At 44.8% G+C, this 72,089-nt stretch overlaps 1 protein-coding gene and 1 long non-coding RNA gene across 2 annotated transcripts; both read left to right on the forward strand.

The window, feature by feature from the left end:
- Positions 1-27,128: 27,128 nt before the first annotated feature.
- On the forward strand, positions 27,129-32,742 carry LOC120846142. The gene is made up of 3 exons (XR_005716968.3): positions 27,129-27,336; positions 27,552-27,694; positions 32,456-32,742. It is a non-coding gene; the product is annotated as an uncharacterized LOC120846142 (long non-coding RNA).
- Positions 32,743-33,692: 950 nt separating this feature from the next.
- On the forward strand, positions 33,693-56,852 carry LOC8024684 (zinc carboxypeptidase). Its single transcript, XM_029975118.3, has 11 exons — positions 33,693-34,083; positions 36,742-36,817; positions 39,901-40,037; positions 41,635-41,722; positions 42,179-42,277; positions 43,506-43,604; positions 46,019-46,129; positions 47,950-48,046; positions 49,411-49,613; positions 53,260-53,344; positions 56,472-56,852. Exons 1-11 carry the CDS (start codon positions 33,986-33,988, stop codon positions 56,660-56,662), a joined length of 1,284 nt encoding a protein of 427 aa, XP_029830978.2. The 5' UTR covers positions 33,693-33,985; the 3' UTR covers positions 56,663-56,852.
- Positions 56,853-72,089: the final 15,237 nt, after the last annotated feature.

Here is a 72,089-nt window from a genome sequence, read left to right on the forward strand (position 1 = left end):
CAGAGATTGGACACGACGATTGCGTCAACGTTCGGCTCGAACTTTACTCGAAGCCAAACGTTTGACGCAATACTCGTTTCCAATCTGTGTCCAGCATTGGCCTTCGCTATTGACGCAAAACTGTCAGCACTACGGCCTTGCCTTCTAAGCGGTGTTGTCCGGATAGGGTTCACTCCCTGCGAAGAACACAATAAGAATCGTTGTATACTAGGAAGACGAAAAATGGGAGCCAGTTCTGAGCATCCGCCGTGAACAACGTCCAACAATATGGCGTTCCGTGGATACCCCTCTCCCGCCGTGAGCCAATCAGAGAGGCAGTTGTCCAGGAGGGGCGCACTCCGGCGATTAGTTGTCACGTGCCTCGCCGCTCTAATTGGCTCGCCGTGGCCGTAGCTTTCGCAGTTTTCTAAGTAGTGCGTCTCGCATGTCGTCGTTTTCGTGACGTACTCTCTAAGAAATACCTGCGCGTCTACCTATCCTAAAAACACGCAAAAAGCCAACCTCTGCGATCTACGAAATTAGCTCAGCGAATGATGAGGCGGAACATTCGTTTAGACCTCAAAATTAAGTGTGAGCTGTGGCATTACGCAATGGAAGGATGACGGTGACGCTTTGCATTGCGTAATGTTACAGCGCAGACTTCATTTTTAGGCTTCAACCTAAGGGTACGGGCATTCGCTGAGCTGATTTTCTACATAGCAGAGATTGGTTCTTTGAGTGTTTTGCGGGTAAGTAGACGCGCAGGCATTTCTGAGAGTGTATGCATGTCTTCATTTCAGGTCTTCAACCTAAGGGTATAGGCTACCACGACTGGCCCACTTGACATATGTCATCTGAGCAGAAAGGGCCACGATGGAGGGCACCCAAGGTTTCAGCAGGAAAAAATAATGTTAGAAATGTGTAATTAGGTTTCCTTTGTGGTACATGTCAGTATCAGAAAATACAGGGGGTGCGTCATGCTCACGCCTCTTGATTGGTTCTTTGGCGTATCATACTAACAATGCGGTCTCATTGGCTATGACGTAATGATGATATGTTCGGGGGTGAGCATAATAGCTCGACCAGCTCCGGTGTCTGACGTGCAAGGGCGGCGGTGAGATCTGCATCTCCGTGGGCTGCGCAGGCGACACGGCTTCCTGTGCGACCAGTTGGGGGTGCGTGCTGAGGGCCACGGCGACGTCGTGTTTGGTGGAAGGACGCTGCTTGCGCATTCGCTTGAGGAGCCAGACGAGAAGTGCGGCCGCCGCGAGTACTGCGACCACGAAGACGCCCACACTCAGGTCGCTCAACGAACTGGTGGTCATCTGTTACTTCGCGAACCGTCGGAAGCCCTAGGGGAATCTTCTTCTTTCTTCGCACATATGGTTTCTGACATGCCTCTGCTCGTGCGGGGGTCAAGCAGGGGCCGATGCAAGCCCGCCAAACTTACCTTCGCCAATATCACGTAGAAGGCGAGGCCCGTGCGTGACGTCATCGCCAGTGGATCCCCGACCCGCCCCCAAGCGTCAAACACGCTGAAGCTCGCGACGAACGTCGCCTCGTCGCAAAGCGACAAACGCGTGCGTCTTGGCGTCATCGCGTGCGAATCGCGCTCGTCGTGCAGGTGCCGCAAGACACGCTGGAGTAACACTGGTGGCTAGATAGCCTAGGCTGAAGAGAGGGTCCATCTCAGAACACGAGGAGCGTCTGCAATTTAAGGTGAAACCCCACCCTTGATTAGTGCCATTCTGAACCAACAGATGGCGATGAGATAGCCTTCCTGAGACGAAGTACGGCGCCTTCTCGATTAGCGACAAGCCCTCTACAAAGAACTTATTGGGTTGCGAAGGTGAGAGGACAGATTAACACCGCCGAGACGAATCGGTGGAGAGCCGACATGGAAGAACATTCCAGCATGCACCTATACGCGGCTTTCAAGACCAACATCGCTGCCGTCCGCTGGTGTGGAAACACAATGGGCAGACGACTCCTTGCCGAGGCTTGCGGTGGTGCCTTACGCACCCGCATCTACAGGCAGCGGTACGATGTGAATGTGACCGAAACCGTGTGCAGTGCATGTGGTGTGGCAGAAGAAACTATCCAACGCTTGCTCCTTGAGTGTCCGGCAATCGTACCTGCGACAGACGTCGGCACGCGCATTGAGATGGCCCTCGGTCTTACGGAGAACAAACATGTGATGTGCTCAAAGAGGAGGCTCAAGGCATGGTGGAAAGCCCACTCGTGACACTTCACAGTGACTACGAACCATTTCTCTGACTTTCTAGTTCCTTTTATTTTCATTATCTTTCTCTTTATCTTTGTTTCTTTATTGGCATGTCTGTTTTATAGACGCTCATTAAAAAGAGCAATTGCCGCCAGAAATGCATACATACATACATACATACATACATGATAGAGTGTCTTCATACACACGCGCGCTTTTGCTTGAGTGGTTACATCTCAGCCATTTTTCCGCCCAATGGTTTTTTTTTTTTTTTTTAATGCATTTTGAATTGCGCGTAATCCGCTGTCACTCAGCTCGAGCGCGTCGCTTTGGCTAATGCATAGACGTCATTTGCGGCAGAGCGCCACGCGCTGGCACATTCAGGGCGACAATGGATGTCTTCACCCTGAGAGAGACAGACATGTAGGCACTCTACTTCCAGATAAGGTCCCTATATTTTCAGACCTGTGCAGGAACGCAATAAATCGTGTGTGGTGGCGCTTCGAGCCTTCGAAAGATTTAACGATAAAGTGTGGTATTTTTCTTTCTTCTGAAACTGACAATCCTAGCCGTGCACGTGTTTCTCGATACGCGAGCTTCCTGTTAAACGCGGCCCGACCGCACTGGGTCTCGTGCATATGGGGCAGTTTCCTACGCTATGAGCTCGCGTCTCCAGCAAATGTGGTCAGAATAAAACGTGAAAGTCGTCCCGATCTAATGGCGAGGCACATGCACCACAATAGAACCGACGTGTCGAAAAATTGAGATTGGCGCTGCGCACTTATCACCCCGGGGACCGGCCGTTTTATCGTGCATGTGGTGTGCACGACAAAACGTGAGGTCTGAGATTCTAGCTTGAAGAAATAAATACCTTAAAAAGTAAAAACAAATAAATCGTTTTCTTTTGGTCAGGTGTCTTATTTGTGGTCACTGCGATTTTTATTTTGTCCGCGAGACTTGAAAACAAGGAAAAATGAGCCTTAGTAAACACAAAGTAGGACTTTCACAAAAGTCTTATGCATACGACATGACAAGAGTAAGGAATTACTCACACCATAAAATAATTAATTAGGAATTACTCACACCATTAAATTATTAAAATTACTTTTAGTACTGAGTGCAGGGAGAGTTAAGATGACAGCAGCCAATATAATATTATTTTTCTTATGGATATATATTTATCACAAACTTTAAGAATCGTATATCCATATTAATTTTGTGATTTGTGCAGATTAACTACTGGTGTGAAAAAAAAATATAAAAGCAGCGTGTGGAGACGTTATGTCAAATAATAGGGACTTTTAGCAAACCCTCGCCGTGTTCCGCGCACGGCACTATGTACCGTACACTCTTAGAAAAAAAGGCTATCGATAGTCCTCCCTAAGGAGAGGAACGGTCTTGTAACCTCTGTTCCTTTAGAAAGGGAGAACCTTTCGTCCCTGAAGCAGGGGTGCAAATAGTTCCTCCGTCGCCTGCATCTCATTATGGCGGCCCTGAATCAAGCAAATCGAGCTCAATAAGGCTTAACGAGGACGCTGCGTCTCTTGTACGGGACGAGAGGAGCAGCAAATAAAAGCGTAACACGAGCTTTCCGCGAGCTGTGTTTATTTCCGAAGCCAAATTCCCCCCGCAGGTACAGAAACTTCCGTTTCGAAAGCAGTTAGTCAGTCTTCTCGTCGTCAGCACTGCGATGTTAAACGGAGACAACCGATACCCAGTTACTTCGCGCACTTTACGGCTTACCTTTGCTTGGAGAACATAATAGCGCTTCACGACAAGGACGAAGGGTAGGAACGAGACAACACAATGCGCTAACTTCAACTGGTTTAATCGTCAGAAAATCAAAGGTATAATAGTATAATAAATATAAATAATTACCTTTGCTGTTCGTCGAGTCGCAATTCCTTCGTCAACCGCGCATCACGGAGGAATGGAAAACCAATCCGCGAAACCGAAAGAACAAACTCGAAGCCACTGTTGATCGCGTAGCGTGAAAAAAGGTTAAATCGCTTGCCAACAGATGGCAGGGTCAAGCAGAGTAATTGCAAGTAGCTAGGCTAGGTGGCGCTAGGTACTGACCAATTCATGTTTTACAGAAAATACTTTTATTTCCTCAGGCCACTTCCGCATCGGGATCTTCGGGAACCTCCGCGACCTCTGCGACCTCTGCTTGTAGCATGCGTAATGTAGACACATTACGCATACTACAAGCATCAGGTGAACATACATTGAGCGCATACACATACATTGCACATACACACATCAATACAACCGCACATTAACCCGAACACTACACCCGAGCTTTGCATTTCCGTGTTTCATACTGGTCGTTTTAAACGTACGGAATTTCTCGGTGACTTGCTAAGCAATAAAAAATATTCCCAGCATGTCAATTTTTTTTCCAGCAATGTCATACCTCTGAGAGTATTTTGAATGGCTCAGGGGAAGAATCTGTTTTTAAAAAGTAAACGCTCGATCATGCCGTAATTATTTGAAAGCCAGAAAATCAAGCCGCTCCAATGCGGTTCGAAGCCAACAGTTTGTTTCCCCGCACGGCACGTCGTAGCCTGTATTTCTATTGTAGCGTTTGTTTTACTATTTGTGCTGTTCGCCCACGGCTGCAGTTACCGTCCTGAAATAATCTCTTAAGAGCGGATATTCACTGAGCTGGAATTGATGCTTCACGGGCAGAGAAGCCGCTTTTCGATCAACCTGAATGCACTCAAAGCCGCGACTTGCGGCAGGTGTTAAATGAACGGAGCTAAGCCGTGGCGAGCTCAAAAACTTCTAGCGCTCACCCCAGCGCGCCACTTAACCAGGAACCGTAGTATATTTAAACAGCAAAATAAAGGGTACCTTCTTTTCTTTTTCTCGATTTTACCTATTATTCTTTTTTAATGCTAAAATTCCACACTGTAAATAAATATACGTACTTTCCGTCATAATTTTGTACTTCTCAGTTCTTTCCCCAGAGTCCAATCGCTCTCGGTGAGGAGACAACCAGACAACCGACAGTCGCATAGGAGCTTACTGTTCAGACCAGCGTTCCAACATGACTCTCCGCAAGTCGATCGATTACACGTGCATAATCCCTCAAGGGGTCTTAAACTTTTTAATGTAAAGGGGAATGTCAACCTGCGACACCCCGCCCGCTCCGATCACGGCCCGACCAGCGGCATCAATGCCCGGCAGTTTACGTCATCTTATCTTGTTGTTACACCACTGATACGCGAACACACGGTCACATCGGCGATAATTCCAGTCTTCTGTTCACAACCCACAACACTACCATCACGATGTTGCTTGATATATGTTGCTGACACGCAGAAATACAGAACCACGTTGAACGCCGGTTCGCACTCGGCATCGGAAAACAGAACCGAACTCAGCACGGAAGGCACCCAGGCAGCCGGCAGCAAAACCTGTCTGTCTTGGACGCAGTCCCTGCGATTTCCATAACGTCGAAAACGTCGACGCAGTTTCGTGTAGTTCCGCGTAAGTCCCGCAATCTGGAGACGGCTATCTTACCCACTGTACGTAGCGCTGCTGGCACTGCTCCGGAACTTCGCTGTTTCTAGCGGTTTCGTTTGCTCGTTTGATAAAATTAGTGATAAAAACGTTAATGCAACCGAAATGTTCTGCACGTTTGGACTAGAAGACGGAATTACAGGCGGCCTTCGCTGTGGCTGAAGCTCAATCAACTGAACAACATTTATTAAACAACGTGCGCGACGTGCTCGAAAACCGAAACGGAAAGAAGAAGAGTCGGGAGGGCGAAAGCTTTCTCCCGTCTGCCTGGAGACGGAGAAAAACGTTTCGTTCCTCCCTGTTTCTCGTGTCCGCTTGGGGGCACGTCAGTAGAAGGGAGGAAGACGCGCCGTTGCTACCTTTTTCCTCCGTTTTTTCTTAGAGTGTAGGCTTTGAAGCTGTGACGGTATCACTTGAACGTGCGCTAAATTTAAAGGTTCAGGTGGTGCTAGTGTGCTGTTGCATTTTGAAGCAGATAGCAACCAGTATAAACTTGACTTCCGATAATGCATGCCTATAAGAATACGCAAATGCGTTTTTTCTTCGCGCTCGATTATAAAACTAAATATTGATTACTGTTGTGGCAAAATAAAAAGTTTGGAACGTTTAACAATCGAATGTACATATATATGTGCCAGCTAGAGCGTTTTTCTCTACAATTCATGGCGTCGAACACTGCGTTAAAATAGCCCAATAAAATAGCCCAAAACAGACGGCAAGAACGATCGTTCTTGCCGTCTGTTTTGATTTTTGATCAAGTGTTCTTAGTTGCATGATTCCATGCTTCGAAGCATGAAATTATGCAATTTAGAACATGCACTGGATTAGTAACAAACTGTTCATGAATAATTAAAATAAAGTAATAACCGAGTGTTGTTATCACAGCATAAATAAACCCTACGCACGTTTTAATTGTTCTTTTTGCTTGTATTGATAGCTTGGATTGGACATATCATGGTGTACAACATAGACCTGGGCCTCAAATTTTGCCAATTTAAACATCGCTCAGTAAAAGAAAACAACATTAACTAAATAAATTACACTTTTATAATGCGAATAAAGCTACATAGTACACGTTACGAGTAAAGAAACTACGCTGATTTCTGATATTCCCTAGCGAAGCGAAAAAAATCACGTACGTTTTTCCATACGAATACATAGGAAGACTGGAAAAGTAGACTGGTTGCTGTCTGCTTCAATTTACAACCGGAAGTCCCGTAGACACTAGCGTCAGCTGAGACTCAGCGTTTATTGTAATAACTCTATGGGCTGACGTCTGCTTTCTTCGGGAGACACCGGGATGCGTTTCTGAGTTTCATATGTCACGTGCAATCACTATAATCTCCTGGTGACTCTGGAAGTAAGCGTGCCTAAGATCTCGTAACATAACGTTGCGTAAGCAAACTGAGTTGCGTGAATTGGCGACGGTTTGCTAAGAGCCCTTATTGTGTACGTACGCATATTGCTCGCGTTGATGAAGACTGGAAAAACGCTACATTTTACACTCTTCAGCGCATCGAAAGCTGAAGCTTGGACACATACTGCTCATGCTGTAGTGTTTGTATTTTCATAGTATTTTATTGCATTCAGGCGAGGTGTAAGCTGCGTCTCCTGATTGCTTGCAAAATAGAACAAGGGGAAGCTTTCTAACTCTGGGTTGCTGAACAAAACTCCACGTGCTGGCGGCTGACAATCTTTTCGGTCAAGGGCTTGCCACAAAGCGCGCACTGACAGCGAACACAGACAACAACGTTTATCCACGCGAACGGCCTCGTGTGAACATTCTGTGTTCACTGTGGCACACGTGGCCAGTAGCGTAGGTTTTTCTCTAATTCGAGCTGAATCGCTGTGTAAACTGTAAACCAAATCAGTATTGAAAAACGCAGTCTGAGTTATGACATTAAGCCATGCAAAACGTCACGCTTGCATTGCCTAAGCTGCGTTTTTTTTTTTGGTCTAAACATATTTTCCTTCATCGTCATTCGCTGAGCTGCCTCCATAAGTTGCGGAGATTGGGTCCCTGGGTGTTGTGCGGCAAAGAATACGCACGGGCTTTTTTCAGAGTGTACCTGCGACGAAACGCCACTGGAAAGCGCGGGGAAATTTGAATGTTGGTTTTGGTATCCGCTCTATTTTCCGCCTTGTCAGTATATATACTGCATCCTTCATTCTGAAGAGTGAAACCCAGGTACTCAGGAAACTTAGCTAGTCCCGATAGGTCGAAAAATATGGGGAATACCCTTCCTAGGACTTGAAGCTGTGTAAACAAACGCGGTCGATCTCTAAAGTAACAATTTCGGATATGGTTTTTGGAATGAACCCAGTTGCACACTGTTGAAGGCAAACGAACTGAAGATATGGGTTTCGAATTACTTACCAACTTTTTTCTAGAGGGAAATGAAAAAATCGTTTTAACCTTTTATTTTTTGTTTCTTTCCCTTTGTTTACGGGAAAAACTGAACTTTATAATAATTTTTTTTTTTTAGCGACGGTGGAATTGCCCAACTCTATCGCATACGTTGTCGTTGCATGTGTTGGGTGTCATTGATACAGTCGAAGTTTTCTTTTGACAAACTTTGGGTAAATAAGATATACGCACGCGTACCTATTCTTTGTTTTCCGGTGATAGGGGGCCTGATAGGGGACCTGTTGCAGTTTCGAGGGCCAGAAATTAGATAAGGCAGTATAAACGAGAAAATACTAAATAAATAAGCCTAAATAAGCATTTAGGTGCGGAAATACACGAGCAAAAATTCAAATGAGAAATGTAAGGTGGACAAATACATACAGTTTATTTTTAAGTACAATATTTTACTATTTATGACATTACAAAATATCTGTGACTCTGAGAACTCACCAGACATAAATCAAAGCGCATAGGGTAATTTTGCATATTCATACAGGGCAGAAGACTAATGAAAATGGTAGATTAGATCAGATCACTAAGCACGATATACATGAAGCAGGAAACTACCAGGTTTGTGTACTTTTCTTTTTTACTTGCAAACTTCAGCAAGGTCTTACGTCGCCGCTGCCAAACTTGCAGTGCCTCATTTTTTTTTTTTGTAAACATTTTTAAAAGTGTGTTTTTCACTCCCTGTCCTTCGATTGCTGCTTTTTTTTTTTTCTTTAAATATTTCGTAAAAATATTGAATGACTTTAAAGATGAATTTCGTCAGGAATTTAAGAATTTACGTGAATCTTTGGAAAGAGACATACGGACAGATATCCGTGTAATACGAGCAGAGTTGAAAGGTGTGCAAGAGAGCGTGTCGTTCATGAAAACCCCGTTTGAAGAAATCGGGGAGAACTTTCCAAGCGCAATGAGAGAAAGCGCACACCTGCAAAAGGACTACGCAAATCTTTGCCTAAAGTGTGATGCAATGGAGGAAGGACTGAAGGAATGCCAGGAGCGGTTAGCGCTTTGCGAACAGTATTCTAGAAACGGAAACACTGAGATAAAGGGAGTCGAGAAGCGCAATCAGGAAAACCTTTACGATATGCTTGATAAACTGGGGGGTGGGATCGGCGAACCGATCACGTGTGCTGATATCGCCGCATGTCATCGCGTACCGACTCGAGACGCCGAAAAGACCAACATCATTGTGCCGTTTATGAACAGAAAGAAACGTGACGCGGTGCTCGGAAAAGCAAAAAAAGAAACGCCTTATAAACTCAGACTTAGGCATTTCTTCGCAAGCGCCCATCTTTGTGAATGAACATCTTTGCGCAACTCAAACGAATCCTATAGGAATGGCGGTTACAAAGAAGCTTCAATGGGATTGGAAATTTGACTGGGTGGAAAATGGCAAAATTATCGATCATAAAGCTGAACATGCACCTTCCTGTCATCACCATCGCTAGCAAAGCTCACCTTGTTTAGATTAGTTAACGTAATCAGTGCCTCTGTGGTATAATATTTGTTCTGTTTTTTCTTCTTGATGGACGGTCTATAAAAATAAATTTGATCAACTTTTTTCACTTTTCGATGAAATTCAGACATCATTTGATACTATTATGTTTACTGAGACATGGTATCAGCAAGACGCTGATATACTTCGTTTAGATGGTTACGAACATTACTTTTTATATTCTAGTAAAAAGCGAGGTGGTGGTGTTTCAATTTACCTCAAGCATAACATTCATGCGGAGCTACTGGATAGGTGACATTCACTTGACGTCACTCGCTAGGTTCGCTGGCATCGCCCACCACGGTCGCCATCTTCGAGGTCTCTTGCTATCGCGAATGCCATCTGGCCGGACCTTTTGAGCGTGGTTTAGCAGTATTTTACAACTTTAAAGGGTCTTATTGATCGAAACTAGGGGTTATTCTTATACTTTGGTGCTTTTGAAGCGCCGTGGGAGTATTTTTTGTGTGTTTGTTCGTTTTTGTCGCTATCGGACTCGTTTACCGCGGCCGCGTTGCTCCCTCGGCTCCATGAACCGCTCCGTGTCGCCCGCCGTGCCGACGGCGGTAGCGCGGTAGCTCTTGCAACTTTGCAAGAACTAATTTTTCTACTTTGGTGCTTTTGTACCACGGTGTGATTACTCTTTGTTTTGTTTTGCTAGTTTCTTTATTGTTTTCCTTTAGCGGATTTTCTGTACTACGGCCGTGTAACTGTGTTGCTCCATCGCCGCTGTGTCGTACATACGTCGTGCCTTCGGTGTTCGTTCCTGTACAGAAACATACCGCGCGGCTCACAGAGTGCGCAGCTTATGAAAAATGCGGCGCATTTTTCATTAGCCCAAGCGATATAAAAACCGCATGTAAGCGATTTGGCGAGCGGGAAGACAAGCGACGGCGACCCGCTTCGCTGCCGCTCGGTCACTCGCGCGACGAGGCAAACCGCATGAAAGCGACGGGAGCACACGACCAAGGCGATGAGCGCTACGTTTATTAGAAATCCCAAAACCGAGCTACGCGACGAGTGACAGTGAAGGGTGAACCGCATGTAAGCGATTTAGCGAGCGATGGCGACAGCGACGGGAGTCGGCGACGAGCGACGGATATTTCTCGCGGTCGCTCGTCGCGTCGCTCGGTTTTTGGATTTCTAGAAAGGGTCGCTTGTCGCCTTGGTCGCTTGCTCCCGTCGCTTTCATGCGGTTTGCCACGTCGCACGAGTGACCGAGCGACAGCGAAGCGGGTCGTCGTCGCTGTCGCTCGTCTCGTCCCGTCGCTCGCCAAATTGCTTACATGCGGTACAGCCTTTACACACGGTACTCGGCGGCAACAAGAAAAACGGCCCGCCCCCGAGACAAACTTTCCGTCTCTCTTCTGTTCAACGAAGCTTCAACGATATGAAATTAGCACACACTAGCAGCGGACGACCACGTAGCGTAACCAAGCCAGTCAAACCGAGACCTCGAAGATGGCGGATCGACGGTGGCGCTCCCTGGCAAAATCGAACCTGCAGGCTCAGTGAATACCACCTATAGCTATTCGAAAATCACAAGCGACTACTAGATATTACCCATAAGAGAACGAAAAAATATATTTTTTTTTGTTTTATATCGCTCGCCAGCGGCAAACTTTGAAAACTTTGTTTCCTTCCTTGAGCAATTCTTTGAATTTGTGTCAGTAAATAAGTATAATTTAATTCTGGGGGGTCACTTTAACGTCAATATACTTTAAAAACTTTACTACTCACGACCACACTAAACTCCGCCGGATTTAGAAATGTCATCACGTCTCCTCTAGAGTAACCCTATCTACTTCTAATCCCATCGACCTTTCTATCACTAACGCTAATACAGACGTTAAAGTTTCTGGCACAGTAAGTTGTGACATCAGTGACCACAATCCAATATTTCTGCCCTTTTATAACCGCGATTTGAAGAAACAGATAAATAAAAATAAATATACAATAACATTTCAGAACATTACAAATTCTAATATTCTCGCATTTCGTAATGCCGTAATAAGCCAAGATTGGGACTTTCTTTTTTTCCACCTAGATTGTAAACAATATATACAATCAATTTATTCAAACATTCAAGAATCTTTACGATTTTCACTTGCCGAAAGTAAAAGTTACTGTGTCAAAGAAAATTAGAATACCGTGGGTATTCTAATTTAGGCTTATTTATTTATTTAACGCTACCTTCAGTGCATATCAAAATGAAGCAAAAAAAAAAAAAGACCGTTTATATAGGGCGTTTTTAAGGTCACGGGATTTAAACAAGCTCGTCATCTTTAAGAAAGTTCGGAACCAGTTAACCGCTGAATTGTGAAAAGCGCAATTTGTGTACTATAAAGAAATGTTTAATGACGTTGACTAACAGCGACCTGATATTATGTGGAAAAAAGTTAATGAAGCTCTCAGCAGCGGGACAATCTCAAAACAAATAGGTGACCTAATTGTAGATGGCCACACTGTGTCTGGAGTCTCTCTGGCTAAATTGTTAACGACTATTTCGTAAATAGAACACCTAGACCGCATAGTGACAGTGCTGTATCGTTTGTTAACGAAATCAATGGCAGTTTGTTTCTAAAACTTAGAGCTGAAACAGAAATATTGAATACTTTTATTGGGCTAAGAAATAGTAAGAGCTGTGATATCGATGATATACAGATAAAACCTATTAAATTTGTCATAAATATAATCTCACGCTTAACATATATATTAAATTTGTCTATAAATTCTGGTAAGTTTCCTCAAAATATGGAACTTACTAGCTAAAATCTCAGTTATTTTCAAAGGAGGGGATAAAAAACATGTTTAGTAATTATAGACCAATTTCTATTCCTCCAATATTCTCCAAGGAGCTAGAAAAAAAATATTAGGGGCGAAGCTCCTTCAGGGGTATTCACACGAGGGAGAAATCCCCGGGATTTCTCCCCGGCACGCGCGCATCATGAGATGAAAACGCGAGGCTTTTGCACATCGCAAAGGCTGACGTTTTCGTCGTGGGATGCGCGTGCCAGGGAGAAATCCCCTGGATTTCTCCCTCGTGTGAATACCCCTTTAAGGGGTATTCACATGAGGGAGGAATCCCAGGGATTTCTCCCTGGCACGCGCATCCCACGACGAAAACGTCAGGCTTTGCGATGTGCAAAAGCCTCGCGTTTTCATCTCGTGATGCGCGCGTGCCGGGGAGAAATCCCCGGGATTTCTCCCTCGTGTGAATACCCCTTTAGGGGCTAGCCATGTCCGTATGTCCGTCCGCCGTCAGGTCACGAGCACGCGAGCACGTGCTCCCGTGCTCGTGTAGGGCAAAAAACAAAAGCAAAAAACAACCGCATTTCACGTGGTGAATGATGTTGATTGGGGCGAAGCTCTGGTGGTGCTTGTCTGCGTAGACGGTGAGCCGCAGCATGCCGGGCCTTTCGTTCGTTTTCATCCATGTCAGAAAGAAAATGTGTGGTATGGAACGTGGTTGTATACGCATTTGAGCATTTGACCGCAGCGTGACATGGATGAAAACGAACGAAAGGCTCGGTATGCTGCGGCTCAGCGTCTACGCAGACAAGCACCACCAGAGCTTCGCCTCAATCAACATCATTCACCACGTGGTGATGCGGTTGTTTTTAAACGTATCCAACATTTTTTTGTAAAACATTCCATACGAACAGAGGTTCAATTTGGCTTTCAAAAAGGTAAATCTACTGAATCGGCATTGTTACTACAGAAAGAAATTATACTTGGAAATATTAAAAAACGACTGGTCACACTTGTTGTCTTTATCGACTATAGTAAAGCTTTTGATTGCCTCAATCGCACAACGCTACCTTCAAAGCTTTATAAATATCGGGTTCGCGACATATCATTTGAATTCCTTAAATCACATCTAGAGAATCGCCAGCAAAGTGTGACTATTGACGGCCAACGCTTACCGTTCTCGAACATTGTTTGTGGCGTCCCACAGGGCAGTATCCTGGAACCTTTATTATTTAATGCTTATATAAACGATGTAATAAACATTACTGATCAAGCTAAATTTATAATTTATGCAGACGAGTCTTCTATTTTCCGGTAGTGATGTTGATGAGCTTATAAGGAGGGCTAATTTCGTTTTAGAAATTTTTCTCTTTTGGTCGGATGTCAATGGATTAAAAATTAACACATTAAAGCCAAAAGCAATTCTATTTAGACCCGTTAATAAATTAGTTAATATTACAAATCCTCTAGTGATTGGAAATGCGTCAATTGAAATAGTACATCAACACAAAACTCTTGGCGTATACTTCTCTGAACATATGATATGGAATTACCACATTGAATATTTAACGAAACTCTTTCTGAAGTAGTGGGGACAGTTGCTAGGTTCCGGAGTTTTTTTTTGCCGGTAAACATTAAGCTAAAAATATACTACGCCTTAATTAATTCCCATTTGAATTACTGTCACTTGGTATGGGGAACAACTACAAAGACCACTTTAAATAGCATTCTATAACTTCAAAAAAATATATTGCGTTGTATTGCGGATGCTCCGTATAACTATCCTACTGAATCCTTATTTCATAAATATAAAGTAATTCGTCTATAACAGTGGTTCTCAAATGGGGGTCCGCGGACCCTTAGGGGTCCGCGAAGGCATTCTAGGGATCTGCGATGCCCTGCCTCATCAGCCAAGCCCGGCAATAAAAGCTGTTTTTTTTTGTTTTTTTTTTCATATCCAGAATTATTCTTTTTATTATTGGGCTATATTTTTCTCGCGTGCATGTCAATAAGAGAAATCTACTTAACGCTAGCCCTTCGTTAAATCCATTTATTATGAAATAATTATATTCAACTTATAGATTCCCCCTCCCCTCACCACGAAAAGGGTCCTCCATCATCTCCGCCGAACCGCAAGGGGTCCGCGAAACATCGATGGTTGAGAACCACTGGTCTAGAACACTTCTATGAATTCCGCTATACTTCATTCAATCTGCTTCTCATCTTTTACGTTCGTGAATTTTTTATATCGCACTTCCGAAATAACTTTACATGAAAGCACTATCAATACACGTTTTCCAGAGAAATGGTTGGTCCCTCGAAATCGCACAAACTATAATCTTCAGTCACTTTACCCCCTACAACATTCCAATATTCTTAAATAAATAGCATCTTCATAGTAGCAATGTTTTCACTCTTCCTAAAAATAAACTTCGCGCATACTTTGATTAAAACCATAAAAAAAGTTTTTTTTTTTTGAAGTCACATGTTGACTTGACGTTGTGTCGTGAAAAATGTATTAATTTGTAACATCTTACTTTACAGAGTGCATTATGATACTTTTGTGAAGTTGCTGCTGTCGTTTGTTACGGGACCCCAGACCCTGTCAAGCTGCTTATATAGCAGCTTTTTGTCTGGAGGTCCCTCAAGTGCAAACTTGGAAAAATAAAGCTTGAATTTAATTGAAAAAAGCAGAGAACTACCAATAGTAATTCTGGTGATGACAATGTGCAACATAACATATGCCGATAGAACTGGCGTTTTGATGCAGTTTTCTAGGATTGTGTAAATAGTGAATTTTGAGTTCGAGGCGAATTCGGAACGAATAGAGGTTTTTGCCGAATATTTTGTAATCGATTATTGAATAGTTTCCCCATGCTTTTCACTACTGCACCGTGCCTAAACGAAAACCCATCTGAACTCGTAAAGGTTATTCCTAAGCTTCCACTTGTTCATATCTAAACTAATACCGGTGCCCCACGGGCAACTCGAATGCAATTTACAACGAATGACATTTGAACGATCGGCCAATCAGCGCGCGACACCCCGAGCGTGTGGGGCGTTCCACGCGCGACAGATCGCGAGCCGATTCGTCGATCACACGAATGTCATTCGTGGTAAATGGCATTCGAGTTGCCCGTGTGGCACGGGTATTAGTTAACTTTAATCAGCTATATTTATGAACTGTGGCCGCCGAACGTCCACTGCCTACATGGGAATGGCAAGTGAACGATGCATTTAACAACATTAACCCTATAGAGATGCCCAGCTATACCTAATTGAGGGGATTAATAAATGTTCTTGCTATACGCAAATCTTTTTTACTAAATCTAGAATTAAAAAAAAAAAAAACACAATCGTGAATGACGAACGTAGGCTACGTAGGTTGTCAAGACATCTCTGCCTAAGATATACTCTTGCATAAAAGCCACAATCTAATTTTTCTTTTTTTCTTTTTTTTAATTTACTGTAGTCTAGATATCAGCATTTAGAAAGTTTCCGTTTCTGTTTACACACACCACGCGCGCGCGTCCGCCATCCCACTTTGAAATTGGGCTTTCCTCTTAAGAACATGACTGCAATATTTGTATTTTTCGATGCGTTGATTGCGGCGGGTTAGCCCGCGGAGCTCGCTTTCTTGAAACTCGCTCCCGCGAGTGTTGCTTCTCAGCAGTACACCGGTGCTCGGTAAGAAGCGCGCTCAATGGGGCTAACCCGCCGTAGTCAACACTTCAAAAAATGCCAATATCAGAGTTAATCTCGAAGCGAATATCGAATAGCGCATTACTAATGCGAAAGCATTAACTGTCCCATGGAGCGAACCGACGTCATCAGCTTTGAAGCCGCGCCAAACGGCACCTAAACTCCCCTGTCCCAATGGAGCGAAGTGAAACCGCGATCTGATGGATAGGCTCCCATTGGCTGGCGCGCGCCATAGTTTCAAGGAACAAGGCTCCTATTGGCTCTTGCACAGCCTAGTTCCAAGGGACGTCGCCAGAGAAGCCCTCTCCATGGCGGCGCAGCGTAGGCAGCGGCCTGGCCGCCGGTCAGAGGTGCGGACCTGCCCGAACAGTCCGCTCGTACAAATTCCGGTGAGGCTGTACGGCCGAGCTCAGTGCGGCGCGGCCACTTCACGAGGACGCACGCTCGGCCGTCGGCCGCTACCTCGGCAGTATCAAAACGTAGCTGTTCACGCCACTACGCAGCAGACGAACTAAGGGAGCGGAAGAACGACATTCATACTTTCGCCTTCACATTTTATAAGAAGTACTCAGGTGTCCTCGTACGTTTTCGAAACTACTATTTGAAAATTCGTATAGTGGCACAACTCAACAGTCTTCCTTCATTCTTTCTAATATAACCGTTCTTTTGGTGCATACCGCGGCGCAAATTTTTTTACGAGCACTTATTTTTGGCCTCGGTAGCAGCGGGCCGCGGGCCGGGCGTCACTAGAAAGACCGCGGCCATCTGTGGGCCGGACGCTCTGCGGGCCAGATCTTGCCCGCTGGCCGGGGTCTGAAGACCCCTGGTATAGACCATTCCACTAACTGCTCTAAGGGCGGTGCCATTTTGTTACACCCAATTCACTTTAATTCATTTCATTTACTCCCCAAATGCCATAATGCAAAATGGGCGATGGAGGCAGGAGAAAAAGGTGCAGAAGTGCAACTTGACGAAACCCCTGCTCCCTATAGACAGATCGGTTAGCGGCATATAATTACATTTGATGAAACAGAAAAAGGACATTTTTGCATTGACATTTATCCAGACATGTCATCGGAATCGGCAGGGTAAAAGAGGGATAGAGCAGGCGTCCGATGTCGCTAACAAAACTATCTTATCCCGAACAGCCTGAGTCAGCGGCGTCACGAGGGGGCGGGGGGGGGGGGGGGGGGGGAGGGGGGGGCGCCCCGGGTGCAGCGCGCAGGGGGGTGTCGGGCGGGCCACGAGAGCGGGGAGGAGAAGGGGGGGGGGGGGGGGGGGGGGGGCGTAATGTTGCGGCGTGCCACGAGGGAAGGGAAGGGGGGGAGGGGTTGTGGCGGGCTACCGCTCCAGGTGCCGCTGACCCTACTGACGCCACTGGCCTGAGGAAACCCGTCAGGAGCAGGAGGTCCTCAACGTTTGCAGATAAGATAAACAAGTCAGGAGATGTCAAGTTTCAAAGTTCTGCGGTCGTTAGCAGCGAAATTTGTTTAGAGCTTTTGGTTTTTTATCTTCAGTCCACTGCCGTCAATTACTATTAACGTTGCTGTTGCTTTTCGTTTCGTTTTTACTGAAATTTGGCGTTTGTTCTTGGTCTTCTGTTGCGCTTCCCTTGCGTAATATTTCTTTACCATATTTTTGCAAGCGAATTGCGTAAGGCCTTGCTGATTTGCATGCAGTAAAGGTGTTCAGATATGTAGACGACTATCTTTAACACAAATTCGGGGTTGGAAGAAGTTGCTGGGAGGATTGCCGATCGCGTTCTAAAACAAAAAAGCCTTGTATCTTTCAAAGTGGATAGCCATAACCCGTCTCAAGGCGGGCCTTGCAAAACGTTGAAAACACCAGATGACAAACAGTTTTTTACAGCAAGTAAAAAGGTTGCAAAAAATAGGGTACCACCTAACCTAATATCCAGCTGCTGTGAGATCATTCTTAAAAAAATAAAAATAAATAATGTTGTGTACCGAGCTTCCGCCAAGATCAACTGCGCAGCGCGAGCCATGTTGTCGAGCTGGTGAATGCGCGGGTGGTGCATTCACCAGCTCGAGAGCATTATATACACGAGCCAGTGCCCAAATGTTCAAGGAGTTGACTGTCACGAGCCCAATCGAGTGCTCACGCAGTACTCGTGTGTACAATAGACCGATCTCACCAGCTAGTTTGAGTACGCCACCGCTGCCGCCATGCATCGTGGGAGCTGTAGTCTTTCTGCACGCGCGACAACCTTGCTGGAGGCCTGCGCGAGCAGAGCGCGACATGAGCTGTCTCGTGAACTGGCGTCTGCCTCTTACGAACTACAGTTATGGCGACGTAACGCATGTGTGGAACGCTTGGTGAGATCGGTCTATTAACCGCATCCGACTATCGTCACCAGGAAGAAATCCCCGCGATACGTCATCGAACTTTGCGAAAGACACTGAACGACTGAGTCCGCTCTTATCCTTGAAATTACACCGCGACAAAGGAGCTTCTGTGTCCGTTTCGTACGAGTATTCTTGGGCTTGTTTAAATCGAGAAACATTCCCACTCAAAAACACTGCACGGCCACCTCAAGTCAAACTTGTTCTTTGTCACTTAGAATTAACATAGAAATTAAGTTCCATACAGGATGAATTCAGTAAAGCCGGGGTTTCACTGTTCTTACATCATACAAAAGACAGTCTGCACACAGATTCGAACGCGAGTCAACGCGAGATCCGCGCCTCGAATGCCGCATGGCAATGAGTTCAATGAGAAACTTGGCACGCGGCATTCGAACCACGGATGTTGCAGTGACTCGTGGTTGCAGACTGTCTTTTGCGTGATGTATGAGCAGTGTGATCCGGGCTTAACGCGCCAAGCGAGCTCATCGACAAGTGCTTCCGCGCATTCGAAGTACCCGATGACCCTCGAGGCGCTCAGGTAGTCCACACCAATGCGGAGGGCAAGCTCGTCTGCTTCTTGCGCAGGGGGTAGCGGTGACGTCAGAACGCCGAGCCCTGATTGGCTGATCGCGACCCCCTATCTGATGAGCGTCGTCTGCTCCTTTGCAACGTCGTCTGCGTCAGTCTCACCTTTCCTGCGACTTTCGGAAGTGCAGAGGCCAGATTCACGAAACGATCTTACGCCAAAAATGTGCGTAAGGCAAAACTTAAGAACAAATTCGTATTCGCGAAACGAGATTTTCGTAAGTTTTGCGCAGGTTACGACGAAACCCTACGACAGCTCCGAAGCTGTCTTACGCACTTCTTACGATCAAATCAGCATGGCCGACAGCGTCGCGGTCGCGACGACCCACGGACGTTTATTTTTCTACGTGCGCTTCTCACGCGTCCCGACTTCAAGCAGCAAGAAAAAAATAAAAAAGTACTTGAAACAGACCACGACGAACAAGAACGCTGGATCCACAAACACCCGGGAAAAGCTCCAACGGCCACGATTCCACCGACAACGACCAAGCGAGCTCGGCAGATAGGCCTAGAAGGCACTCCGACTCGGCGACCGTCTGCCCACGACCGGCTGGCGTGCTGAATGGAATATGCCCACGCGACCCTTGTGAACCCTTCCCGTCTTATACTTTGATCGCTGACCTCAATTTTAGATTAAGAGGTCAATCTCTTCCTCTTGTCATCTCCTTGTTTTCTGAGGCAGCGGTGAATCTCCGACAGACGCAGGAAAGGTAAAGCAGCCATCGCTTTGACTAGCAGACGTAAAGCAGACGACGTTAACTGCGCCAACCCACCGACGCCGTTAAAGAGTGAGGAGTCTCGCCGCACGCGAAAGGAGGGAAAAAGTATTTGGGAGGGAATTTGAGGATATTAACATTCAATGAAAAAAAAAGGCTTTGCAGCGCTGTGAAATAAACACTATACGCGAGTCTTCGCTCTGAAGTTCTGCTGCTGCGGAAGAACGTTCTGGACCGAATTCCATTGCTACCGACGCCGCAAAGGTCCCGGACACAAATACATCCGAGGTTCATGCCCTTCCTGTGCCAACGCAAGTGCCGCCGAACGTGCAAGTTCAAACACCGTCGACGCCTTGTCACGGGACTCTGCCGCATCATTCGACAAGCCGACCGGACACCGTGAGTGATTACGAGTGCAATTTCCCGTCGCTGCTTTCTGGATTATGGGGTGTCGACGGGGTGAATTCAGCAAGCACGACCTACGACGGTTTCATTCTGGTCAAGCTCCGGCGACGAGCCAAGCCGTCGCCTGGTATCGCAAAACCGGACAAGGTGAATGCTGTTTCTCGAACGTACGTCGTTTCGCGCTATTTGTGTCCCGGCTTGACCTGAAAACGTCTGTTACTGTCATTGTATTACCGATTGAGCCTTTGCTAGAAGGAAGAACGGTTGTCAGTTTCAAGATGACAACTAAGTTTCCATCGTACTCGTCGTTCCACATGGCTTGCGACGAAACAGAATTGCAGCTCTAACCAAACTCGAAGTTTGGCCCGAGGGCAGTATCTTCCACCAGTTTTTTGGTCGCCTTGACAATGCGCCTGTTCAAAATGAGGAAACCGTAACACGCGAGGATGGCTGCAACGATTAGTGTTTGCTATCAAAACGTGAGGGGCCTGCGAACGAACGCCGATGAGTTCATGCCCAACATAGTGACAATGAAGTTTGATGTTTTTGGCCTCACAGAAATTTGGCTCTGTAATGAGATACCTGACTCCAATTATTTTGCACCTAACTACAAAGTGTAACGCCGTGATCGAGATTACAAGTCTTCTGGTCAAAAGTTTGGTGGTGGCGTTTTATTTGCTAACGAGACATTTCTTTCGTCACATCGTCGTTTTGACCTGGAATCATTATCTGAGTGTGTCTGGGTAGAAATTAAGGCATGCGATGGCTTCAATTATCTAATTGGAAACTATTATTTTCACCACTTTCCGAGAAAGTAATTTTTATAGAAATATTTGAGACTTAGTAAACGCATAACATTTTCGGAATACAGAGTAAAAATATATGGAGAATTTAATCTTCCAGGAGTGGAAATCATGGTGTAAGGCGCAAAAAAACTACGGACACAAGAGATAAATCAGACTTACAGGCGCCTTTCACCATGATTTCCAACGTTCACCAACTAGCCCAACTATACAAGTTCTTCTCTACGAGTGGACTGGCCGCTGAGGTTTGCTAATTGCAACAACCTTACACTCTAAAAAACGCCCGTGCGTCTACTTTCCCGCACAACACTCGGAGAGCCAATCACCGCAACTTAAGGAGGCAGCTCAGCGAATGACGATGCCGAAACATATGTTTAGACGAAAAAACGCAGTCTGAGTTGTGACATTAAGCAATGCAAGCGTGACGTTTTGCATTGCTTAATATGTCACAACTCAGACTGCGTTTTTCGGTCTAAACATACGTTTCGGCATCTTCATTCGCTGAGCAGCCTCCGTAAGTTGCGCTGATTGGCTGTTCAAGTGTTGTGCGGAAAAGTAGACGCACGGGCTTTTTTTAGAGTGTATAAGATCAAATAAATCTTCATGGTTACTGTCGTTCATGAACTACTGTGGCATTAATAAACTTAACCCAATTAAGAATATCGCTGGAAATGTTCTCGACTTTGTTTTATCTAACATATCAGTCGATTCTGTGAACTCTCTTATATTATCTTCATTGCGAATAGATGAGTTTCACCCACCATTCGAGGTTATCTACTGCCTTCCACGAAAAAAGCCAATATCCCGTAGTTACTGTACTTACATCTTTGCCCAAGGAGATTATCTGAGCATGCACAGATACTTCGAAAACTTTGATCGGAGCGGGGTTCTTGCAATAACTGACGCGGAAACAGTGACTGAGAAGTTTTCGTCGATTGTTATGGCGCGATTGATACTTTTCAGCCTCAGCGAATTTTCAAGCACTCAACTTTTACAGAATGGTTTTTAAAAGATTTAAAAACATGCTTACTTAAAAAATATCGCTTTCACAGACTGTTTAAGCGAACTGGCAATACGTTATGCTACACTCTAAAAAAATCCCGTGCGTCCACTTTCCCGCACAACACTCGGATCGCCAATTACCGCAACTTACTGAGGCAGCTCAGCGAATGATGATGCCGAAACATATGCTGAGACCAAAAAAACGCACTCTGAGTTCTGACATTAAGCAATACAAAACGCCACGCTTCCATTGCTTAATGTCACAACTCAGACTATGTTTCTTGGTATAAACATATGTTTCGGTATTGTCATTCGCTGAGCTGCCTCCGTATAAGTTGCGGTAATTGGCTCTCCAGGTGTTTTGCGGGAAAGCGGATGCACGGGCCTTTTTTAGAGTATATACTTACCGCCGAATTCAGAAACCTCACTCAAACTACACTCAAACTGAAGGGCGCCTCCACTTCCTCGAGGAAGGCGCGAGGGCCGGCGCTGGCCAATCGCGACGGCGGATCCGTCCTCGCGATTGGCCAGCGCCGGCCCCCTTTTGCCCCCTTTTGCTTCTTATCTTCGTAAATGATATAGCGTCATATGTCGAAAATTCCGAGTTGTTGCTTGCAGGTGACATTAAGCTTTTTTTCAATGTTCCTACTCCTGTAGACTGCGAAACTTTACAGAATGATGTGTCGCGCATAGTTCAGTGGTGTAAAGTGAATTGCTTGTCACTGAACCCTCTCAAAACAAATGTATTGTTGCTGTGCAGATGTCGTAATGTAGAGCATAACGATTATGTATTAAAAGAAACTTTAATCAAACACATTTTTGTTGTAAGAGACCTCTGCGTGAGCATAGATAAGGAACTCACGTTTATTTGGCATGTGTGTTCTATTGTTGGCAGCGCGACAATGATTTTGGGACTGTATCTCGCATCACGAAGCTATTTAAAAACCCTGCCCGTATTATTCGTTTATTTTGATTTCGTGTTAAGTCAAGGCTTGATATACGGTTCTACAACTTGGAATTCTGTCAGAAACGCAGTCAGCATAAATTTTAAGTGCGCAAAAACGCTTAATACGCATCGTTTAGGATCGCTATCTTCAGTGCCGCTTTTATTTTGATTACAACTTTCTGCTAGATAAGTTCTTGCTGAAATCATTGTCTGACAGAAGAACAGAACGTGACTTGATCACTTTGCACAAGATATTAGATTAAATTATAGATAATGATTCGCTTTTATTCAATGTTAATATCCAATGATAATGCAGTGAGTGCGCAGGCGAGCTGGTGGATGTTAACCATTTTGTTCTTGGCCCGAGACTGAGGCAGGAAAAGAGGAAAGTTTCAAAGTAGAAGAAAAATGAGCAGTCGAGGACACGTCTCTAAAATAGAGACGTGTCCTCGACTGTTCATTTTTCTTCTACTTCGAAACTTTCCTCTTTTCCTGCCTCAGTCTCGGGCTAAGAACAAAATGGTTAACATCCACCAGCTCGCCTGCGCACTCACTGCATTATCATTGATTATACCTGAAGCAGGCTTGATCCCCTTCTCATGTACAACCACATCATCAGCGACACCGACCGCCTGAATTTCTCAAGTGGTAGCAGTATACTGGACCGGCTGGGACGTCGACTGGCGGAGCTGAAGGCCGAGGTTGCATATTTCGGCATCTGCCTTCGAAAAAGATTCGTGGACCCAGCTGCATTCAAACATCTTTCGGCATCGGGGGGCCATTAAAGCGGCAAGAAGAGGATCCTCAAGGCGTACAGAGAAGCCTCAAGTCAAAGAAATACGCAGCGCTTCCGAAAGACTTTGGGAGCTCCTGATGGGAGGTGATTTCAAGCGGCACAGAGACTACATCCTTTGAAACAGCACCAGGAGGACAATTTTCAACCGTATGTGGTATGTCAAACGAAGGCATGTTCTGGATAGCATTAAGATGAGATCTCAGGAGGGAAGGGCTAGAGAGTCACGGTTTTGTAGTTTTTTTCGATCGGAAGTGTGGAGGTTCTGTTATCAACCCGGGGGACGTAATGTTGTCAGGGAAGACGCAAGAAGTGTCGACTGTTCATTTTTCTTCTGCTTTGAAACTTTCCTTTTTTCCTGCGTCAGTCTCGGGCTAAGAACAAAATGGTTAATATCCATGTCCCCTCCCGTTTGTCTAGAAATCACTGTACTTTTTATGTCAATACCATATGCAGATCTTCACCCTTGTCTCGCATGCAATCACTGTTCAATCGCTTTGACAATCCAGGTATTGAAATTTTTAGTGATTCTCCTGTTTACCGCAAGCAATTGCAAGGGATCCCTACCTATCTGTGATGTGTGTTTTATTTTTTCTGGGTGTCAATTTGGCGTTTACTCGTTCATGGTGTATCAAAGTGAAGCCCTTCGGGTGGTTTTTGGACACTCGAAAATAAATATCAATAATATTAATATTATTTGTTTGTTTAAATCTCGTAATGTGGACTTTTTGAAGGAATCTCGGGTCATAAAATATGTAGCCAACTGCTGGGCAATTGTGTTGGTATCGCTCCGGAAGGTTACCGAGCCCGGCGCCTACGCTCACGGCGCTCTTAATCAGATAAACACGTAGCATAGAAACTTGATAGCAGCTCCTGGAGTGAAGATACTCGCGCTGGTCGGGTTTTAAAGCCTGGCGGTTTTCCAGAATCTCCAATACTCACCGGAGTCAGCCAATCATTGATGATCACGTGACCTTTCCACCAGTCAATCAGCGTCGAGCTTCGCGGTCGATTTTTCGGGCTTCACTAAATCTGGCAAGCCAAAGAACGTTTCACGTTAAAATGACAATTACGACGTTGAACTTGTTCGTGCCCTGGCACGCATAATCGTCCTTGGCAGAAAAATTATTCTTTCTTCTTTTATTTTTTTTTTAATTTTGAGGCAGCAGAAGGTGTTAGTATTTTAGATTACCTTGAACGATCATTTGATGACTTTTAATTGCTCTGTCAGTCAAGTGCTACTACCGATGCTTTGTGGGATTTTTTCGCTGATGTCACAGGTCACTCATTTAATTCACTCGTGCCTACCCGTTTCAAAACGACAAGACTAACCCTTGGATTACTAGGGTAGTTATACATATCAAACGAAAGCTAATTAGCGTCGTCGGAAAACGGACGCATTTAAACCACACGTTAAAAAATGCCAACGCGTCTACTTATCCGCAAAACACTTAAAGAGCCAATCTGTGCGATCTATGAAATCAGCTCGGCGAACGATGAGGCGGAACATCCGTTTAGACCTAAAAATGAAGTCTGCGTTGTGGCATTACGCAATGCAAAGCGTCATGCTTCTATTGCGTAATACCACAGCGCAGACTTCATTTTGAGGTCTAAACGGATGTTCCACCTCATTATTCGCTGAGCTGATTTCATAGATCTCAGAGATTGGCTCTTTAAGTGTTTTGTGGGTAAGTGGAAGCGCAGGCATTTCTTAGAGTGCAAGTGACGATACAGAGCTATGCATAGATGGCACTTGAGACCCTGAGTCACGAACTGAAAAGAGTCGTTATAAATTCAAATGAAAAATTTCTCACTGAAGCCCAAGCTAAATTTTGGCGATATGTTAATCCCCAAGAAGGAATGTGCTCCCGATAACAGTCAGCAACGAGCCGAGGCACTTAATTATTTCTTTTCATCAGTGCTTACTCATGACAGCACAGCTTTTCCAGCAGGGATATATTTTTTTTTGATTATCCTCCAGTTAATGATTTAATAATTTAAGAGCAGGGAGTTCTAAACCTCTTACTTAATATTGACATTAAGAAAAGTTCCGGTCCTGACGGAATTTCAAATATATTTTTAAAGCGTTAAGTTGAATGGAGCACTTTTTTTTTTTATTTCAATCCTTGATAAATAATGACTCTGTACCAAAACCCTGGAAGATTGCAAAATTATTCCTGTACACGAAGGAGAATCGGCTTCTTTTGTGGATAATTACCGCCCTATATCTCTCATTACTACATTTTCAAAACTTCTCAAACACATTGTTTAGAAACATCCTTTAGCGTTTATTAACAATTACGATATTTTGTATCAGTATCAACACGAATTCTGTAAATCTCTTTCTACAGCAACCCATCTCATTAAAACATTGCATGATCTTTCCCAAACCATAAATAACCGTGCTCAAACGGACATAATATTCTTAGACTTAGCAAAGGCTTTCGATAAAGTGTCTCATTATAAATTATTACTTAAAATTGAAGCCCTATTTAGGAACCCAAAGATTGCAAACTGGTTTCGCTCATATCTGTCATCCAGAGTACACTTTGTGGAGTCTGGAGGCTGTGTGTCTGGGCCATGCTTGTGCCTATCTCAATTACTCTACTCAAGATACTTCATTTCAAATACTTTTTAAAGTATCTCGGTATCTTGCGAATACTTCTCATCGAGAGTATTTGATACTATATTTTAATTACATTTCTGAGTATCTCGTACTCATTATATCAAATGCATATTTGACATTCCACCATTTTCCGAGTTCTTCGGTATGAAGTAGCGTGGGCGTGGCATGAACAAACTTGAACATTCTTTCGAGCAATCAAATCCTGTTGCTAACTCCGATAAGCTCCGATGACTTGAATTGAACTCGTGAAAACATCGCTTTTGTGCCAATTGTGATTCATAATTCACCCCAAAGTTCGTACAATGAAAGTTTTCTCCCTCGCCTTCCCAAAGACGCCTTTTTTCCCCTAGAGTTTCCCGCCAAAAATCCTCAAACAAAAGGGGTTGCTCTACGGAAGTAAAGATTGCCGCACTGAGGCGCAACGCAGAACGGGAAACGACCCACGACAACAATGCAGACTTCAGTGTGAAGAAAATAAAAATAGAAGAAAATGACAAGTTGTATATTTGACCCCGCTACGGCAAAACGCTTGTTATATGAAGACCAAGATATTTGTAGGATGAAGCACTACTGAGTACTGTGTCGTTAATATTGTAGGTGTAAAAGGACAGTGATAAAATACGAGAAAAGGTTAGCACATTGCATTTATCTAAGTTCAGAGACAGCTGCCACTTGTCACACCAGTGAGCAATGGATGATAAGTCGGTTTGCAGGGACGAATGATCGTCACTATTCATGATTGTGCGATAAATTACGCAGTCAACTGCGAAAAGGCGGATAATGGAAGAGACACAAAGAGGGAGATCATCAATGTAGATTAGAAAAAGAAGTGGTCCGAGTACGCAACCCCTAGGGACGCCTGATGTTACGTGAATTCTGATATCCAGGCGATGATAAGAGGATTAATTTTAAAGTGGTGAAGTTTGGTAAGGAGACGAGTATGAGATTCTCTTGAAGGCTTTTGCAAAGTCAAGATGGCATCGACTTGTTTTTATGTTCAAGGTTAGAGTGAATGTTATGTACGAATTCTAGGAGTTGCGTTTCACATGATAGTCCTTTCCTAAATGCATGTTGATTAACGTTGCGAAGGTTATTGGACTCAATATATTTTATGACATTTGAAAATATGATGTCTTCAATAATTTTAGATGGGATACTAATTAGCGATATGGGACAATAATTAAGAGGTGAATTTCGGTCTTCGGACTTATGTATAGGGATGACACGGAAGATTTTCCAGTCAAGGGGAATGTAACCAGAAGCAAGGGATTCACGGAAAATGTCAGACAAATAGAGATATGATATGTGTTTCGTGTTGAATAGTATCTTGGAATAGATGAGGCCATTCCTTGTATTTAAGGTAAGTTTCAGATTTTCGATGATTTTTAAGACACCGAACGGGTTGATAGTAATCGCTTCCATTTGTGGGTGATTAGGAATATGAAGCACCGGAACAGTATTAAGGTTTTTGTTGGTAGATACAAAACAAAAATATTTATTTAGGCAATAAGCACACTGCTTGTCAGTTAAATCCAGTTGTTTTATGTTTGTGAAAGTGAGAGGGTGAGAGGTTTAGGATTGATCATATTCCAGAACTGTTTGGGATTGTCGGACCATACTTTTATTACTGTCTTTTTCATGAAATTTCGATTTAGCGTTTGCAATTTCTTGTCTGTATAATTTTTCCCATTTTCATATTTATTCCGTACCTCCTTATTGGTGGATGATAGCTTAACTCTCTTAAATAACCTCTCCTTTTTGTTGCCTATTCTCTTAATTGCTTTAGTAAACAGTTGTGTCCGTCGGTTTAAATGTTAACCAGGGGTACATATTTCTGGGCTTAAAAGGATAACCTAGCTGTTCTTAATTTGGATCCAGTTTTGTTCAACTACGCGCAAGCGAAATGTTTGACAAATTGCTCGTAAAATATTTCTAATTCAGTGTTAATTGAAGCGTACTCAGCTTTATTATCTGGTGAAGGCATTTGCGTTTAATAAGAAGGAAAAGTTAAATTGTGCTATGGTGTGATCACTGAGCCCAGGAAATAATGAAAGATTATTAATAATACTAGGATCTGTAGAAAGTCAAGGGTCCAGTATGTTGCTGCTCTGCGCAGTGATTCCTGTTGATTGATTAATGAGCTGTTTGAGGTTGAAATGTCAACACATATCCATAAATGTTTTGATTCATTATTGCTGTTGGATAACGTGTCCCAAATAATGGCGGGATAGTTAAAATCACTGAGAAGTACAGGAGTTCCTTTGGGAAATTTTGAAGATAAGTTGCTAAGACACTCGTGTAATAAAGGAACAAAGTCTCTATACTCATGGCTGGTGGTCTGTAACAAAGGCCAAGCAGTATCTGTATGATGAAATATGAATCCACACTCTAAGAAATGCCCGCGTGTCTACATACCCGCAAAACAATCAAAGAGCCAACATCTGCAATCTACAAAATCAGCTCAGCGAATGATGAGGCGGAACATTCGTTTAGACCTAAAAATGAAGTCTGCGCTGTGGCATTACACAATGCAAAGCATCATGCTTGCATTGCGTAATGCTACAGGGCAGCCTTAATTTTCAGCTCTAAACAGATGTTCCGCCTCATCATTCGCAGAGCTGATTTCGTAGATCACAGAGATTGGCTCTTCGACTGTTTTGCGGGTTAGTAGTCGCGCAGACATTTCTTGAAGGGCAAGCCACCTCCAAGCCAGTTGCTGTAACCACTAACGATGATGACAAGCGGTTGTTTATCGCTATCAGTACTCCTCCGCCCCTCTGTTAATCATATCGCGTCTGTACATTGCATAATTAATGTTGGACGGAAATATTTCAAAGTCAGGAACCTCGGGGGTCAGCCACGTTTCGGTTATACTTCGTTTCAGCTTCGGTCCGAGCGCGGCCGATGTAATGAGCCGCAGGGCCAATCAAACACCGCAGAAAGCGCAGCGTCATGGCGTGCTCTCTGCGCTTGATAAGACTAGCCGGCGGAGGAGCACGCACAGAGAGACGGCGAATACCGGCTGGTCCTATCAACTGCAGAGAGCATGCCAGGACGTTGTGCCTTCTTCGCAGTTTGATTGGCCCTTCGGCTCATAACATCGGCCGCGCTCGGACCGAAGCTGAAACGAAGTATAGAAGAACAAAATCGGCTCGCGGTGATTGGCAACCTGCGTGCTCCGCAAAAAAGCGAACCCTCAGGTTTTCTTCATAAACAGTGCGGCTATTACTCGAGTAAATACAGTATTCGCTCCGAGGAATGACACGTTGGTTAGTATAATCATAAACGAAATAATTTTCATCCGTGTATAGGTTATCAAATCGCAGCCCGACACTTCTTTGGTTTCACAAATGCAAGCAGTTCCCTTCTGGCAACGCGTACGTTTGCCGGAAAGTCTTCGCCAATAGATAGTGCCCTTCCGTTTGAAACCGGCCGAAAGAACGGTTTGTATCTTTTTGAAGAAACAAAACTTTGCGATGATTGGTCTTTGTTTTTTGGGACTGAAAAACCAAGGCGATCTCTTTATGACAAGACCGTCCAACTCAATACTAAGTTTTTCAGTGCACACAGAGCGGACGAGCTGCTCTGATTCGGCCCAGGTTTCCGTTGCCTTGTCAGGAAGTCCATAAAACAGCAAGTTACACACCTGCGCCAACGACTTTTTGCGGCGTCGCAGCGTGCTTCTAGCTGCCTCAGCTGAGATTCAGAGACTTTGGTTCTATCACCATCAGCACAAACCGGCGCAGGATTTAACTTCAATGAAACCAGCTCAGCTTCGAGGTTTGTGACTCGGGAGGAAAGACTAGATGCGAGTATGTCCGTTTGCGTCTATTTTTCTCCGAGTACTTTTACTTGGTCCATCAGAGCGCTTTGTCCGGTTTCAAGTTCTTTTGACAATCATGTGAACACTTAACAAAACTTCTTCGCTTTCTGCCTTAGTGAAGGGCGGCGGATTCGATTCAGTGACACCACATGCACATAAGAGCAGCCGTTTCCAAAACGTAACCAGGCATGACCGTGTCAGTAGGTAACTTAAATACTTTTATCGAGTGTTTTGTCCAACACTGGTCTGGGCTCGCTCTTGTGGCCTCAGGAGTACCTCAGGGTAGTGTGCTAGGCCCAATTTTGTTTTACAGCGATATCACAGCGATATTAAAGCGATAGCTGTAAGTGGGACACTTCGCGGTTTCGCGCCGTTGACCGCACTCCATACCGACGCGGGCGATTTGCGGCACTCCGCTCAAACATTCCACGGGCCGCTTATAACAAGATACCAAGCAGCCAAGATAACGTGCATGGTCATCCATGGTAGCAAGATGACATGCATGGTCAGTAAAACAGTCCCCGCCGGGCAATCTGGCAGTGCACTGGTATAGGTGCTCATGTGACCCAGAATTAGCTGAAACAACAATTCTCGAGCGATACGCAGGTAAAACTGCCTTAAAATTTTAGTATGCATTCTAAATCAGAGAGGAAGAGAAGGCAAGCAAACAGTGTTTTATTTTCTAAACGAATAGCCAAAAAGATTGTAATAATAGTCTGTGTTTATTTTAATAAACCTTCATTTTAGAGGGTACTTCGTCTTGTCTACTTTCTTGTCCCTGTTTATTCGGCGCTTTTCGTTTAGCTCGTGTAACTATTTGTACCGAAGTGACGTACTAAAACACGCTCCCCTCTTACGCAGACAGCTGAAATGCTCTCTACTCAATACAGCCTTCATTGGTTTCAAAACGCTATGGAGTTTTCGTTCGGTGTGTTACTCGGTTTCATGCAAAACACCGATGCGGACTCTATGGGGCGCGCTCGCACCTTTACCGTTCATTCAGTCCATCTGCTCCCAAAAATTATACCTTAGCGCAGGAGTCTCAAACACGCGGCCCGCGGGCCGCATGCGGCCCGCAGGCAACCGGCTGCGAGTCTCGGTTCCCATATCTCGAGCGCTAGAAACGGCATGCGCCATAGTGATCTCATCTCGTCTATTCATTTTCCCTCAAGAAGTAGCTCTGCTCTTTTAACGTATTCACATTGTGTATACTGATCTGTGTTCATTTGCACTTGGTTTCGCTTTATTTTTTTGCTTCTCAGTTTTTTGTAATGTACAACAATTCCGCTACAAGGCTGCAAGCGTGAGTTGTTCGTTCAAGGATGTATCTCGATTGCGCGAACTCTCGATCAACAGGAGCAACTGCCAAAGATAAAGCTACGAGCTCGCGATTCTCGCCTTCAAAAGATATCCCCATTAAAAGACACGTATTTGTTCAGAGTATTGTAATAAAAAACGCTAGGAAAGCAAGAACTGTCAAATTAACTGACTGCTTTTTTTAGATACATGTTGGGGTTGGTTAAATCCTGCGTGAATTGAGTAACGGGAACGACGATATACTTGCTCTCCTGTTCCATGAAAAATGCCGGGACGTTGGCGTGGCGGTGTCATTTTATTAATGCGAAAGCATTAACTGTCCCATGGAGCGAGCCGACGTCATCAGCTTTGAAGCCGCGCTAAACGGCACCTCAACTCCTTTCTCCAAGTGAAGCCGCGATCTGACGGCTCCCAGCTTTGAAGCCACACAAAAAGCCTATCCAAACGGCGCCTAGTTTCCACGCTCCCAATGGAGCGCAGTGAAGCCGAAATCCATCAGATTTCGGCTTCGGTCCCATTGGCTGACGCGCGTCGTGGTTTCAAGGAACGAGGCTTCCATAGGTCGCTGCGCGTCAGTTTTGACGACCGCTTCCCCATGGCGCTGCGTGTCCGCGCCGCCAGCGCGCCGGTACAAGGAATCGGCTTGTGCGCTCGGACAGACCGCCAGCGCGCGGGAAAGGAATCGGCCGAGAGCGGCGGCCCGGACGATGTCAGCGCAGCGCGGCCACGTCACGAGGACACTCGCAAGAGCGACGTTCATTCTTTCGCATTCACAACTCAAAAGAAGTGTTTAGGTGTACCTCGAGCCTTTTTCCTGGTTATCACATGAGGCCAGTTCCCAAATTAGTCATATGAACAGATCAAATATAAAGATTTCACTGACAAAACTGTGAGTTTACGAAAAGCATAAGGCACAACGTCTCTCTCTTTAAAATTTTTAGACTCCCCCCCCCCATTCTACGCTGGCCCGCGACCTTTCAGGCGTGAGCTGTCTGGCCCCCACGCTCAATTGAGTTGGAGACCACTGCTTAGCGGCTCCTACGTCGCACCACAGCTCTAGCTGTGTTTCATCTTACGGGTTGCGTAAGTGTGTAAAATTTTTATTGTTCACAGGCGACATCCGCCGTGGTATGTCAGTCCCAATGAAATTGTTTGCTGATGATTGTGTTTTGTACAACAAAATCGAAACTCCACAATATCAAGTTAATCTAAACGATAATCTGCTCAAAATCAAACATTGGTGCGACGAATGGCAAATGGAGCTAAACCCTCGGAAATTGCTTTTTATTTCAATAACGAAAAAAAAAAAAAAGTCAATTCTTAAGCTTCATAAGCGGTACCAAACCAGTCTGTGTAGACAAAATAAGTATTTAGGATTGTCGTTTGCGAGTGATTAACAACGGGATACTCCTGTCGAAAATGTTTCCCTGAAAGCTAGCCATGCAGGCACTCTGGTGTTTTCTAGAAAAAAATCTCGCAAGTGACGCCAAAAAAAAAAAAAAAAAAAAAAAAACTGGTTTACAAAACTTCTGTGAGACCTCAGGTTCTCGAATATGCAAAAACAGTATAAGAATCATATCTAGTAAAAATTCGTCAAAACTCGATGTAGTCCAACGGCTTCGACCTAGGTTCCTTTTTAACAAATACAACCGTTCCCGTACATCCACTGATCTTTGTAGACTTGCTCCGTGCTTTTGAGTTAAGAACGGAGTCTGACCGCTTAAAATTCATTTTTTTTCTGATCTTACATGGCTTTGTTAAAATCGAAAAGAATTATTACGTGAATGCACGCTTTGGTGAGTATCAATAAATACATACTAAATAAATAAATAAAAAGGAACGCTAGCGAGCCGCGCAGAGCCAGAGCACGCGGCATACGTAACGGTTTCGAAATCTACTTTGAAATTGTTTCCTGCATGTGTCTGACCCGATGTTTATACCTTGGCTCTTTTTGACGAATGTGTAAACTTGAGGTGGGAAGTTTTCTTTTTCTTTTCTTTTGTTTCACTCTATATGATTTCTAGCAGTCAACAAGAACACATGTACAACGCCTCACTGCCGTGGAGAATTGGGTGTATTGGGTCATCAGTGTACCTGACGTTCGACAGTAGGCTTGTTCGCTCTATCTGCACTTTCTGCACAAGCCGACACTAGGGGAACACCGCTTCGTTAAACTTGAGAGTGCAGCTGCATATTCAGCTTAAAGTAGATATAAAAAAAAATGCGCAGCTCAGCCATTTTCTTTATCGTTCATCACTGTTCTCCCTTGTCGGTACATCGAACGGGCGTATATTTCACGAGCGCGCCGACTCTATCTGTCGTGTTACGTGTGGCTGGGTACCCGCATCCCTGGGAACGTCGAAGGACAAAAGGAAGCAAGCACTTGAGGGAAATTGATACGGTATTGCCTCACCGGGGACACATCAGAGAGATAAGCGCAATCGCCCACTATATCACCGTGTGGATTTTCGCTCGAGAGTCACAGTACGGTCAGAAGCGGGAAGATTCGCCATGAGTCGGCTCTGGATCTTCGCACTAGTCTTGGGCGCTGTAGGATCCGCCACAGCGGTGCCGGTCACCAATGCCACACAACAAGTCGACTACACCGGGTAAGTGTGTTGCTCTAAAATAGATTTCCTAAAAAAAAAATCAATCCTCGGGGGAAAAGAAAATCTTAGTGACCGAGAAACGTTTAGAGAAATCACCAAAAAAGTATCGAGAAACGATCGAAGAACAATCGAAAAAACTTAATGATAATATTGACAACAACCGATGAAAAACAGCTGAAAAAACAAATATATTCAAAGATTTTATATCGAATTCATCGTGACATTCACATTACTTTTGGACAGTTTGTCGGTATCTTTTTTTGTTATTATTCGGTTTTCCAATATTCCCTCAGAGAACCATTTTGATGATTTAGCAATTAATTCTCACGAAGTCTTCATTTTTTCTCGACTTAATTTCCGCAGTCGGTGCTTCGTATTACTGCGCTTTTTTTTTTTTTTTTTCACTTGCGGAAGATGGATGAGGACGAAACCAGAGGCACGTCAATTTCGATTGGCGGTTGCCTGGTTGGCAGAGACGAGATATCACCGAAGTAGGGGGTGTGACTTCCGCAGTAGCATATTTTTTAATTACAAGAATGACCTCCTTGAGGCAGATTTCCTTATGGCTAATCACAACAACGAGATGATTTGATTGGTTGAACGGCATCTCGCCCAAGAGGCCGTTCTTCACACCACTGAGTGAGTCTTTAGTCCCTATTAAATTTTATGAAAGCACTCTATGATTTACATCTACATCGAATCATCGATGATCGTATGTATGGAGTTTTCATAATTGTTTCGTTATTTTTACCGACCAAACTCGTTGGGTCGGTAAAAATAAAGACGTTTCAAACCAAAGCGTATATATGGTTTTTGATTATTGTTATTTGCTTCAATTTGCAACTGTTCTACTGTGTTATGTAAAGGCCTTAATACAATTTCGAGTTTCTATCGTTCTTCGGCTTTGCTTTAGATGATTGCACGACCGTTTATAGTAAAATAAAAACGTTTTGTGACCACTGATAGTTTTTTTTTTTTTTATTACCGACGTTCTTTTAAATTTTTTGTAGCACCACTTGTTGAAAAGTTCTGTTGAAAAGTGAAAAGTTGAATAGCCAAGAATTGACGAAAATTCATTCTAACTTAACTTCCTGTTTATGCGTTCATTGGGGTAATTGAAAAGCGAAAAAAAAAAGAAGCTACTCCCAAAATGCTGTGCTTCGTTTCTTCTTTTTTTATTTGCCTCAATTTGAAACATACAGATTCAAAATAAATCATATTCAACTTATTTTTGAAATATGTGCGAAAAAAAGTGGAAGCCGTTTACAACTAACTCCCTGTAATGCCGATTTAGGGCGCCGCTTTTGAAGAGGAGTAGGGAAGGGTACTGAGGGGGGGGTCATGTGACCTCGGGGGGGGGGGGGGGACCTCCCCAGAGACCCCCACAAGACCCCCCCAGAGACCCCCACAAGACCCCCCAGAGAAATTTTTCCGCTAGATTTAGCGGGGAACTTTTTCCGCTAGATTTAGCGGGGAAATTTTTCCGCTAGATTTAGCGGGGAAATTTTTCCGCTAAATCTAGCGGGGAAATTTTTCTGCTAGATTTAGCGGAGGAACTTTTTCCGCTAGATTTAGCGGGGAAATTTTTCCGCTAAATCTAGCGGGGAAATTTTTCTGCTAGATTTAGCGGAGGAACTTTTTCCGCTAGATTTAGCGGGGAAATTTTTTCGCTAGATTTAGCGGGGAAATTTTTCCGCTAGATTTAGCGGGGAAATTTACCCATAATGCACCGCGCGGTTACGCCGACGCCGACGCCGACGCCGCTCAAGCCGGAGAAAGCTCAAGCCGAAAAAGCTCTAAAAACAGGTATTCTAGTTTCATTTGGTTGAGCAGGTAATGCTCCAAATAAAGAATAAAACGCATCATACAAGAAAGGCATCCGCTATTGAGTCAAGAAAGGATTGCACACAAAAGTGCCAACAGGTTCGTTTTGTTTTTACAGCAGTATCAGCTTCCCTAGTATAAGTCAAGAATCTGACTTGTCTGACCGGTGTCGAAGCCTCAATTGTGTACTGATTTACAGCGACGCCCGGTGCAATCGGGAGCAAGTAGTACTGATTATCAATTTACCGATTGGTGTGACGATTACTAGCGATTATTAACTGTAACGCGGAAACACCAAGTGCTGGACACACCGGCGATGACGGCGTCGTCCCAACCACGTACACTGAAAACTGTCACATGTTCAACCTAGAATTGTTTTACGTGAGGTCATATATGAATATAGTACACACATGCTATACGTTTATCGCCGGGTACACATATATGGTGGCAAAGAAGCCGCCAAAAAAGAAGCGAAATAAGGTTTTTTACGGGCAAAGTGGGGTTATATCCGGTCATAAATATAGCAGAAGTGTTGGACACATATATGACCCTGTATATTCGATGTCCCGTGTATTTAATGTTATTCCACTCTACACGTTTCCTCCACTGAACCGTATTGGTTGGACTTTTTTTTTATCTTCGAAATGAGAGCCTCGACTTTGTACGATGAACCATTCAGCGATCCATCGTACCTCCAAGTCGCTCGAACAGATGAATCGATAAGACTGCATACCCCAATAAACACATATCTGAGTTACAGTTATGTTCTTACGGACGATAATGTCGCGCGCAATTTTTCGTTTTCTTTTTTTAATTATTCGTTCTTTTTTGCAGGCACAGCATTTTGTCCATTGTTCCCGAAACTAGCGACCAGCTAAATGTGCTGTTCCGACTCGAAAATGAGATGGAGGTACGTATTTTACGCGGCAAAGGTTACTTAATCATTACAGAACCTTTCGAGCAAGGTGCTTCCGTTGATAACGTTCTATTGTGTAGCGCCTTGCGCACACGGTTTGTTTTCTATCAGAGCTAAAGCAAATAGCATTTACTGCCACGAACAAATATGCCGGTTTAGCTGCAACTTTGAAATAGATGGACACAAAGCTGCAATTTTGAAATAGATAGACAGGGAAAATAACACGTAAAAAATACATCAAGACTGCTTTTGTCGTTCCAGTTTAAACAAATAATATAATGACGTAGCTCTGTCAGATAATGACCAACTACTCCCAGTAAAGACCGCGGCCATTTATCGATTGTACGATTAGTTCAGGGTTTTCTCGAAGATTCCGGCTTGCTAAAAACAGCGCCGAATTATTATGCAGGGTACGTTGTAGAAGTAAGACAGAGGGTGCTGTGTCGAAATCTTCAGAAGAATTCACAAAACCGCCGAGCCACACCATTACTGCGTTTGTTAGTGCATAAAAACAAATGACGCACTACATCTTTCCCGAAATCAACGAAAAAATGTGTCGGTGGTCGTCGGTGTACATACATACAAGACAAGAGACGACACTGTTTGGTTTGGTTGTTCTTTGTACCTACCATATTTTTTCAAACAAACTGCAAACGACACGCTAGATGACGGAAATGCAAAACGCACATCATCTATAGGAATCAGTGATAGCAGAAGAGCTTTTCTTCAGTTATACATGTATAAATTTAATCAACTGCAGTGGTCTAGCCGGCACTGCACAGAGAGGCCAACGTCCTCAAATACTCATTCATTTCTTAAAGAATAAAACGCAATGAAGCCTTAAATGCCGATGTCATGTGTGTGCGTGCGTGCGCGCGTGCGCGCACGCGTGTGTGCCTGTGTATGTGTGCGTGCGTGCGTGTGTGTGCGTGTGTTCTCGATCTATTCGTAATCGCATCTCTTGTTTCTTCATATTTTATTTAATTTCAGTAAGACAATGAGCATTGGGTTGTCTTGAGTTGTTGAAGGTTCTTCGCTAAAATCGAGAATGGCTTACGAACCTCGCTGTATGGCAACTTCCAAGTAAATACTGAGCCAGCAGCACCACCGTTATCGCAGACAAGTTCAACAATTTCGTGGGTCACGATGACACTTTTCTGTTTACAAGCACCTGAGGTACATCATACCCAGACGCACGCATCGGCAGTGTCTTTGAAATTAACGAAGCTTCGAGACGCTCATGAGCTCTCTTTCACTCAAGAGGACAATTCTGTCCATTACTGGCGAGTTAAATAACTGAATGTTTTTTATTAGAAGTTGGTCAAAGGGACCATGAAATAAATTTTGGGCTGGGATAAATTTGGATTTGACTAATCGCATATCGTTTAGTGGGCCAACAGAAAATTGATACACGAGGGTACACAGCCACGAGCCTGCTCTTCGGTACGAAAATTTGGAAATATAACGGACTATTTTGTACCTCCTTTCATTCGAAAGCTTTCCGCCTTTTCCCTGTGATACATTCATGGTACTACTCAAGCACGTCAGCTGAACCGAGCTGACGCACTGGACACGAGCACTGCGCGGCACGCGCGGATCACGAGAGGAAAACACGAGGCTTTTGCACGTCGCAAAGCCTGATGTTTTTGCGTGCCGGAGAAAAATCCCCGGGATTTCTCCCTCGTGCGAATACCCCTTTAACAATCAATCCGTCGACGAATATTTGGATTCGCGTTCGTGGCCAACGAGTGCCGTGACGGCACTCATCATCACTTGCGAATGGCAAGTTTCATGGTGCGCTTAAAAAGCACGGTGGAAGCTTGGAGTCATCGCATCTGGTGCCAAAACACGTCACGATCACGTGATTTTTCATTTCTCTTCAGAGTTGAAGATTAAAGCTAAGGAAGAAGAATTTGAAAAATCATTTCATGGTCCCTTTAAAGAAGTTAGTCGATGGGAATAGTAACTGGGTAAAGTACAAAGGGCCACAATGAGTAGCTTATAATGTCTTTCATATATATATATATATATATATATATATATATATATATATATATATATATCACCAGAGTTTATGGTGAAAAGTGAAAAACAAAAAATACACAAAATATCTTGCAGAAGTGCTGAAAAAAAAAGCTTTTAAGGCACCATTTTTTTTTTTTTTTGGCTATATATGTTTTTTCTATGTGTGTTATTTCGTGCTCGTGAGTGAACCACATGTCGACTGCCTCGAAACGCGGTTTGAATCAAACAGCGATATGTAATGGACCTTTTCCACATACCGACGGCACTAGGCGGTGGCTGCACGAACTAAAAATCGAGGACGTAACCTACTTGCGCTACCAATCGATAATGGGAGCCACGCTACCAGCTTCTTCGCTCTCTGAGCTGCGGCGCGTGCCCAACGGGACGTTAAAGAGGGACATCCGTGGCGTCCACCCAAAGGTCGTGTTTTTCCTTCTCTCCACTTTCTTTTTTTTTGTAACCCAATTACATATATGCTGCAGTTACGTGTTCTACTCGCTGATCCACAGCCTCCTTCCGAATTTCCTCGATTTTTTGTTCCGACTTCCGCCGCTTGGCATCGGGCGCTCGCGCGTGCGCAAAACGCTTCTCGGAAAAGGTCCATTGAAAGTTCCTGAACTACTAGCGGCTTAGAAGTGGCCTTGGTTTTGGGACTTCCGACTCCACCTATATGGAGCGCGGAAGTTCGTCTGCTTCTTTCTTGCACGGGGGTTGCGTGATGTCAGAACGCCGAGCTCTTATTGGCTGATTAAAAAAAAGAAAAAAAGAGGGCTTACAAGGTATCTACCATTGAGGTCTACCCACTATTATTTTAATCAAAGCCAATCAGAGCTCGACGTCATTCTGACGTCACTGCTAATCCTGCGCAAGCAGGAGACGACTTGTTTTCCGCATAGGAAAAGAAGCCGTTGAGACGGTGCTTGGCAAACGCCCCATGGGCTCCAGAACGAGGAACTCCTCGCGGCGTGATAATAAATACCCTTTTAAAGCGGATACACCTGCGAGAGTTTCTCGAGACGAACCAACTCATTTTATGTGTTACCGAAATGCAGCTCGACTTCTGGGCTGAAGCCAAACTACCCGGATCTCCCGCCGTCGTCAGAGTGGCACCTGAAAAGCTTTTAAAGTTCACCGAGGAAGTGTCGGAAGCTGGGATGACCGCCAAGATAGAGGTCGAGAACGTCCAAAAGTGAGCTCCCGAACAATAGAAACTCATTCATTGAGAGTCCACGTCTTTTGTTTGGTGTAATAGTTTCGGGTATTCGAATGAAACTGATAACCTGGTTCGAAATGTCGAAATTCAAGTCAGTAAGAGAGAGAGAGAGAGAGAGAGAGAGAGACAGAGAGAATACATTTAGGTTGGGGAGATAATTCCATTGATTTCAGTGTTGCAAACAGTCTGACGACTGTGATTGAACATTATTATTTCAATACGTATTCTCGTGAACAGCGGGAAAGTGGGTGGGGGTGAATGCTACTTTCGTATTAAGGTAATGTAACAATTAAGCATGCCCCAAAACGTTGTCCAAACAAAACGCCTATTATTTACAGTTTCAAACGCCGCCTAAAAGCAATTAAGGGAAACGCCGACTTCTATAATGAGATGCTCAACTCTCTTTCTTACCCCACCCCCTCCTTTGCTCTCCGCTGCACCACCGATACAACAATTAATACTGTAAGAGCTTCCGACTCATGTCCATACTAATATTTATATCCCTCCCAACTACTATGTTTTACCTTAAAACCAACCACGTGCTCGTTGAACCAGTCACCACATGATAATGTTCCCGTCCGTACCCACGCTGAGCAGGGTCAGGTGATGAAAGGGAGGCAGTTCATTGGTCCTGTTAGGAGTGAATGGAGTTTTTCTTATTCATGCCATCGGACCCAATACAAAGCTGAGAGAAAGTTCCGAGACATCACGCTCCACGCGTCGCGGCACCAAACTGCAAAGTTTGGCGCAGCGACTGGAATGCTTTGGCTAGGTGACGTACCCCGCCGTTTGATTGAAAGGGTTCAGCCGTATCCATCCATCCATCCGGGCACGCGCCTTCGTTTTAGCCGACAAAACGCAATGAAAAAAAAAAAAATTCACGCGACCGCCACTAACAGAAATGCGTGACGCAGAGAAACGATGTCACTGGAGCATCGCGTGACCCCCCGTTGATGCTGTGCAAATAGAAACACCCAGGGCATCTGGCACGCTCTCAGCCATGGAGGTAGGAAGTCATCGTTGGGGACGTGTCCCTCCACACTTCTGGCTTCACCTCTGATGCCACCATGTCGCCTCCAGAAGCTTCCTACCTCCATGCTATTTGCTCTCGATTGACGAAATGAGTCATACCGTCCTCATACACTCTAAAAGATGCCTGCGCGTCTACTTACCTTCCAAACACAACCAAAGAACTGTTCTCGATGGCGAGAACAAGGGGAAAGGAGCTCGAAATTAGCTACGAAATCAGCTCAGCGAATGATGAGGCGGAACATCTGTTTAGACCTCAAAATGAAGTCCGCGCTGTTGCATTACGCAATGCAAGCATGACGCTTTGCATTGCGTGATGCCACAGCGCAAACTTCACTTTTAGGTCTAAACAGATGTTATGCCTCATCATTCGCTGAGCTGATTTCGTAGATCGCAGAGATTGGCTCTTTGAGTGTTTGGACGGTAAGTAGACGCGCAGGAAATTCTATGGAGTGTACGATGTGACACCCAAAGTTTGCGCAGTGGACGAGCTGAACCGTTCATCGAACCGCATTATAGTTGTTCGTTTGTGCGTCTTTCACAGGCTTATCGACGACGAAAGACACGAGGCTCGATTCACCACCTACTCCAGCGCTCCACTCAGATTCCAGCGCTACCTGAAGAATGAAGAGGTAGCACAAAATGCGCCGGGTTTCTCATCGGTTTAAACCATGGGCTTAGTAACGAAGAAACTTGTTTTCGAAACCAAGGCACCAAGCGCATTAAGGATGCGGTTTATATTTGCTCAAATTTCTCGTGCAAAATTTAAAAAAGAAAAGAAGATAAGAAAGACAACTAAATAGTGTAATTGAGGACTGGTAAACAGGTACACTAAAATAATTTCAAATTATACAAAGATTTGTTTTTCTAAATAAAACGTATGAAACGGCATAACCATTACTACTCCCTGCTGTGTGAACAGGGTTTGGCAGACTAGCAGGAAATATTTCTGGGATCAACAATATTTTATTGCGTATCTCAGGTTTTGTTTAATTACCCGATTTAATTTAACGGAAACACTAAAATATTTTTAAACGAACACGTTATTCATTGTGAATCCAAGAAACGCCTACCTTATTTTCCCTTAGTTCGAAAAGGCCTTGATGTCCTACAGCAAGAAATACGACCACGTGGAGTACACCGTCATCGGCAAATCTTACGAGGGACGAGACATCATCGGGGTCCACGTGAGTTTTGCGTTTTACACACACATTTGACCGCCAGTTGCGAACTTCCGTGAAGCATTCTTCTAAGTTCCACTCCCCTACCCTTACAAAAATCGATGTGGACGCTCTAATGACCAGCTAATTCCGTTCTATTACCTCTAAGGCAAACCTGTGGTAGTTGACGGATTTCTATGGACAATTGATTTCTTCTGTAGTAACTCGTGGCTCCGCATCCACCGGGACTAGGGTGCCTATGCCTAGACATCCTAGGAACCTTCTAAGATCCGAATATGTTTTCATTCCTCGGACAGCACTCCTATGCACTCGTTACGTATGCGAAACTCTAGGGAAGTCCTCTTACCTCCCTATTCTGCAAACGCCACAGATGGATACCGTAATCTTAAGTGTTACTTGGTGTTTCCACGTCAGATCGTGCAATGTAGGTTCCGGCAATATTCTTTTTTATAGTTATGTAAAAAAACATATACGTTAAAGTCATGTTCTTGATAACAGCATTCAGGTATATGCGAACCTCGTAGCTAATTTTCTTTCGGAGATATAAAACTTCGAAGCTCGAGTCGTGGAGATTGCCAGGGTTTCGCTATTGTACTTTGCACAGCTGCCAATTTCACACCGAAACATGCGCGTCGTAAAATTTGGGTCTACTTATTTTATGAAAGGTTCACGACATGTACAAGGAACAATAAAAATTACAATAATATATTTCTATTCAAAATAAAATTACGAAACTTGTCAAATAAATACGTTTTAGAGACACGTTCACAAATTATTTACTACCAAAGAACTTCATATAAAATGACAGAAAATATATAAAAAGGATAATATTTAAATGAATTTAATGAATGTATAAGAAAAATGGGCTTAGCCGCTATTGTAGTGTTGTTATTAATGCCGAAACCCAGCTCATTTCTCTAAATGTGGCAAAATTGCAAGTGTTGTCATTGCGGCGCACAGAATGTTTATCGGTGACAGCGCAACTGATCTCACAAATTTGAAAAAAAAAATATATATATATATATATTGCCCAGAAACAAGCAGAGCCGTAGATGTCGCGGATCGCTGAAACCTTATGCTACTTAGACCTTATGCTCCTTCTAGGCACACATTGCCATAAAACACCAATAAAGTCTAAGTACTTATTTTTTGTAAGGGTATAGCTAGGAAAAGGAAACAACAAGTCACGCAAATCTTGCCTCACGATTTTTTTTTTCTTCTTTCGTCTCGTCAGATTACGAAAGGAAAGAACAAGCCCATCATATTCTTTGAGTGCGGCATTCATGCGAGAGAGTGGGTGGCTCATGCCACATGCCTCTACATTATCGACCAGGTAAGCTCGTGAATTACTCACATATAACTTCCAACTGACGTCTCAAGCATCTTGCGTATATGCTGCCTTCGTTTCCAAACGACAAAGACTCGGTGAACTCAGCATTTATTCACTGCGATTTGAAAGGCCGGCCTTACCGCATCCAGGATTTTCGAAGCGAGCTGGAAAGGTGTGGCGTGGGGTGGGGGGCTCAAGGAAGTGGTTGTGTTTATGTCGTTCCAAAGGAACCACGTATGGACGAGGTTCCTTTGGACAAGGTCACCCCCGAGAAGGGGGTGATCGCGGGTGAAATGTTTTTGAGGAATGTTTCTACACGAATTCAAGTGGTTTCTGACAGTATTCTATTCGGTCTGTGTGTTTGCGTATTCGTTGACCAACAGACCGCAAACTTTCGGACCCTCATGCTGCACAGCGACGAGGTTGACCGAGGTTGAATGTGGTGGGTAGCATGACGTAGACGTAGTTCTACGTCATGCTAGTAGACGTAGCATGACGTAGACAATGCGGTCTGTGCGGGTGAGTTATGCGGCCAGGGGGACACGATTAAGAGGGCTAATCTTTATGACGAATCGGCTAACTAACTAAAATATGTAAATTAACTTTTTTTTTTTAATAGTGAAAGAAACATATGGTTCCATTCAGAAAGTTGCCGAGCGTCATCGAGAGCCACAAAATCAGTTAATTTTAGTGAGAAGCACGGTAGAGATCCATAGTTACCGATCGTGCAGCAGGCTCACACCGTGAGGAGGCGCGAGGCTACCTTTGCGATAACGCGAGAGCGTGGGTTGCTCACGCCACATGGCAATAACGCGTTCGCGCGTTTTTTTTTTAAATATTTTTTCCCGTCTTTTGTGATCCGCGTTTCCTCACGGCAAGCATTGTTCCTGTTGCACGCGCATTGGAAACTTTAGCGCACTGCTGCGCTTCCCACTCGGTCAAAGTCTTCTTTTTAAAAATTACCCACTTGGTGGTTTTTGATGACGCTCGGTAAGTTTTTTAATTGGGACCATACGATTATTTCCACTAATTAAGAAGTTAATTAACCCATTTAAGTTCATTATTCGTCTTATCGAGAAGATTAGCACCCTATATTATGTCCCCCTTAGCTGTAAGACTCAACTACACATACCGGATTAGTGTAGGTAGCTATCACGGCTTTTAAAAAAGAAATCTGTAAAACCTAAAAAAAGAAAGCAAAAAATGTATGTTTGAACCATGCACATGATGTGTGAAACAAACATGCTTCCAAGACGCTTGATACGTGTCTGCAGGCATTTCTGCCATCATGTGTTCAGCGAAGACCGTCAGCAAGAGAATCTGAGACTGTACGTTGCTTTCCCCCTCAACGCCCCCGCGGGCGACGCGGGGGCATCGAGACCACCGTCTCGAACATCTAGGAAGCCCAAGCGGACAGTGTGGATCAAGCTTGATCTTGATTGCATAAGTACGCTGTACTTGCGATTACAAAATCATTACTACGGGTAAATCACTGGCTGCGGAGTCTTTCAGGCGGCTCAAAGTAGAAAACGGGCCATAGAGAGGAAAGGCAGGGGAGAGAAGGAAAAAGGGGGGGGGGGGGGGGGGGAGGGACTGAAGCCCCATAAGCCTCCCCCCTGGGATACGCCACTGGTCACAACCAACAATTTTTTTGTCTTCCACCCGCTTGCCACTATTTTCGCAACCAAGTTACCACGAAAACGGGTCATTTGGCTTTATTAAGACAAATTGACGGGACGCAGGTATGAAGCTCTGAAACGGGACTGTCACGGCGAAAAAGGGACGTCTGATCGCCCTGCAGTCCGAAATGTAGAGCGTTCACTCTCATTGTCGTTTCTTTTCTTTTCTTTTTTAACAAACGGATTATAAAATCAATAAGAGCTATAAAAATAGACGAATTGACATTCGTATTGTTTGATTTTTCAGCATGCTATTCATTAGGGAACTAACGAATTTTCATTTTTAGCAGCAGTGGGACACGAGGAAAAACACTTCATGCGGCCATTGCAGCTGCGGACAGTAGTGTATGCGCCATTGTGAACGCAGTCCAAGTCCTTTATGAGAACTGTTTCCCAACGACGGAGCATTATTCGTGGCATATGTACTGCCTGTTTAGCTCCTTCAGGTTGGGGACATAAAAAAGAATCGAGAGGGGGAAACTGAGAGGGCAAGCTTAAAGGCCTGCTCTCACAGATTCCGTTTCTGTCCGCTTGTGGCTGTACCCGGCCCCCAAAAGCGGCGCTTTCCCGCAGCGCTCTACTTTCTACTGGCTCCGACTGTCTGTGATTGGCGGTGAATGACCTCTCAAGTTCTCTGCGGGGTATTAGAGGCGCAGACATTACTGCGCTGCGCTGCAAGAAAAAATTTAAAAAAGTTGTCCCATATCACGCTTGTTTTTTTGTTTTTTTTTTTTGCAGCTAGCGACCATGTACGAGAAAGATGAAACCATCAAACGTCTCGTAGACGAGTACGAGTGGAGGATACACCCGGTGGTCAACCCGGACGGATACGTGTACAGCCATACTTCCGTACGTACAGCCTATGATCCACTCGGTTGCTCTCTTTAGCTATAAGAAACAGTATTTGCGACTGACGCGTAAAGGAGCGAGTGTTCGACCTAACGCTGGAGACAGGAGACCTGGTGAGCTCTGAATATTCTCAAATCACGATAGCGGGGAACATTTGTCTCGTTTTTTAATGTAACATGCTTATATGCGCAGGATCTGCGTACAGCCTTCGAAGTGTAATCGCTGGAAACAGGTTTCGTTTCTTGGTTGTTTTACACTCTTTTAACAGTCCCAAACGATTAGCAGTATAAACAAATAAATATTTCCCGTCAGGTTCCTCAAAGACCGTGGAGTGTCCAAGGTGTGAAAACAAAAACAAACAATTTTGTCAGACGGAGTTCTGGCGTGCTTGCCATCCAGAGGTTCGCCTGCAGGACCACCGATACAACTCAGATATTAGCCTTCCTATAGCGTACGAGACGGGGGCTGTGGTTCCAGCTTCAGTACCGCTTCGATCCTTCACACGCATAGAGGGGCTTTACACACGCACACCTTGGCATATATATATACGAGAGCTTTGCAAAGTCCACGAAATATCGAGCCCGCTAAAATAAAGTCGACTACAGTAATTTATTCCAGCGACTAAATGAGGTAACTGCGCATTCTTATTGATTGTTACTATGATCTGTTTTGTCATGTCCCATTATTTCTTGCTGGTTGGTGGAAAATATTCTGTACGAAATATTCATTTTCTGCTTCAAAACAAAACCACTTATATCGATACGTCGTTGTGCATATACCTTGTTCGTGCATTCCATATCAAGAACAAGGCCCCTAAGCTGGACGGCGGGACCAAGGGACCGAAACATCGCCGCTCGCCGGGATTCGCCAGCGCCGCGCGTGAGGTAGCCTTCGACGCTCCCTAGGTCTCGGTGAACATCGATGTCCCTGTCCCTCGGTCCTGCCGTCCAGCTAAGGGCCCCTGCACGCCCCAATTAGGTGCCTGGGTAATGAAATCCGTTTTTTATAGGCGAGTGAGGCCCAGAACTTTCGTCTTGGGTTGGCTAAAACACTCTTGTGTAGAAAAGAAACTCGCTAGAGCTTAAAGGTCAATCCGCTCCTCTTTCTGGGGCAGCGAAAGTTATCCTCTCGCGCGCCCTTTCCCCCGTTATGTCTGGCCAAGTGACGTCAGTGCAAGCTACCTATGCATTCAGCGAACGTTCCGACGTCCACGCGCGCTCTCTGGTCTCCTCCTCTTCCTCGGTGTCTACTCATATAGGCGTTGCGTGTCATCTTACAGCCTCTCTGTAGCCAATGAGATCGTGACGATAAGAACGCCAGAGAAGCTTTGGCGTCACCTAAAAAAGGCCGGCACGGGATGGGCACGAATGTCGCCTCGGCGTTCGGCAGACGCAGCGGCATTCGTGTGCCACGCGCAGCATGCATGCCGACGCTTTCCTGGCGTTTCAAGAATAGTTCGCACATTTGCGTCGGTTGTGTACACGGGAATCAAAACGGCAGCAACGACAAAGTTGCAGGGACAAGTGTTCGCCGCATACACCACGCGTAGCGACGGTTGCAAGAGGTCTATAGCTTCGCGAAGTAATCACGAGTCACGCTTTTTCCTGCGTTCTGGTCGTTTCTGTCGTTTTGGCTGTTTTACGAATGTAACCGGTGCACATGTGTGAACCAGTTTTTAGGTGGAGATCAACGCCGATGCGATGTTCGTTCGTCTCATTTTCAGTTAGCATGTCCAGAATTCTCGCGGCTCTAATAATTCTCTTTTTTTTTAACACAATGGTTTTTGTCATGTCGTTCGTGTCAATATGTCAATGTTTCAGGATCGGATGTGGAGAAAAACGCGGTCGGTGAACAAGAAAAGTCCGTTTTGTCCAGGAGCGGACGCCAACCGGAACTTCGACGTGGGACCGTTTTGTGGTGAGGGCTAATTGGACGATGGCGTCATCTCTGTGATCCCTTCTCTTTCTTTTTTTTTTTTTGGATCCACCTTTGAAAAAAAAGGAAAAAGAGGCATATTATTTACATTCGCGACCAGCTTTCGTATAAAAACGCAATCAAAAATTAATATTTGCCACAGGGGATAGTTGAAAGATGTCGAGAAGGAATATTCGTGCAGCCAGCGTCTGGTGCCAGTGAAAATAATTTCTGTCTATCAAGGTTCATATTAGAAAGCAACGTAATAAATCTCTTTAGTGCACCTTTAACAACATACATCCATGTCTGGGGTATGCTTTTTCTTTGTGCAATGATCCCATTATAACACGGTCAATAGACTAACTTCTGTATAACAGTTATAATCTAATTCATATTTTAGTCTAGACTTGGCAGCTTTGAACTGTACTACTAGCTTAGCGGTGAACTAAATGGTGCATCACACAACTCAGGCACTACACAGACCATAATCCTACATACGAAAGAGCTCCTCTATGTGTGCCATCTTTAGTATCGAAAAGAAATTCCGAGGACACTTAAGCACTTCTTATGAGTTGTGAATGCGAAAGCATCCCTGGCTCGCTGGTGACTGCTGCGCCGCTGGGTGAGGCAGCGACAGGAGTCCGAAGCTCGGCGCGGCGCGTGCGTAAATCACGTGTCCTCTCATCATCATCATCGCTGTAGCTGCGGGTACAGGTTGGTGACGTTAGACCTCAAAGCGTAATGATAGACCTGACGTTAGGCCTGCCGTCAGGCCAGCGCATACCAGCGACCGCCCCTCTCGCTGCGCCGCCAGCATTTCGGCTGGCTCCTTAGCAACGATGACGCCGTTGCTACGTCCGACTAGCCTGTTTTGAGACAGGACTGCCTGTCATCTGGGCTTCATATGCTGCGTGTCAAACTACTCTTTGAGTGGGTTGGCACGCTTCCTACTCTTTGAGTGGGTTGGCACGTTCTAGGGTGTCGGCGTGGGTCGACGCCAGGGTCGTGTTCACACTGACACGCCCATCGGGCAAATTAGGTTTATTGGGCCGGTGCAGGGTCCCGGCTCGAGAAAGGCTTGAGAAAGAAGAAGACAGGGTGGCACCTAGTGGCCGCAAGGGTAAGAAAGGGAAATGACTAGAGCAGTTTAGATAGAGCACAACACCGGTAACTTCCTGGCCCTTCATATTAGTTGTCTCAAAACCTGCTGCGGAAACTAAGTTTTCTCAAAGAGCGAATAAATATCTGCTTGAATTCGCATGTGGTCGGAACAAAGTCCTGTCGCTCACTGTAGCTTGGTCGGGGCTCTACAGCCCAAAAGCTGGAAGACTGTCCGACCATCGCACGATGCAAATCACTCTGTGCAGGAGTCGGCACCAGTAACAGACCATGTGCGGGCACTTACTGCGGCGAGAGTCCCTTCTCGGAGCCGGAGTCTCGGGCCATCAAAAATGCCGTGGAGGCGGCTAAGGGTCGCATCTCCTTCTACTTCTCCCTGCACAACTTCGGCCTCATGTGGATGTTTCCCTACGCCTACACGGATAAAAATGCCCCCAACCACAAGGATCTGGTAAGTTGCTCCACGACGTCATAGAATGTGTCATTTCTTTTTAAAAGGGCCATGAAATGATTTTTCAACTTCTTTCTCTTTAGCTAGCCACCTAAACTGAAAAGCAAAATGAGAAATCACGCGTTCGTGACGTGCTTGGGCTCCGAATTCAATTATTCGTCGACGGATTGATTGTTGACGAGCGCATACGTCCGAGTGACGCAAGTGCTCGTGTCCAATGCGTGAGCTGGAGTAGGCTGACGTGCTTTGGGTACCGCGGGTGTATCACGGTCAAAATGCGGAAAGCTTTTGACGGAAAGAAGGTACGAAATAGTCCGCTAAATGTTCGAATTTTCGTACCGAAAAGCAGGCTTTTGGCTTTCTATCTTCTTTCTTTTCTTTTAGTAAGATTCCAATCTAAAATTAGTTATCCCAGTCCAAAATTTATTTCATGGCCCTTTAAGCTTTCATTGACGTATGTGCACCGACGCACTATACATGTCCTCAGGTCACTGCGTCGACTTCCACGAATCGGCGCGACCTAACACATTGTTGCATCGCCCCTTTAAAGGGACGATGCAACAATTTTTGTACTTTGCGCAAATACCGCTTAGAACAGATCCCTGACGTTAATGACCTATGAAACACGCGTTCGTTTTTCACTTCACGCAATAGAAGTCCCAGAAAAAAATTAAAGAAAAACGAGCAGCGTTCACCCCCTCAACTCGCAGCCAGAACAAGCGGCCACGCGATCAGGAGCCGATTATATGCCGCCAATGTTGATCATAGCCACGCGCTGGGGTTGGCAAAGCACAGGTCACGCGCTGACTTCCAGACATTGTTATGGCTCGGCTATTGTCCCCGTTGCAGCGATTGGACACGGGCCACTACCCGAATGCTTCTCGAGCTAGTAATTATCACGAGCCCAAATCTAGTGCCCACGCAGGGCTCGGGTCCAATCTATGAACCGCATTCAAATATCGTCACTTGGGTGTTCTGCGATCCCCACGTTACGTCATCAAATTTTGCAAAGGAGAGATTGAACGAAAATAATTGCTTTTGTCCTCGAAATTTCACTGCAACAAAGGAGTTTCTTGGCCAGTGGCGTTGCGTGCGAGTATCCTTGAGTCCCACTAGTGCCAGTAAGCTCGTGTATAGTGAAAAACATTCCAACTGAGTATTTGAGATAGGCACACGTTTATATTTATGCTACCGAGTCCGACAAAACTGGGTTTACAACGCCTGCATTAAATCGTTATTACCTTGAGAAACCACAGGGTGAATCCCATTACAGTACTGTATTAAGTGTTCAGCCATCTCCCTTTCCTCCACACATGCTCCGCACATAGTCTCTATGTCCTGATATTTCGCTCTGTACTCCCTAGTTCGCAGCACCCCTGTCCTGGTCTCAAACCAGAACGAGCTTCCCCTACAATTGTCAGAGATACTTTCCTTACCAATCTTCATCTATATTTTCTACAAGTCCCCAGAGCCGATTAAGACTGCATCCCCGCTCCCCATATCCGCCTCTCCGTTTCTTTAACTCTCTTCTTAACCATAATTTTCTCATCTGCGTCCCCATTATTGCCCAAAATATTTCGAACCGAGTTTTCTTGTTCCCATTCTCCACTTCGTATCGACGCCCTTTATGTACCACAACAGCTCATAAGTCTCCGTGCCCATCATTCCTCCCCCATGTCTCTTGGTCTCTCGTGAAATTCTATCTTACTACTAGCTTCCCTGACCTCCAACAATGACCATCTCATATTACCCTGTACCCTTGATCCGATGTTTAATTTAAACATCAACTCAAAGGTACAGGGTAATATGAGATGGTCATTGTTTTAGTGCAGGAAAGCTAGTAGTAAGATAGAATTTTAACCATGCGCTCACGACGCCAGCCTACCCACACCACGTTGCCTTACTTCTAACCTTGCTTTGATATCAGATTTCATACACAGAACTGCGTTGCCAAACGTTAAACGTGGCATAGGATGAATGGATGGATACGGCTGAACCCTTTCAATATGGCGACGGCTTGCGCCACCTAGCGCAAGCCGTCGGCGTAATTCAAATTAACTAATTTTCAATTAAATTCGTAATCAATGAAGAAGGGCAAAAGTACCTCATATCGCCGCTAAGCACAAGCCTTATTCTATCGTTTTCCACCAAACTTCATTTTTCCCTCGATTAATGTCATCGGTCCGATAATCTCTGCTTGATCTCCGCTTTCCTGGCCTGTATTTTTCCGTCGCTGCCTATAAAGCCCAAAGCCTTCACTAAATCAGTATCACCTCGAACAACTGCAGGGTGAAGCCCTTCACAGTAAAGTACTGAGTGTTCAGCCGTATCCTTTTTCCTCCGCACATGCCCACCACACCGTATCTATGTCCTGACCTTTCGCTTTGTACATCCTAGTCCGTAACGCCCTACCCTGGCCTCAAACGACAATGAGCTTCCCCTGGAATTGTCATAGATACATTCCTTAGGAATATTTATTTTACATTTTCTCTAAGTTTCCAGAGTAGGTTTCTGCATCCCCGCTTTCTATATTTTCATCTCCGCTGCTTTAACTCTCTTCTTAACTGTCATTTCCTGATTTTCGCCATTATAGTGCAAAAATGTCTACCCGAGTTCTTGTTCGCTTTCTCCACGTTGCATCGACGCCCTTCATGTGCAAATAGCGAAAAACTCTCTGTGCCCATCGTTCCTCTTCCATATCTCTTAGTCTCTCTTCAAATGTTATCTTACCACTAGAATTCATCGCCCCCAAATGATAACTATCCCATATCGCCTTGTATCCCCTGATTCGGACCATGCGCTCCCAACTCCAGTCTACACACACCGCGTCGCTTTACTTCTAACCTCGCTTGAATATCAGTCATACATGCTATAATTGCAGGAAGCTCTATTCTTCATTACAGCTGCATTTTTGTCGCCCTTACCAGTTACATATTTTTCATGATCACTTTAAGATAATCCACACTGTCATGAATCCATACCCCCAGATACTTATATTTATCTACCCTCTGAATCATAGGCAAGCAGTTGCAGCGCCATCTAGATGCGCCCATACACACTGCTCCAAGCAATTGAAGGCCGGAATTCGGCCAAGCCAGAGCAACGAGAAGGAAACTCAGAGGGCTCCCGCGTACGCACGCAAAAACCGATGGTGATCGTACGTACGTATCTATAGCTCGCTGCGTTGCGTACACATGGCGCATCCGCAGTGTGGAGTGCGCAATGCTAACGCAAACGCACAGTGCTTGCGTCTGCTCCTATACAAAATAGTCAGATAATATTCACGTGTCTCCCTCCGACATGCTGATTGGCTCAATAGGAACGAAACCTTCGTCGTTTGGCGAGCTACGGTGAAATGAAGTACAACTCCGAGCGTAACGGAGGTCTGGCGCGTAGCAGACGATGGGCTCCACCGCAAGCACACTTTCCAGGAGGGAAAGCCTCACTTGGCCCAACGCCGGACGATTTCGCCAGCTTTCCACAACAGCGTCAGTGTTGGCCACCTGGTTCTCTAAATAAAATCGAAGAAACATTTCGCGAATGTAGTTCCTTATAATAATATGGTGCAGTACTTTCTTTTTTTACTCTCAAAGCTTAAATAATAAAACTAATAAAATTTGGTCGATTTTTGTTTTGCATTTTTCAGCTCACAATTGCGGAGAGAGGTGCTGAGGCCATCCGCAAGGCGACTGGAACGGAGTATACTGTCGGCCCCATTCAAAAAACCATCTGTAAGTGGATTTATGCACCTCAAACTACAGACTATTATATTCGTTTATTTAATGTAAGTGCATCTGAGGCTCTGAGCGCACCTGAAACGGAGGTCTTGAACCGGATAAATCCTGCACGAATGGTTCCGTCTCTGGAAAGCATAGCGGCCTCAGACTAAACGAACCGAAAGGCCGACGCGCAACCTCACTTTTCTGCAAGGAAGAAAATCCGTTTACTTTCATCTTCCCCTCATATATGTGATAGTCAAGAGAAAGAAAAGCAGGGAACATAGCATGGCGGACATGTCTCTGCTGGAGGAAGAGGAAGAGAGTACAAGTAGCAAGCAGGAAGTGAACGTGAGCATTTAGTTGATGATGGAGAGTCATACATGGCTTGCACTGACGTCACAACAGCGACCATTATGGAGGCCTTTCCGCTGAGCGCACACCCTCTGCCTTTTCGCACCGTCGAATTTGTTGTTCTCGACGAAAACAAGTAGGAATTACCACCGGCTTGATAAGAAGACATTACGTAGCGAGCCGTGTATACAGTTAGTGAAGAAGGCAAATGAAGGACATTTCGGTTCCCGGGAGAAACATCATGCCAGGTTAGATTGTATTTTACCCCATTGACAATGACTACAATTTCGACTGCAATTTTGAAAAACCTCCACCGACTTTTTAAGTTTGCCTCTATTGGTAGTTTATTATTTTTATTTTCACAATGGGAACCAGATTGACACGTTCAGCCGATACAAATTTTTATTTTCTCTTTAGAACATAACGGGACTGCACGTAAGCACGTCCGATTTTTATATTCAATGATTTCGGACAGGTACAAAACCTGTCCCATACTTTTTCAATGTCAATTTAGAGAGCTACAGTGAGTGACAGGTCAAGAGGCCAGTAGATCCTCCGCATCCATCACGAGCTCATTACCGTCCACCGGCCTTGGGCTGCTCGTTCGACGAAGTGATATCAATGGCAGATAGCTCACGCTCCAGGTGGAGCATATCTACTCTTACCGCTCATTCACACTGGAAGCGGATCCGCGTTCGCGAAGCGGTTGCGAACGCGGTTGTATAAAGATCCAGTACAATTGCACGCGCACTTGATGTCATCGAGTGCGCGCGCAATCGTACTGAATCTTTATACAACCACATTCACAACCGCTTTGCGAACGCGGATCCGCTTCCAGTGTGAATGAGCGCTTAAAGGTGTATCCACACGACGGACCGGGCCGCGGACCGATTGATCACGTGGTGCGCGGTCCGCGGGCCGCCCGGCTGCAATGAGCATCCACACGGCGGACCAAAAAGCAGACGACAGAGCGAACGGACCGGTCTAACCCTCGACCTAACAGCTCCGCCAAACGCATGCAGCGAGCTGCTTTGAGGCTATTTGTAAGGAGCCAAGATGGAGGTTGAACGAAAGAGACGTTTGGCCGCGGTGGCCCTTGCGTTGACTATTGAGAACGAGGAGGACTTAAGTGAACCGAAAAAGGCATGGGGACATCTTTAGATGATTATTTAAGTAGTCGTCGCGACTATTGTCCCACAGAGCGGGGAATTGCTCCATAAGCGGTACGAAGTAAAAAGCTGCATCGCCCACAACAAAAGGTTCGTCTTCTTCGTCTTCAACAGTTGGCACCAAAAGAAAACGACTTTGGATTTGGATTCCAATCCACACAACAAAAGTCAGCTTGTTGCCAGACTTAGCGCTTCAATTATACTAAAAACGCCGCGGTCCGCCGCCAATGTCCGGGCGAGAAAAGTCGCTTGGCATTTCTCAGAAGCGCGGGCCGCGGACCACCGGCGGACCTCGAAAACCGGTGACGTAATATCACGTGATACGCGGCCCGCGGTCCGAAACAGCAATTTGGTCCGTCGTGTGGATACACCTTAACCTATTACCGACTCTAGATGATCATTTTTTTAAAGTGGTTGACAACGCAATCATGAGAGCACGCAGATTAAAATAAGGCGCGGTTGGAAGAATCGGGGTCGCTATAATGGAGATCTTCATCCTAAATGTTACCAAAAGAAAAATACAACTCCGCCGGATAAAGTTTCTGCAAAAACAAAATGTCGCTTGCAAAAAAAAAAAAAAAAAAAAAGTTTTACATTTCAGGTTCTTTCGGAAGCCATGCAGTGCATTGCGGAAAACGCATAGAATTAGGTAACTTAAAATAATAATAATCTGTATTTTTGTTGTGTCCACAAACAGCACATAGCCTAAATAGTGGTACACAGTTCGTCATTGGAAATGAAATTGAGACAGCCAGACAGGTTCAATATTATACACAAATTATCGACTCCAGTGCACGTAGAAATCTTGTCACGTCACCAAAAATGTATCTTGGTCAAGCCTGTTGAATTCCAGCTGCATTCTTGTCAAGGGAGACGTATCCTATAAAGTCCGGGGGTTGAACCGACTCTGAAACCGACTAGACCGCAAGGGAACATGGAAACAGAGAGTACTTAACAAAAGCGATGAATCAATACTTCCGTTCACAATCAGGTGCTTGTAAGCGATATAGTGATGAGAATCTTGTAGGACGTGCCTGTGAGTGCTATTGGTCGGTACTTCGAATTAAGAATATTACAACCTCCCCGATTTTCCAGTTGGATAGTGCCACTCCTGTTTTCAGGGAATGCTGGAATATTTAGACTAGGTAGAACGTTTTTCTTCGTCAACACTACCTCTTCCTCTGTAGTACGAGATGTTAACGGCAAATCAGATTCCTCAACATATGGTACTGCACTTCTTCCAGTATAAATTAAAAAGTAGTGTTTTGACTGATGGAGCGTGTAATAAAGCAGATTAGTCGGAAATAACAAACAAAAAAAAATTGCAATACAATCGTTCATTTTTTTTTTTTTAAGGTTAGTGAACGAGGGCCAGAACAGCGCACAGTTGTTGTAAAGCAGCGATACGAAAGAAGTATGAATCCTTCAAAACGGTCATTACATATCCGCTACGCCTCATGATTGAGCCACTGCATTTGCCTTGCTTCCTGGCGAAGAACTTGGGGTTTCCGTTAACCTCAATAAAAAAAATGAAGACAAAGAAACGCGTGCCAGGCAGGTGACAATCGTCACCAGTCCACGAATAATGGACACCCTGACACGGCCCGTTGTTCTTTCAGATCCGGTGACTGGCTCTAGCGTGGACTGGGCCTACGAGAAGGCGGGAGTGACAAAGTCCTTTGCTCTCGAACTTCAGCCACGTATGCGTTCGTTCGATGTCGGGAAAGGTTTCATGCTTCCTGCCAAGTACATCCTTCCAACGGCTCAAGAAACTTGGCTGGGCATCCGTGCTGCCATCGGGTCCCCATGAAGCAGTCAAGGCGCAGCCCAAGGTTCACTTCTGAGCGGCGGTTCGCGACAAAATTTGTAACGTCAGCGTCCAACCAAAGTACGCCGACGTTGAAAGTGGCGCATGCCCTAACACGAACGAGCAATGTAAACAAACGCACCAGATCAAGTACAATAATAAAGACTTGGACGCAATTGCGTACAACGGACCGAAACGTTCGGGTTTGAGCGTCTCTTACCGACCAAACAACTTGTCCTCGGAGTTGTGTCATAGTTAGCATACATCACCGAGGCTCGACTGCAAGGAATGGTTAGCTGCAGCGCATACGACTTAGAAAACCAAAGGGCCGCACCAAAGGTGTTAATAGAGTGAGGGTATACATATACCACAGTTATAAGTGACACATCTTCGAACTACCGAATTATGATTAACCATCAGGTCTCACGGACACTGTTGTGTGACCTCCCTGTACACGTACAGTGTTAGTCTTTCCTATAAAGCGCGAATGTGCGGCTTCCTATAAAGCGCCAGAATTGCGTCGTTCGCGGTAACTTGTCTAGTCACGTGATTCAACATTACACGGTTCACTTACGGGGACCCCAAGGGAAATTCTTCCGCAACGGGTGCCGCTGAGCCAACACCATCTATACTCGTTTTCACATCAAGAGAAAAGGAAGTTTTGCGCAAATTGCATGCGCAGCGCGAAGTAGTTCTTACAAGAATTGGTTGTTTAAGGACGATGGTCTTGGCGTTTCAACACGTGAAGAGCAATATCAGCAACATTCCGCGAGGAGCAGGACTCCTCTTACTATCACGGTGAGATTGAGCGCAGACACGGATTGGATGCGAGTGCTGCGTCAATGCTTGGCTGAGCCTCGAGTCCAATGAACCCGTCGAAGGACACGTGGCATCCGGCTCTGGTCCAATCGCCGAGTTGGCGCCATCCGACTGGGATGACGTTCTTTCAAGGAAGAGGAGGATGTCCGCACGCCGTGATTATTCGAAATGAAAGTTGCAAGTTGGGCGAGTTGATTGGTGACTGACGAAAACAAACACAAAAAAGCGCACAGAAACGAAGACACGAGAAAGAAGTAGTATGCTTATAAATCGTGTTTTCTCATCGCCGGCCTTGCGCCTGCTGCACGAGGGGTAACTTGAGCGCACCTCCGCGCTGCCCACGGGCTTCAAGTCGTTCGAAAATGAACTGATCTAGGGGTCAGCAAATTTCTAATTAAAACCACGTCTGTTTTCACTGACTAGAAAGTTAATTAGTAAATTCTATGTAATATATATTTTTTTTTTGTAATTCGTATATTATCTGCAATCCCTGACGTCCGCTGTGGTTGGAAGTTTGTTCCCAAGAGAGTTTATTTTTATCTCATCCACCCTATTTTCTGGGATGCTTGAAAGGCAGAAACACCCGGTTTTCGTTACAGACCCGTCAAACATGCATTTCGAGAGCAACATTCGCTGAGTAAATCGTCGCAATGACTGTCCATTTTGTTTTTGAGGTGGACAGGGAGGGTATTCAAAATAAAATCTTAAAGTTCCAGATTTTGTGTTTTTTTTTTTTTAATAAAATGTTAGCAGAACTAACTTACACTTCGTATATGTTTTAGGCATTTGGCGAAACTGCCTGACGCGGCGTGACAAAGCGTTTGCCCCGCGGACTGGAAAAATAAAACCCAGCAATTCTCTCCGAACGTGAGCCTGGGTCATAATAAATAACCGGTTTATTTTGGAAGTATTACTGCACATAAGTCTCCAGTTGAAATCCATGAACGAGTGGGTCTTTCCCGACAGATACAAACCATGGAAAAACAGACCACGAACGCCGAGACATCGTGGCTACTGCCGCGCTGTCACGAAACAGGAACACCCGAGCGCAGAAAAATAAAAGAATAGACATAAGTTGAAAAACAACAACATGCGCTTGAACAAAAAAAAAAAAAAAGGAAGTTAAGGATTTAGGATATTTTTTCATCGGTGTCGGCTAGTAAAGTTCTATTTGCATCTGTACGCACTGTTAAATACATGGCACGAGTGTCCTTGGCACAAAATGAATCCAACGTTTCTATCACGAACTCAGGCGCTAAATTGCGAATGGCGCTTCCGACGCATAAACAGAGAAACGCTTCCGTTGAGGTAAAAATATGAGCTACGTTAAGCTTCCACCTCTTGTGGTACTACATCTGCAACTATAATCATCATCACACGTTAAAAAAATGCAATGGAATGATTCTCGCTCTAAAATAATTATCGTCATTCTACTCTTTCCTGTAGTAATTTATTCATGCAGCTACATTGAGTCATCGTATTCTTTTATGAACGAACATTTTTCTGGACGCAAAATAATCTTCTATTGATATTGTTACAGATTGTTTAATCTACAGGGTGAAACAAGCAGACGCCAGGCTCTTTAAATCGACCGGAAAATTCGGTTTCTTAACCTATGCACTACGACTTCGTGCAGCGTTGCCCACAGATGGTGCATATTTTTTTTTTTTTTTTGTAAAATTTGCGAAGAGCGGACTTACCTGAGGAAAAAGTAAAGAAAGAAAAAGGCTTAGCTCCTACGGAAGCGCAGCGACGCCACCGGTATCCAAACAACACAGCGCCGTTTTGCACGGGAGACAGGAGATGGCGCAACAAACGCCGCCAACGAACGAGCATACGGCGCCGAGAGCAGGCCTTTTTAGCAGACGATCTTTTCGAATCAAAAGCTGCGCGCGTTCCGCAGGCGGCGACAGTCGCAGAAACAAAAAAGACAGGCGCGGTAACAGCAAGGAACTGCAGTTCCTTGTCTGCAAAAGGGCCGGCTCTCGGCGTCGTCTGCTCGTTCGTTGGCGGCAGTTGGCATCGCGACCGCTAGCGCCATCTCTTGTCTCCCGTGCGAAACGGCGCCGTGTTGTTTGCAGACCGGTGGCGTCGCTGCGTTTCCATAGGAGCTAAGCCTTTTTCTTTCTTTACTTTTTACTCAGGTAAGTTCGCTCTTCGCAAATTTTACAAAAAAAAAATGCACCATCTGTGGGCAACGCTGCACAAGGTCGAAGCGCGATAGGTTAATGGCCAAGGGACCTTTTCCGAGAAGCGTTCTGCGCACGCGCGAGCGCCCGATGCCAAGCGGTGGGAGTCGGCACGAAAAATCGAGGAAATTCGGAATGAGGCTGTAGATCGACGAGTAGAGCACGTAATTGCAGCATATATATAATTGTTTTACACAAAAAAAGAAAGCGGACGCAAAAAAAAATACGAAGTTTGGGTGGACGCTACGGATTTCCCTCTTTGAAGTCGCGTTGGGCACGCGACGCAGCTCAGAGAGCGAAGCAACTGGTAACGTAGCTCCCATTATCGATTGGTAGAGCAGGTAGGTCTTCCTCGATTTTTAGTTCGTGCAGCCGCCGCCTGGTGCCGTCGGTATTTGAAAAAGGTCCATTCGTCTGGGCCTGCATCGCACCGGTGCAGTGCGGTTCGTGGTACAGGGAAGGCTAGAGGGAAGACGGGAGCTTCCTTCTCTCCCCGCCAGCCTTTCGTGTATTTAAGTGGAAAGAGTTTACTGCACTGAACGGGTGCGGTGTGCCCCAGACGAATAGGCCAAAAGAAACCGAATTTTCCGGTCGATTTAAAGAGCCTGGCGTCTCCTTGTTTTACCCTGTAGTTAGTAGCTGCCCCAGAGCCCATCCTAGAGTCACCTGAATAGGTTTCCAGAGTACCAAAACTCCCAAGCTCCGCGCTGTGGCGCTCAAATTCATTCACAGCCGTGCCGCCATTTTGGAGCCTTGCATGGTACGTACTACAGTGTTGGCGGTAACGTGTCTAATGTTGTTACCGGTAACGCGTTTCTTTTACCGGTAACAATGCAGCTTGCTCGTTACATTTTCAAAACTCTAAAGTCTAACGTGCTTATATTACTTATTTCGAATAACATGTAACGTAGTTACGCTATTCGTTACATATTCTTCCCAAGACTTAAAGAAAAAAATTACACTTAATTTTTTTTCGTGTTTCTAGGCGCCAAACTATAATTTTTCTCGAGTTTTTTTTTTTTTGCATTCTTTTTTTTAGTATTTAGGTGGAACCGTAAAAACGATAATATACAGGGTGAAACAAGGAGACGGCAGGCTCTTTATATCGACCGGAAAATTCGGTTTCTTAACCTACCGCGCTACGACTTTGTGCAGCATTGCCCGCAGATGGTGCATTTTTTTCGTAAAATTTGCAAAGAGCGAACTTACCTGAGGAAAAAGTAAAGAAAGAAAAAGGCTTAGCTTCTATGGAAACGCAGCGACGGCACCGCTCTGCAAACAACACGGCGCCGTTTCGCACGGGAGACAAGAGATGGCGCAAGCGGTCGCGAAGCCAACTGCAGCCAACGTACGAGCAGACGACGCCGAGAGCCGGCCCTTTAGCAGACAAGGAACCGCAGTTACTTGCTGTTACCGCGCCTGTCTTTTTTGTTTCTGCGACTGTCGCCGCCTGCGGAACGCGCGCCGCTTTCGAGTCGAAAAGATCGTCTGCTAAAAAGGCCTGCTGGGTGATTTCAGATAAGATCGACCAAAGGGTGGCTGGTCGACATTTTTAAATCAACTGATGTTTTTATATGACATTGTCTAGTGTCTGGTATAAACGAATCCACACTTAGTTTTGTCCAGAAAAAAAATTTGGAGACAAGAAAAATCGTAAGGCAGGGAGAGGTGGACAGTTGCAATAACGCGCACTGATGGAGGGGGCAAGTTTGAAAGTGAATAATTAAAACAATAAAATTAGGAGAATTTTAAAACTTTTTACAAACAAACTATGGGTACAACGTGCTTGTAATATAAAGTAATAATATTTATTAAAAATTTATTTAGTTTTCTAAAAATTGCCAAACATGCCTGCTCGAACGACAAATGGCAAACTTTGGAAATCTGTATCTCATGAAATAATTTAATCATTATTACATAACTTGCAGACATTATTTTACTAATATATGGCTATTATTTAAAAAATAAATAAGGTATCTGAGTGACACAATAGTTACAATATATTTAGGCAAACATGGGAAAAAAATCAAACAAAGAAAAATTCCAATGCGAATGAAAAAAAAAACACCACCTTCGATTTTTTTTAAATTTGGGTACCCTGTTATACTCTATTTCGGCATTCATTTCTATTAAAAACATGTTGCATCATTGCACTGTGAAAGAAGAAACAACTCCCCAAAGTAGGGTCCTTTTTCAAAGCCTACACTTAGCAGTGTCCTATACAAGAAGTGATTCTGAGTTCCAGTTTCATGAAACTTGCACAAATCTTTTATATACATTTATTCAGATGAGGTCATTGATAAAAAGAGCGATCGGTCACACAGTAAAAGGGAGGAGAAACTATATACAGCATTTTACATAAGCGTACAAAGTGGTATCATATTAGAGACTAATGATTTGAGAAAAGATGATGCAGTGTGAAGTTGTACCTTCCGGTATATTTTACATCTAGAGTAAAATAAATAACTTTACTTCCACACACAAAAACAAAGATATAATAGTAAGATATTTAGGTTCGCTGTGTATTTACGATTACAAACAATTTCAGGTGACGGATGCCATAGTGGAGCAGCTTCGATGCTCTCGGTGTATGAATGAATCGTGGCAAGCCGATATATTTTATCCTGCTCGAGGATAACATTTTGGTTTTTTTTTATAGTGATCAGATAAAAATTATTAGTAACCACCAACAAAAACAGTAGGTTAAATACCCCGTGAAGAAAAATGTGATAAATAAGATGTCCCTGCATTCAAAATGAGCAGTCCTTGGGAAATCAAATTCGGCACTTTACGCTAAGGTTTTCCTCGCTGTACCCATTTAATAAAGTTGCTTCCAAGCAGATCCGACTGTCTGTGCTACATATACGTCACAGGTTCCTTCTGTTGATGACTTGCTGAGCCGCCACGCGTGCCAAGACTGAATGCCAGGGAAGGCGCGCACCGTCAGCCACTCTTCTTTTTTTTTTTTTTGTTCACGATACCGAACAACCTCATTTTCGTCCAGATATACAAGATGCACGCCTTTCAGATTCTTTGATAGAACGCTCACCATTGTCCTGGCCGTCTGAATTGCGCTTACTGAACGTTCTCTCAGGTTGTTCAGCGTGGCCTGCAGGCCACGCTGAACAACCTGAGAGAACAACCTGAGAGACTCGTGAAGCACCATGGTGCTTCACGAGTCCGCCAACTCCGTCACATGCATTTTTCCCATGTCCAGATGCAGAAAATAACCACTGGGCTTGTGGGCAATCGTCCTTTGCAAATTGGTGAAGCTGGTAGCGATTCTTGAAATGACTGGCGGCGCCGTCACTAACGTACGTCACGTACGAGTATACCGCAACGTTGTCTTCAACCCACTCCTTCACTTTTTCTAGAGCCAAGCAAGCGTGAGCGGCGTCGTGACACAGGTCCTCACTGATGATGGCAAAGCTGTTTGTAGATTTTCTTGTCGTCACTACACATGTAAATATCGAAACTTGTTTTTTTTTTTTTTTCCAGTGATATGCTTGCACTTCGTCAGGAAGCACGATGGTCCAGTTTTCAGCAAAGTCAAAATGAAAGACAATGCTCCCGCGTTGCATGCACTGTTTTTCATCGTAGATCGCTTTACCTTGCGTTTGCCGGATATGGTTGTGAAGTACCCAACTTCCAACCGTCACTTGGATGACTTTTAGGAAAATCTCAGGTTCCAAAGTTTTTCTCACAAGGTCGCCGGACTCCCATGTTGCAAGCACAATCTCTTCATCCTCCGGGATATCAAGTTCTTGGAGTGTAAGAAACTGGCCTTTTGGGCAGTGATCACAGTCTCCTTGAAGGCACAGTTCTGTTGCTGGGTCGCACAGAAATGCCGAGTTCATTTCACCAGTGTTGAATGTTGAGCCTGTAACGTTCTCTAGAGCGGCAATACAAAGATAATAATTGGCGCAGCGCACACAAACGCACACTTCCTGGTGTGGAATACATTGGACCCATCTAGGGCGCAACGAATAAAATTTCGTTAGCCCAACGCCGGAATCGGGATGCTTGTCTTTGTATATACGGAAGGCCTCTCGTATTGAGCGTGTCATGAAGCGCTTTGGCACGAACGTTTTCTCTCCGTTGAGCATGACAGAGATGACGTCCTTCTGGTTGGGACTTTGGCGCGAACATTGTAGCTCGTCTTTCGTGAAGTACTCTAGGGCAGCAGACAGGTTCTCAGGGCTCACCTTGCACCTCGTGTAAGGATCCGGCTCATACCACACGCCATGCTTTTCCTTGAGTTTTCGGGATTTACTGATGAGGTACATTGAGGCCTGTGGAATCATCTTTTGAACCTCATTCTTCGTCAGTGTTGACGGCAGGAGTGTAAGCAGTTGACAACGTTCCCGGAGAGAGGTGGCGGTTTCAAAGGCCTGCCGAAAGTTGTCCACCCACTCAGTGCATGTGGAGCATGTTGGTTCGGACGAACCCGATGGTGCGTCCCTGTCGTACGCAATACGTAGCCTTGAGCGTATATTCTTGACAGCAACCTGCTCCAGTTCTGTCTGCTTTCTCTTGACATAGGCAGGCCTGTCCCGACTTCTTACGACGCTTGGTTGTCTCAGCGGCGACACATCTGTAGGTAGTATGCTGCGATTTAGATCTTGAATTGCTTCTTCAGCTGGCACAAATATGTCAGGGCACTGCTCTGAGCTTCGCATCGAGATCTCCTTAGTGATGTGCATGAAGCAATGGTAGCACAGGTAGTCCGTCGCACTCACTTTGGTGGAACAGTCAGGCGGAAGAATTTGCTTCAACGAGTTTAGGTCCAACTCGCCAACACTTCGAAAATTCCGCTGCTTTGGTATAGTCTTTTTGTGTTTGCAAAAGTAATCTGCACAAAACACTCGTTCGGAGCTCCAGGACGTCTTCATAATGTATACATAAATAATAGAAATTAAACCCCAACTGATGGCATATAATTGCCAAGTGAAAGAACTACTGGGTGCACAAGTGACAAGTCCGAGGCTGAGGAGCTCACTCACTGCATACGTACATTTGAAAAGAGAGGTCACAACTGAGGCTGTCGGCAAAGCTTGATCCACGTCAAAGGAAGAAAGAGGGAAAGTCTCCAGACAAAAGATTGTGGTCAGCGGCCTTCGAAAAAGACTTTCCGGAATCGCACTGTCGTCCCTCCACGCGCTGATATGAAAGCACCCGAGCTTCTACCACGTGGTTCATGACACAGCCTGAGCCATGTCGGCGACCGGTTCGCGAGGGGTTGGCGGTGGGGTTACGTTGATGGTCACTCGGATTAGCCCTTGCTGTACTGAGCTACCGCCTGCAGTGCCTTATCGCCGGCTGGTGTCAACAACGAGAACACACACACCCTGTCTACACCAAAACTACAAGCGTTCACCGCACACGCGTCGCCGCCGCTTTTAAGCTTTTGTGAAATTGCTTTCTTTTGCCGCGGAGAACCGCCTTATTGTCTTAACTACGCGCCTGAAATCCTTCCAGGCGGGCGTACACAATATCAAGCGTTTCGAGAAATGCCCGTTGAGTAGAACTATGGGAAAATTCGGAGCCCGCGATGTCGATATCGTCGCCGTTGTGTTAGTACGCCGTCGCGTACTGCAGTCCCCCGTTGGGGGAGGGGGGGGGGGGGGGGGGCGGTCTTACTACGATAACATGGCGACAGCGTTTACACTCTATGTATTTACGCGAGGCTCGAGTATTTGGGGATAATGCTGCCGGTTGGTGTGCCCCTTTGTGCCTGATATTATCGCCCGTGACGCCAGCGAGTGAGATGGCGACAGGCATGACTGCTCAGTAAACAGGCGTCGGCGGCCATGTTTTGCTGGTTGAAGCGAACCCCCTTGTCCTTGACAGCGAGCGGGGAAATGCGAAAAAAAGATTGTATCGGCCGTTTTGCCAGAACTAGCGACGAGTGTCGTCTGCGGTTTCCGGCAACTATTTTGCCATAATCGTGAGCTTAGCGAGGAAATGATTTTTGCTAGCCACAGAACACTACCACGCAGAAAGGGAATGCTTGAACATGTTTTTGTTCTGGATATATATCAGGGATATATATGAGAGAGAGAGAGAGAGAGATGAAGGTAGAGCGGAAGAGGGAATTCGCGACTCCAGCGACCTATAGGGGGCGCCACACCCAAACAAACATGGCGGCTGAGTCCAGGTCGCGTCGGCTCGGCCGGGCCGCCTGAATGGGTGGCGCATTCAATTTAACACATTTTCTTTTGTTGAATGCCCAATTTTATGGGTATTTGAACTGAGACAGTTAAGTGTAGCCGGTGCGCATAAACTTGCCGAGCATAGTTTTGTTTTGTCGGTGTTTTTTGTTCTTTTCATGTCAAACTTTCGTTTCGGAGACTTCGATCAAAACCGAAACTATGGGCTTCGAAGAAACGGTAATAGACTCTAATTAGTTTTGATCATCTAAGGAAAGCGGCGAGGGCTACAAAATTGTCCCACCGAGAGTAATTTTTAGCTAACTCGCATGCCTCGGCCATGCGACTTATCTGACCGCGAAATTGAGCTTTTGTGCCTGTCCGCGTTTCAAGAAACAGCTCCAGTCGTATGCTCGGTCAAGAACACAAGCTGCAGGAAAATTACGCAAATTAAGCAAGCGCTTCTTGAGCCAAGGAGCATGTCAACTCGCTGGGGCTTCACTAAGCAGCTGATACTCGTATTTCAATTCAGGTTCTAGTAGCAATCGAGAAGTCATTTTGATGAATATGCGGATTATGTATGATATTACGTACTATGGTCCCACTAAAGCGATATTAGTATATTCTTCGGGATGAAATATTAACTTAGTTGACTAACTATTAGGTGAACTGCTGAATAAAAGTATATTTGACAGACAGAGAAATTATACTTAAACTTAGCCAAATGGTTCTAGCGGGTAGAACGGAGACAAATGCGGACAAACTGAGGAGAGTCTTCATCGGAGATTCACTCATACCTCTCTGCATTGAACTTGACTTCGAATCCTGAACGGACAAAATGAGTATTTTTTGTGGCCGGTCAACCTGAGCAATGTAGACGTATATTGCTGCTGGCTTCGACAGGGCTTATAATATAAATATTGGATGCGCGATAGATCCTAATGACGTGACAGCTTCTAACTTTGCGAGACACGTCCCCCTCCTTTTGAAAGCAAATAATTTCCCTCATTAATCATATGGAGCGAGCAGGTTTTCTGAATCAAGAAATTGCGAAATTAGCCCAACTCCTTCAATGTGGTCTTTTTCGGCGAAAAGCCGCGAAGATGAACAGCCAATGCACCGGCCGGTGTTAGTGGCTCAAATTAACTTGAAGCTAATCGAGCACAACCAAACTCAAGGAAAGCAGCTATCGAACTTTCCCATTCACTTGACTGCAACATTGGTGTTCCCTCCAGTGAAACACTTCGTCTGTCGACCTCAGTCCACTGTTCTACACTCTTATAAAGAAACCACTTATCAGTTACCAAGCAGTCGTCACTTTGAATGTGATTAGAGACAGACGAGAAATCAAAACGTTTTTCCGTGATTCCTCCTCATCCAAAAAATTGAAAGCACGCGACCGTGTGTTATGGAGTAAACGGGCTTTCAAACACGTCATGGAAAGAAACAATCTACTGAGGCTTCACCACACTAATGAACACTCAGGCAAACTTAAGAAATTTTCGGACCTTCGTCAAATTACATTGCACGCCCCAGCGCCGACAGCACGTGTCCGCGAAAGCCATCAGAGACGCGGCGGGGCGCGGAGCGACCTGGACCGACTGGTTCCCGGTTTTCCCGCTTGGCGGCGTCCGTTTTGCTGGAGTCGCGAATAGCATATAGTGTCGCAGGAGAATAAAGTAAACAAAGTTCCTAGTGGCCGATGGCTGCATGATCTTTTCTCGGATCACTAGTCCGTAATATGATACCTCTTTGTACACAGTAGTTTCTCCTTAATTTAAGTGTGTGAACGATTTCTTTAGTTATCATTGGCCTCATCTGAATAAAAATATATAAAAGATGTGTGTTGGTTTCATGAAACTGGAACTCTGAGTCAGTTCTTGTATAAAACACTGCTAAGTGTAGGCTTTGAAAAAGGACCCTACTTTGGGGAGTTGTATCTTCTTTCTCAATAAAATGATGCAACATGTTTTTAATGGAAATGAATGCCGAAATAGAGTATAACAGGTTACCTAAATTTTAAAAAAATCGAGGGTGGTGTTTTTTTTTTATTCACATCGGAATTTTTCTTTGTTTGATTTTTTTTCCATGTTTGACTAAATATATCCTAACTATTGTATCACACAGATACCTTAGTTATTTTTTAAATATTAGCTATATATTAGTAGAATAATATCTGCAAATTATATCATAATGATTAAATTATTTCATGAGATACAGACCTCCAAAGTTTGCCATTTGTCGTTCGAGCAGGCATGTTTGTCAATTTTTAGAAAAATAAATAAATTTTAAACAAATATGATTACTTTATATTACAAGCAAGCTATACCCATAGTTTGCGCCTAAAACGTATTAGAGTTCTCCTAATGTTATCGCTTTAGTTATTCACTCTCAAACGGGCCCCCTCCATCAGTGCGCGTTAATGCAACTGTCCACCACCTCATGCATTACGATTTTTCCTGTCCCCAAGTATTTTTTCTAGTCAAAACTAAGTTTGGATTCGTTCATACCAGACACTAGACGATAACATATAAAAACATCAGTTGATTTGAAAATGTCGACTAGCCATCCTTTGGTCGATCTTATCTGAAATCACCCTGCTCTCGGCGTCGTCTGCTCGTTCGTTGGCGTCGTTTGTTGCGCCATCTCTTGTCTCCCGTGCGAAACGGCGCCGCGTTGTTTGCAGACCGGTGGCGTCGCTGAGTTTCCATAGGAGCTAAGCCTTTTTCTTTCTTTACTTTTTACTCAGGTAAGTTAGCTCTTCGCAAATTTTACAAAAAAAAAAATGCACCATCTGTGGGCAACGCTGCACAAAGTCGTAGCGCGATAGGTTAAAAAACCGATTTTTCCAGTCGATTTAAAGAGCCTGCCGTCTCCTTGTTTCACCCTGTAGTTATGTTGAGTTTCTGGACGTAGATAATGTTCCTTGAGATATGGCGCTTATGCATACCTGTAACATCAAAGAGCAAAACGAGTGATTTCATAATTTAAAAAAGTAACGCAAACGTAACGTGCGTCACTTGATAACGGTAACGATAACACGTTCATTTTATTTTGAGGTAACGTAGGTCGGTAACGCGTGACTTTATTTTGCAAGTAACAAATAACGGATCTCGTTTTTTTTTTTTTTCGGTAACGCTTACAACACTGATAGTACTGTAGAATAACTATACACACACCGCGCCGAGGTAAGCGTGTGGCGCCGTGGATAGCCGCTTTAAATAATTCGCAACATCATTTACAATGCAGTTTAGCTGCGCTCGTGTAATCACTGCTTCGTGGCTCACGCTGAAGACCCCAGGTTAGTAGTCATACCGCACGGGTTAAGTATCTCATTTTGAGATGAGTCACTTATCGCTGTCCAAATATCCAGAAAGACCAAATTCACTCGATGAGGGCAATCTGTGCCGTGTTCCCATTGCAGTGGCGAACTTTGTTTCTTAGAGCAGGGTCTCAAACACGCGGCCCACGACTCTTTGGGACGCGGCCCGGAAGTGCCCCGTGGTTGCGAGCTCCTATTCCTATGCCTCGAGCGCTGCATGCTCCATAAATAATTACCTCTGGTCATCCATTCATTTCCACTATGCAGAAGTTGCTCTGCTCTTATGACGTTTTAACATTTTGGCACTAATCTCTTCCCTTTCAGATCAAGGAATGTTTCGACTAACATACCGTTAAGACACGAGCATTTACTGGTATTTCCGCCAGAAAAATCGCCAGAAAAGCAAAGCCTACCGTATATATATATGACAATAATTTATTTCGGGACATATTGAACTCTGATACTTCCCGAATGAATTGAGTGACATAGTAACGATTGTGCTTCCTAGCTCTATGGAAAAATTCCAGCCGTGCGCTGGATGGTGGTATTTTAAATCTCGTAATCACACTAGATGCAAACCCGAAGTACTTGTATGAAAAAATAAAAGCTAAAGACGGCACTAGCAAAACGGCTATTTTACAAAACGCAAATGGCAAGAAATCCCTTCTTCAGAAAATCTCTGGGTGTGGCTGAAAAACTTGGCTTATATCTTTGCGACGTAAAACATTATCGTTTCTTTTATTCGTCCTTTTATTAACCCTTTTTTCTACCCCGCTCTATGTTGGCCCTCGACATTTTGGGGGTAGGCTGTCCGGCCCCCATACTCAAATAAGTTTGAGACCCCTGGCTTACAGCTTAGCCGCTTCTTTCTGTCGTCACATTAAGCTGCTGGCATTTTTTGAGAGCGCAGCGCTTGGGCGCCCGTTTCCGGCTTGAGTGGCGTCCAGTCGGCGTAACCGCGCGTTGCATTATGGGACGCTTCCCATAATGACGTCACACGTGACGTCACGAGGGTCACGAGTGACGTGATGTCACTGCTTTTTGAATTATGGGTAAATTTCCCCGCTAATTTTAGCGTTAAAGGGACACTGACACCCCCCAAAATTGTTTTTTCATTTTTTGCCAGGCGCTTCATTATGATGTCGGAGGACTACCCAAATAATATTTTCCAACAGAGTAGCGTATTTTTTTAATAAAGCCAAAAGACGCAACTGCTCGAAACCGAAACCGAAACCCGACGGAGGTCGGAGAAGTGGAGAGAAGAGAGCGAGTGGCGGAAGTCACGTGGCTACACCCGTCCGTGTGTGTGTTTTTTTTTTTTTTTTTTTTCTCCTTCCCGGTAGCAGACGACATGCGGCGTACGGGAACTGTTCGCCGTGGGATTCTTTTGCAGTTATGTATGTTCCGCTCGTTGTTCTGTACTCCAAGATGAGTTGTTTTGTATATTGAGGAGCTGGAGATGAGTAGTGAGTGCCCGTGGTGAATTCTGATCGGCTCCGAAAAGAATACACCCAAGATGTTGCGTGAAGAGCTGGCTCACATGGCCTGCGTCCGAAACAGAAGTGGCATTGTGCGAAAGAGTTTCCGAAAGATCAACGGGATCAGGACCAATGGCTGGCTGCAATTCCTGTAGACCATTTACGGGCACCTCGGAAAGCGGACGCTACCTGATTTATATGGTCCTTGCATTTTGTGGAAAGTGATTACATTGAGTTCGCAGGTGTCAAAAAGGAAATCCCATACCATTTAATTCAGCGACGTGTCGTCCACAACATTTGTTTCTTATTTTGTTTTTGTTTCTTCAGTGATAATTGTAAAAAAAGAAAAGAAATGTAGACATCAAAAAACATATGAAAAAAAAAAAAAGATATCACGGGGGATCGAACCCGATATTACGGCGTGTAAAGCGGACGTCTTTCCCACTAAGCTACTGGGGTTTTTTTGTTTTGTTTTTTTTTTCTTTATTTTAAGCTACTGGGGTATACCGAAACTGGGGGATCTCTTTCCTTAGTAATAATTCAGCTGATAAACTGTAAGTTGGAAAGTTTGCTACCGATCTTTTTTTAGCAAAATCACTCCCGGGTCGAAATCGGGATGCACCCCGCATTGGCGACATTCTCACCTTGTAAAGAAATCGTACGCGTGCATATTCAACTCGAAGTAGACACGTCGTGCTTGACGTTTGCGCGAGCGATCTCTTCAGCCACGAGAAGGGAGCGACGGCTCGGCGACGTCTTCGTGCAAATCGGGTTGGTGGTCGGGCGTGTCGTACGGGATGAAGACCAATTCTTTTGATCAGTCCCAAATTTCTCTTTTAAAGGCAGACAAAATTCTCCGGTACCGCGAACGACAGTTCCGAAATAGGGGTCCGACGCCCGTCGTCCGCTGCCATCGCGTCCCTGCGAGCCCCACGATACGCGAAACGACGCACGCACAGAATGCTTCCGGTTGTCTGTGAAACTTTTTTTTCATTCAACGTATTTGCAGCTTTTTAGAAGCCACAAAAAAAAAAATGGGTTTCATATTTTTTTCTATTTTTAATATTGAGTGTGTGCCTTCAGTGACCCACGACTTTGATTAAATTTGGTGGTCGCGTCGATACCTTAGAAAACGGCCCGTGACCGCGGAAAAGAGAGTGAGCGAGACTCGAACCGGCCAGTTCTTGATCGGCGGTTTTCGGGCGGAAAGAAACCGAATATCGAGCCGCAAATTCTGTTCTGGGTAGTTGAGCTCTCATATGTCACGTACAACTAAAAACCTCGGCGAGCATAAATACCCTGTCAGTGTCCCTTTAAAATTCCCCGCTAAAGTTAGCAGAAAAAAACATTATCCGCAAACTTTAGCGGGAAAATTTCACCACTAAATTTAGCGAAAACATTTCCCCGCTAAATTCAGCAGAAACAATTCTCCGCTAAATTTAGCGAAAAAAAAAAAAATCCTCGCTAATTTTA

This window comes from Ixodes scapularis, unplaced genomic scaffold, assembly GCF_016920785.2.
Source record: "Ixodes scapularis isolate PalLabHiFi unplaced genomic scaffold, ASM1692078v2 PGA_scaffold9__187_contigs__length_104089568, whole genome shotgun sequence".
Lineage (NCBI taxonomy): Eukaryota > Metazoa > Arthropoda > Arachnida > Ixodida > Ixodidae > Ixodes > Ixodes scapularis.

Bases quoted from the DNA above. Each gene is read 5' to 3' on its own strand.
- LOC8024684 (XM_029975118.3), top strand. From the start codon at position 33,986: ATGAGTCGGCTCTGGATCTTCGCACTAGTCTTGGGCGCTGTAGGATCC. The intron at 40,038-41,634 runs GTGAGCTCCCGA...CGTCTTTCACAG, and splicing joins GAGGTCGAGAACGTCCAAAA to GCTTATCGACGACGAAAGAC. The intron at 42,278-43,505 runs GTGAGTTTTGCG...TCGTCTCGTCAG, and splicing joins GAGACATCATCGGGGTCCAC to ATTACGAAAGGAAAGAACAA.